Raw genomic sequence first — 72,089 nt, 5'->3', positions numbered from 1 at the left:
CGCGAGGACCGGATGCTGGCGGCAACCGACCGGACATAGGAATGCAGCGGCCGATCGAGTACAGAAAGGTTTCAGAGCAGCATATCTGTGACCGGACGCGTCCGGTGGCAGGCGACCGGACGCTAGCAAGCGTCCGATCAGTGTTTTGCCGGCTCAACGGTCGGGATGACCAGACGCGTCCGGTAAGGACGATTCAGCGTCCGATCAGTAGCAGTTTCGCGGGAATTTGACCCCAATGGCTACTTTCTCAGCGGGGCTTATAAATACAACCCCCAACCGGCCATTTGAGCAGAGTGGAGCTAAGGAAACATACAAAGGGTGTTGATACACCATTTTAGTGATCTCCACATGCATAGTGCTTAGTGTTTTATTAGGTGATTAGCATAAGTGCTTTGCGAAGTGCTTAGGTTGATTAGACCACCGCTTATGCGCTTGCTCTAGGTTTATGCCTAGTGTTGAGTGAGGTTTGCATATCTATTGCCACCCCGTGCTTGCGAGCACAAGTGTTGTACATCGGAGGGGCTTGAAGTCTTGCGAGATCACACCAACCGTGTTTGTGGTGTGGCCGCCACCATGTACCGGAGGGAACAAGGCCCACGGCGTTTCGGCTGGAAGCTTGATAGTGAAGATGGCGGGGAGCATCCGGGAGAGGCTTGCCGAGAGGCACATCGGAGACCCACTTGCGCGTGGGGAAGGCCCGAGGCTATCCATGGAGTTACCCGACCGGGAGCTTAGCCCTTGTGAGGGATTCCTTGTGAGGGGCTCCAACGAGGACTAGGGGAAAGCTTGCGTGCTTCTCGATACCTCGGTAAAAATACCGAAGTCGTCGATGGGAGTTTGCATATATCTACCTTGCTCTTTAGCTTCCGCATTTACTTTAATTGTATTACTCCTTTTTGCGGTAGAGATAGCAACACACTAACAAAACTATAGTTGCACATTTAGATAGTTTATCTTGTGCAGAGGTTTTGCTAAGGCTAGAAAAAGAGGCCATAGTTTAGAGTTAGATTTTTAAGTTGCCTAATTCACCCCCCCTCTTAGGTGTCACGGTCCTTTCAATGTTGATGCTCGAATGTTCCTAGAGACAGCCCTGTATTCGGTTTCTCCCTACACGTGCACGAGAGCCTGCCCTCTGCGTTAGGGGTGGTCGACAGCGGCTCCTTAGCAACGCCCTACTCTTCCTACGCGCACATGGGCTCCGCGCTCCATGTTATGGTTAATAGGCTAGCTAGGGCTAGAGACTCAGCTATACACTAACTGGTCGGACGATTTATATTAAATATAAATACATCTTCAGAATAACACTAAGTGTTCACACCTGGAAGCATCTAGGCCCCTAGTTGGGTTTCGATGATTAATAATGACACCAGATTACTATGACTAATGTGTGTTTTATAGAGGCAATTTGAGTTAGGTCATGGTAATGGCAATTGATTGGGCAATCATGGTTGTCATGCCGCTGTCGATGGAAATCATTTCGATTTTCAAAGGATGGACGACAAGGTTAAGGACAAACTAGTTCTAAGTGTCATTTGGTGATGGAGAGACACTTAGAGTAGTTTAGAACTTTATTTTTCCTTTGGCCATACTATTAATGGGGATATGGACTAGTAGCTTGACCTAGATAAGTCTAGTGGGTTAGGTGTGGTGCATACTTATCAAACCTAGCACTAGGTAGCTCAGGAATAGCCCAAAGATCAATTGGAGTAAACTTCATTCACATAGGATTTCGAGTTGGAAGTGAATGGAGGGTCAAATGATTGACCGAACATTGGTCTGGTTGTGACCGGACGCTAGAGGGTGATTATAGTTAGTTCATTTGATCAACTACAGTCATCTGGTACTGACCAGATGTTGAGTGAAAGTGCACCGAATGCTAGGTACCTGCGTCCGGTCAACTCCAGAGAGGTTCCAGAGAGTCTGTTTCCTGACCAGACGTGTCCGGTTGGTGCTGACCAGACGCTGGTCAGGATCCGGTAACCGATCGGACGCTGAATAGTAAAGTGATCGGACTCTAGGTGCCAGCATCCGATCAACATCAGTAAGGTTCCAGAGAGCGTTTTTCTTGACCGGACGCATCCGGTCAGTGCTGACCGAACGCTGGTCAGAGTTCGGTCAAAACTTAACGGCTCTTTCTGACACAGTGGCGGGGATAACTGACCGGAGCGTCCGGTCACCATGACCAGAGCGTTCGGTCACCCTGTAGAGTGCTGACTCAACCTCCAAACGTTATGTTTTAAATGAGGGGGTATAAATACTTACTCCACTCATCTATGAGAGGTCTCTTGCCCATTTATTCAGCTGAGAAACACCTTGAGAGTGTAAGGGAGAGCAAGAGCCTAGTGAGGTGATTAAGATTTGAGAATTTAAAGATTAAGGTCCTCATTAGTGCAAGGAGAGTAGCAAGTGTTCATCCACCCTTCTCATTAGGCTTGTCCTAGTCAAGTGAGAGTTTGTGCTTGTTACTCTTGGTGATCGCCATCACCTAGATGGGTCGGTGGTGATTGGGAGTTTGATGATCATCCGGCGGAGCTTGTGGATGACCCAACTCAAGTTGTGAGTGGTTGTGGGCGATTCACCATGACGGAGTGTCAAAGAATCAGCTCGTAGAGAGCACTTGATCCTTGTGCGGATCAAGGGGGAGCTACATCCTTGCGCAGGTGCTCCAACGAGGACTAGTGGGGAGTGGCAACTCTCCGATACCTCAGGAAAACATCACCGTGTTCCTTTCCCTCTCTTTATTTTGAGCATTTACATTTGAGCAATTTATTTCTTGTCTTTACATTCCTAGAATTGCCATGCTAGAGTAGGATTGGAACCTAGGGTGCAAAACTTTTGTGCGGTAGAATAATAGAAACACATTCTAGGCAGAAGGAGTGAAGTGGGCTAAGTGTAGAGCTTAATTATTGTAAAGAATTTAGAATTAGCCCAATTCACCCCCCTCTTGGGTATCTTGATCTTTTCAATTGGTATCAGAGCCTCATGCTCGCTAAATTAGGCTTAACCGCCTATAGAAAGATGTCCCATGGGGATGAACCCCCTTCTATCTTTGAGGGAGATAATTTTCCTTATTAGAAAATTCGTATGGAGGCTTATCTAGAAGATTTAGATGTTGGAGTTCTTAGAGCTGCCTCACAAGGCTTTTCAAAACCTAAGGATCCCACAAACCTTCAAGGCAATGAGGTTAACTATGAGAAGTGGAATGCAAAGGCTAGAAACACCCTTTTTAGAGGCATTTACAAAGATATTTTTAACCGTGTGTGTAACCACAAAGACGCCCATGCACTATGGTCGGACATTTGTGTGCTCTATGAGGGAACAAAGAGTGAGCGTGAGGAATGCTACCACCTTGTATTGAAAAAGCTTAATTCATTTGAGATGCTTCCTAGAGAAAGTGCTAATGAGATGTATTCACGCTTAAATATTCTTGTAGAGGAAGTCAATGGGCTTGGACTCACACAAATGCAACCCTCCAATGTTGTAAGAAAGATCTTGAGTGTCTCCCCATTGATAAATATGGGCATATTGTGATGGTGCTTCATCAAGGTGATCTTTCCGCCACTACACCAACTCAAATTTTGGGGAAGATCAATGCACATGAGATGTACATGCACATCACACCATAAGATGGCTCTTCTTCCACCAAGAAGAAAGACTTGGCATTCAAGGCTAGCCAAGAGAAGAAGGGCAAAGCAAGAGTTGATCATGATAGCTCAAGTGATGATGAAATTGATGATGCAAATCTTGCTCTCATGGTGAGAAGAACCGCCAAGATGTTCAAGAAGCTCAACAAGAATGGTGTCAAGTTTGATGGCAAGAAGAAAAAATTCTTCACTAGCAATAGAAGGAAGCCCATCTCCGAAATGGATTGCTATAATTGTGGAGAACTTGGTCATCTAGCTCATCAATGCCCCAAACCTAAGAAAGACAAGTACAAGAAGAAATATAAGGCAAGAAAGATGACTCAAGTGATGAAGATGATGATGAGAAGAAAAAGAACAAGCCATATAAGAAGGATGACAAGAAGAAGGAATTCTACAAGAAGAAGAAGAATGGCAAGGCATATATTGTTGGTGATTGGCTCACGGATATTGATTCATCAAGTGGCTCATCCGATGATGAAAGTGAGAATGAGAACGAGAAGGTGGCCGCTATTATAATTGATTCTTCACTATCTTCACCAACACCGCTGCCATCATCCTCTACACACCTATGCCTTATGCCAAGGGTGAACGAAAGGTACAAAATGATGATGATAGTAGTAGTGATGATAATGCTAGCAATGATGATAGTGATAGTGATGAAGAATTTGAATCACCTTCTTATGATGACCTTGTCAAGTTGCTAAATCAATACACTAAGATCATTAGAAAGTAAAGAGCTAAAAATAAAAAGCTAGTACTTGAGAATGACTCACTCTTAGCAAAATATGACATAGCCGAAAAAGCTAGTGTTGAGCTTAGAGAAGAAAATAAAACTATGTCATCCAAACTCAAGGAGCTCAAATCCTCTAAAAAGGAGCTTAAAGAAAAACATGATAAACTTGAAGGGATACATAATGAGCTCACCACTAGCTACAATTTGCTAAAAGAAGAGTACACCAATCTCAAGGTTAATCATGATAATCTTGTTGTTTCTCATGAGTTATTATCCAATGAGCCACATGATGCTACTAACAATGTTGTTAAGATTGAGATAGCTACATCATGTGATGACTTGATTGTTGAGAGCATTGAGCAAGGTTCTAGTAGCAAAGGCAAGAAGGTGGTTGAGGCCGACAACTATGATGAGTATGTCATGCTCAAGAATGAGAATCAAAAGCTCAAGAAAGATCGTGAAAAGATCTCAACCACCAACACAATTGTGATAGGGAATCTTGACCATGATTGTGATATAGCTCTTGAAAATGAGAAGCTTAAAGAAGAGAACAAGAGGCTCAAGAAGGAGAAAAATTATGATGAACTTAGAGAGGAGAACAAGAAGCTCAAGTTGGAGAAAAAACATCTCAAGACCGGTTTGAGCAAGTTCACAAGAGGCCAATATCTCCAAAGTGAGCTACTCATGAATACCGTGATGAAGATGGATAGAAGTGGTATTGGGTACTTGACAAATCAAGAGAAGAAGGCTCAAGCTTAACATCAACAACAACACAAGTCAAAGCCTAAGCGAAAGAGATATATTGAGTGTAGACAAGAAGGTCACTTTGCCTATGAGTGTCAAACTCCACCACCACAACCCTTGTCCAAGCATGCTAGACCCTTTGCCTTCAATGCTCATTACATGCTTAGAAAGGATTCTAGTGGAAAAATGAAAGTCATGCTCTTAGGTCCTCCCAACAAGAATAGGCCTAAGAAAATTTGGATTGCAAAGTCTCTAGTTGAGAAAGTCAAGGGCCCCCATCAAGTTTGGGTCCCTAAACAACAAGCTTGATCTCTTGTGTGTAGGTGAACTACAAGACTGGTGGAAGTCATTAGGTTATTAATAGTGGTTGCACTCAACATATGACCGGTGATCCTCATATGTTCACCTCACTAGATGAAGAAGTAGATGGTCAAGAAAGAATTACATTTGGTGATAATTCAAAGGGCAAAGTTCAAGGGTTGGGCAAAGTTGCAATATCAAATGATCACTCAATATCAAATGTGCTATATGTTGCTTCATTGAGATTCAACTTGCTATCCGTTGGTCAATTGTGTGATCTTGACTTTCAATGCTTGTTTACCGAGAAGAAAGTGGTTGTATCAAAGAAAGATGATGATCATGTTATATTCAAGGGCTTTAGATACAACAACCTATATCTAGTGGATTTCACCCCCGAAGATGCAAACTTGAAGACATGCCTATTCACCAAAACATCACTTAGGTGGCTATGGCATAGAAGACTAGCACATGTTGGGATGAGCTCACTCAAGAAGCTAACGAAGAATGAATTGGTGAGAGGTTTGAAGGATGTGAAATTTGAGAAAGACAAGCTTTGTAGTGCATGTCAAGCCGGCAAGCAAGTTATAAACACTCATCCAACCAAAGCTTACATTCAACAACAAGAGTACTAGAGCTTCTCCACATGGATCTATTTGGACCTACAACTTACAAGAGTTTGGGAGGCAATCTCTATTGTCTTGTGATTGTTGATGACTACTCTAGATATACTTGAGTGTTCTTCCTTCATGACAAGACCGAAGTGGCCTCATGTTTCAAGAAGTTTGCCAAGAGAGCACAAAATGAATTTAAAGTGAAGCTCAAGAAGATATGAAGTGGCAATGGAAAATAATCTGACAACACAAACATTGAAGCATATTGTGATGAAGTTGGGATCAAGCATGAGGTCTCCACAACATATACTCCTCAATAAAATGGTGTAGTAGAGATAAAGAACCGGACACTTATCACACTTGCAAGAACAATGCTTGATGAGTACAATACACCCAAAGCTCTATGGGCGTAAGCTATCAACACCGTATGCTATGCATCCAACTGCCTATTTGTTCAAAAGTTTCTTGGCAATACCCCTTATGAGTTGCTCGATGGAAAGAAGCTAGACGTCTTATTCTTTCAGGTGTTTGGTTGCAAATGCTACATCTATAAGAAGCGACAACACCTAGGGAAATTTCAAAGATGTTGTGATATTGGTTTTCTTGTTGGTTACTCATCAAAGTCCAAAGCATATCGAGTATTTAATCATGCCACTGGCTTGGTTGAAGAAACATATGATGTGGAATTTGATTAATCTAATGGCTCCTAAAGAGCACATGAGAATCTTGATGATGTAGGTGATGAACCATTGAGGGAGGTCATGAAGAACATTCTGGAGATGATGTACAAGTGATTGATCCACCCTCTTCATCAAATGTGCCACAAGATGATGATAAAGATGGGAGAGTAGAAAATGAAGATAGTCATGTCTCCCATGATCAAATGGTGGCATAAGCTCAAGATGTTGATGCTCCACAACCTCCCCGTCAAGTGGTTGATAGAAGAAATTCACCCCTACTACAAGCACATCCACAAGATCTCATCATAGGGAGTCATTCAAAGGGTGTAATGACTCACTCTTAAAAACTTGCTTCATTTATTGAACATCACTCGTTTGTTTCTTGCATTGAGCCTACAAATGTAGAAGAAGCTCTTCAAGATCCAGATTTGATAAATGCCATGCATGAAGAGTTGAACAACTTCACCCGCAATAAAGTTTGGACACTTAAAGAGCGACCACAAGGTGCAAGAGTCATTGGAACAAAGTGGGTGTTCTGCAACAAGCAAGATGATCAAGGCATTGTTGTGAGGAACAAGGCAAGACTAGTTGTAAAGGTGTTTGTAAGGAAAATGGACCCAAGGCCCATTTACTTTAGATTTTGGTGTTTGATGACCAACACAACCAAGTTGGACTAATGAATTTGCAAGTGATTGTTTTGTAATTCAATAGGGTGCAAGACGTGACTTGGATGAAGGCAACATGATGATCTGATGATCAACACCATAAGCAAGACCCTAGGAGCACAAGAGAAGACCCAAGATATCAAGCAAAGTCCAAGCACGAAGATAGGAACCAAGACGTACGCAAGATCATGAAGAAACGAGCTCACAGAGATGACAGGACACTGGACTGGACGCTGGCGAAAAGTGACCGGACGCTCCGATCAAGAGGCTCAGCAACAGCAGGCGTCAGCAGCAGCGACCGGACGCTGGACTGGATGCTGGCGGCAAATCGACCGGACGTAGAACTGTAGAGTCTAATCGAGTACAGAAAGGTTCCAGAGCGGCAAAATTGCGACCGGACGCGTCTGGTGGCATGTGACCGAACGCTGGCAGCGTCCAATTAGTAGCAGAAAAGCAGAATTTTGTCCCCAACGGCTACATATCAAGGGTGTTGATACACCATTTTAGTGATCTCTACTTGCATAGTGCTTAGTGATTCATTAGGTGATTAGCGTAGGTGCTTTGCGAAGTGCTTAGGTTGATTAGACCACCGCTTATGCGCTTGCTCTAGGTTTCGGCCTAGTGTTTAGTGAGGTTTGCATACCTCTTTCCACTTGGTGCTTGTGCGCACCATTATTGTACATCGGAGGGGCCTGTAGTCTTGCGAGATCACACCAACCGCGGTTGTGGTGTGGCTGCCACCGTGTACTGGAGGGAACAAGGCCCGCGGTGTTTCAGCCGAAAGCTTGATAGTGAAGACAGCGGGGAGCATCCGGGAGAGGCTTGCCGGAAGGCACGTCGGAGACCCACTTGCGCATGGAGAAGGCCTGAGGCTATCCACGGAGTTACCCGACCGGGAGCTTGGCCCTTGTGAGAGATTTCTTGCAAGGGGCTCCAACGAGGACTAGGGGGAAGCTTGCGTGCTTCTCGATACCTCAGTAAAAATACCGGTGTCATCGATGGGAGTTTGCATATCTCTACCCTGCTCTTCAGCTTTCGTATTTACATTGATTGTATTACTCTTTTTATGGTAGAAATAGCAACACACTAGCAAAACCATAGTTGCACATTTAGATAGTTTATCTTTTGCATAGGTTTTGCTAAGGTTAGAAAAAGAGGCCATAGTTTAGAGTTAGAATTTTAAGTTGCCTAATTCACCCCCCTCTTAGGCGTCACAGTCCCCTACAAGTGGTATCAGAGCCTCGTGCTCACGTATTTAGGCTTAACCGCCTAGAGAAAGATATCTCACGGGGATGGTCCTCCTCCTATCTTTGAGGGAGATGATTTTCCTTATTGGAAAATCCGCATGGAGGCGTATTTAGAAGCTCTAGATGTTGGAATATTTAGAGCCGCCTCACAAGGATTCCCAAAACCTCGGGATCCCATGCACCTTCAAGGCAATGAAGTGAACTACGAAAAATGGAATGCAAAGGCTAGAAACACCATCTTTAGAGGCCTTTGCAAAGATGTGTTTAACCGGGTGAGGAACCACAAGGACGCCCATGCACTATGGTCGAACATTTTGGCGCTCCATAAGGGAACTAAGAGCAAGCGTGAGGAATGCTATCATCTTGTAATGAAAAAGCTTAATTCTTTTGAGATGCTTCCTAAAGAGAGTGCTAATGAAATGTACTCACGCTTGAATGTTCTTGTAGAGGAAGTTAATGGGCTTGGACTCACTCAAATTCAACCATCCGATGTTGTAAGAAAAATCTTGAGTGTCCTCTCCATTGACAAATATGGGCATATTGTGACCGTGCTTCATCAAGGTGATCTTTCCACCGCTACACCAACTCAAATCTTGGGAAAGATCAATGCTCATAAGATGTACATGCGCATCACACCATAAGATGGCTCATCCTCTACCAAGAAGAAAGACAAAGACTTAGCATTCAAGGCTAGCCAAGAGAAGGGCAAAGCAAGAATTGAGTATGAGAGCTCAAGTGATGATGAAGTTGATGATGCAAGTCTTGCTCTCTTGGTGAGAAGAACCACCAAGATGCTAAAGAAGCTCAACAAGAATGGCATCAAGTTTGATGGCAAGAAAAAGAAGTTCTTCACTAGCACTAGAAGGAAGCCAATCTCCGAGATGGATTGCTACAATTGTGGAGAACTTGGTCATCTAGCACATCAATGCACCAAGCCTAAGAAAGACAAGTACAAGAAGAAGTACAAGGGCAAGAAAGATGACTCAAGTGATGAAGATGAAGATGAGAAGAAGAAAAACAAGCCATACAAGAAGGATGGCAAGAAAAAGGACTTCCACAAGAAGAAAAATGGCAAGGCATACATCGTCGGTGATTGGCTCATGGACATTGGTTCATCAAGTTGCTCATCCGATGATGATAGTGACAACAAGAAGGTGGCCGCCATTGTGATTGACTCTTCATCATCTTCACCGATACCACCGCCATCATCCTCTACACACCTATGCCTTATGGCCAAGGGTGAACGAAAGGTATCAAATGATGATGATAGTAGTGGTGATGATCATGCTAACAATGATGATAGTGATAGTGATAGTGATGATGATGAATTTGAATCACCTTCATATGATGATCTTGTTAAATTGCTAAATCAATACACTAAGATCATTAGAAAGTCAAGAGCTAAGAATGAAAAGCTTGAGATTAAGAATGACTCTCTTTTAGCTAAATGTGACATAGCGGAAAAGGCTAGTGTTGAGCTTAGAGGAGCAAATGATGCTATGTCATCCAAACTCAAGGAGCTCAAATCTTCTAAGAAAGAGCTTAAAGATAAACATGATAAACTTGAGGGGATGCATAAAGAGCTCATCACTAGCTACAACATGCTAAAAGAAGAATATACAAACCTCAAGCTTAATCATGATAATCTTGTTATCTCTCATGAGTTTTTATCCAATGAGCCACATGATGCTACTAACAATGTTGTTAAGATTGATATAGCTACATCATGTGATGATTTAATCATTGAGAGCATTGAGCAAGGTTCTAGTAGCAGAGGTAAGCAAGTGGTTGAGTCCGATGATTATGATGAGTATGTCAAGATCAAGAATGAGAATGAGAAGCTAAAGAAAGATCTTGAGAAGCTATCAACCACCAACACCATTGTGTTAGAGAACCTTGATCATGATTATGATGTAGAGCTCAAGGAAGAGAGCGAGAAACTCAAAGAAGAGAACAAGAAACTAAAGATGGAGAAAAATCATGATGAGCTAAAAGAAGAGAACAAGAAGCTCAAGTTGGAGAAAGAACATCTCAAGATTGATTTGAGCAAGTTCACAAGAGGCAAGCATCTTCAAAGTGAGTTACTCATGAACACCATCATGAAGATGGATAGAAGTGGAATTGGATATTTGGCGAATCAAGAGAAGAAGGCTCAATCTCTCCAACACCTACACCAACAAGGTGGACAAGAAGGCCTCCACAACATACTTATTAAAGAAGAAGAAAAATGACAAGGTGGTGGCCATCAAGGTGAACAAGCAAGCCAGCAATGGGGTCAAACGCTTTTGGGTGCCAAAGGAAATCATTTCCAACATGAAGAGCACCAAGAAGGTTTGGATCCTAAAAGGGAAGTGAGAAGTCTGATGGACTTCGGGGAATTTGGAGACTTGGCAAAGTATGGATGCATTTCATGGGGTGCATCATGATGGACAAAATCATTACCAAGTGGGTTAGTGAATACTATGGACCTAAATTCCCCTTCCCATGTTAGGTAACTAGATTCAATTTTCTTCAAGTGGTACTAGATTTAATTTCCTACAAGTGATATCTTTTAGCATCTAGTTATTTTTCATGCCTAGGTTTGCAATTTGCATGCTTATATCTTTTGTCATGCATACACTAGGTATATCTTATGGTAGGCTTGCTCGATTTCATTCTTAACCCTTAGAGCAAACCTACATGGTTTAAATTATTTGGGAGCATAGCACATAGCTTGTCTTACAATTATTCATCAAATATGTGCCAAAGTCCAAATTGTAGATAATTTCTCCCGAATATTGCCTTCGAAAATGACTCTCACATTCATGGGATGTCATCTTTCAAGTAGTATTTTTTATTCTAAAAATCAATGTGCAAGTTTCCTACAAGTATTTCATACTTGTGTGCACAAATTTAGGGGGAGGTTACTCTACAAGTTGGATGCCTTGAAACTAACACCTTTTCAAGCTTATCATGTGTGTAGTAGTCTCATTGCAAGGAAAATGGAGTCCCCGGAGTTAAGCATCATACTTCAAATATCCACCACCTATTGCAAGTGGTAGAAATCAAATTGGTTTCCACATGTGGTATTTCTAAACCAATATCATCATGTTGATTTCATTTTGATATTTATATGCTTTCTCCATGCTTTATATAGATTAAATTCCCTTGAGCAAAAATTTGCCAATTATGCATATGCTTTGCCTTCTACCATATGTATGCATATATTTAGGGGGAGCTTAGTCTATATGATGTGAGAGTCAAATTTTGTGACCTATTCCACTCTACATATAAAGGATCACAAAGTTTGACCCTCTCTTGTGCTACTAATGTCTTCCTTTTCAGTGTTTGATTCCAAAGGGGGAGAATTTAGAGGACTAAAAGCAAGCATTAATTGGTAGGACCAAAAGCTAGATCATAATAATTTACAAGTGGTAATGGTCTACAAGTGGTAATGGTCCGAGAAAGGGAGAATAGTGGATTATGGATTAGTCTATGTAATGGGGAAAATTTGTAGAAAGCAAGGCTTAAATCCATAATGCCACATGGGGCATTTGCAAGGGCAAGATAAGTTTTTATGTGGTATCTTTTAGCCTTACAAGTAGTATCTTTTAGCATCATATATCCTTGCCCCTTGCATTGTATCCTAGCAAGTAGGTAGTTTTTAAATTTCAAAATTCTATTATTTGCTTGTTTTGGTCGTGTTGTCATCAATCACCAAAAAGGGGGAGATTGTAAGAAAAATGGACCCAAGGCCCATTTACTTTAGATTTTAGTGTTTGATGACCAACACAACCAAGTTGGACTAATGAATTTACAAGTGATTGTTTTGTAGTTCAATAGGGTGCAAGACATGACTTGGACGAAGGTGACGTGATGATCCGATGATCAACACCATAAGCAAGACCCTAGGAGCACAAGAGAAGACCCAAGATATCAAGCAAAGTCCAAGCACAAAGATAGAAACCAAGCCGTACGTAAGATCGTGAAGAAACGAGCTCACAGAGGTGACCGGACGCTGACGGAAATTGACTGGACGCTCCGATCAAGAGGCTTGGCAACAGCAGGTGTCAGCAGCAGTGACCGAACACTAGACCAGACGCTGGTGGAAAGTGACCAGATGCTTCAATCAAGAGGCTCAGCGACAGCAGGCGTCAACAGCAGCGACCGGACGCTGGCTGCAAATCGATCGGACGCAGAACTATAGAGTCCGATCGAGTACAGAAAGGTTCTAGAGCAGCAAAATTGCGACCGGACGCATCCGGTGGCTTGTGACCGGACACTGGCAGCGTCCGATCAGTAGCAGAAAAGCAGGATTTCGTCCCCAATGGCTACTTTCTCAGTGGGGCTTATAAATAGACCCCCCAACTGGCCATTTGAGGTGTGTGGAGCTGAGGAAACATATCAAGGGTGTTGATACACCATTTTAGTGATCTCTACTTGCATAGTGCTTAGTGATTCATTAGGTGATTAGCGTAGGTGCTTTGCGAAGTGCTTAGGTTGATTAGACCACCGCTTATGCGTTTGCTCTAGGTTTAGGCCTAGTGTTTAGTGAGGTTTGCATACCTCTTACCACTTGGTGCTTGCGCGCACCATTGTTGTACATCGGAGGGGCTTGTAGTCATGCGAGATCACACCAACCATGGTTGTGGTGTGGCCGCAACCGTGTACCGGAGGGAACAAGGCCCGCAGCGTTTCGGCCAGAAGCTTGATAGTGAAGACGGCGGGGAGCATCCGAGAGAGGCTTGCCGGAAGGCATGTCGGAGACCCACTTGCGCATGGGGAAGGCCTGAGGCTATCCACGGAGTTACCTGACTAGGAGCTTGGCCCTTGAGAGGGATTATTTGCGAGGGGCTCCAACGAGGACTAGGGGGAAGCTTGCGTGCTTCTCGATACCTCGGTAAAAATACCGGTGTCATCGACAAGAGTTTGCATATTTCTACCTTACTCTTTAGCTTTCATATTTACATTGATTGTATTACTCCTTTTGCGGTAGAGATAGCAACACACTAGCAAAACCACAGTTACACATTTAGATAGTTTATCTTTTACATAGGTTTTGCTAAGGTTAGAAAAAGAGGCCATAGTTTAGAGTTAGAATTTTAATTTGCCTAATTCACCCCCCCTCTTAGGCGTCATGGTCCCCTACAGAGTTCTGTCAAGTTGAAGGGTTAGATTTTGGAGAGACCTTTGCACCGGTTGCAAGACTTGAGGCCATTCGTATCCTCCTTGCATATGCATCGCATCATGAAATGAAATTATATCAAATGGATGTTAAAAGTGTATTTTTAAATGGCTTCATAAATGAACTAGTCTATACTGATCAACCTCCCAGATTTGAAGACCCTAGATATCCTAATCATGTTTATAGGTTGTCCAAGGCGCTATATGGGCTTAAGCAAGCCCCAAGAGCTTGGTGTGAACGCCTTCGAAATTTCCTCATTGACAAGGGCTTCACCATTAGGAAGGTCGACACCACACTATTCACCAAGAAGCTTGATGGAGAAATCTTCATTTGTCAAGTATATGTTGATGATATCATATTTGGTTCATCAAATGAAGATTATTGCAAAGAGTTTGGTGAATTGATGTCGAAGGAGTTCGAGATGTCGATGATTGGAGAGCTTACATTCTTTCTTGGTTTTCAAGTCAAGCAAATAAGAGAAGGTATTTTCATCTCTCAAGAAAAGTATACCAAGGACCTTCTCAAGAGGTTCAAAATGGATGAATGTAAGCCAATCAAAACACCTATGCCATCAAATGGACATCTCGACCTATATAAGGGAGGTAAAATGGTTGATCAAACTCTCTACAGCTCTATGATTGGTAGCTTGTTATATTTGACCGCATCTAGGCCCGACATCATGTTTAGTGTGTGTATGTGTGATAGATTTCAAGCTAATCCTAAGGAAGCTCATTTAGTTGCCGTTAAAAGAATCCTTAGGTACCTTAAGCACACACCAAGCATTGGTCTTTGGTATCGCAAAGGAGCTAGATTCCAACTAGTTGGCTATTTCAATTCGGATTATGCCGGTTGCAAAATTGATAGAAAAAGCACATCCAGAGGGTGCAATTTGCTTGGTAGATCACTAGTGTCTTGGTCCTCTAAGAAGCAAAATAGTGTGGCATTGTCCACTGCCGAGGCAGAATACATTGCCGTGGGTGCTTGGTGTGCATAAATTCTTTACATGAAGCAAACTTTGCTAGACTATGGTGTAGTTCTAGAAAAGGTACCTCTTTTGTGTGACAATGAGAGCACAGAAAAGCTTGCTAATAATCCGGTTCAACACTCTCGCACCAAGCACATAGATATTCGCCATCACTTTCTTAGAGATCATATTGCTAAAAATGATATATCACTAGAAGGTGTAAGGACCAAGGATCAATTGGCAGATATCTTCACTAAACCGCTTGATGAGGCTATATTTTTTCGGTTGAGGAATGAGCTCAATGTGCTTGATTTTAGTAACTTCACTAAAAAATGAGCTTGTGTTATCACTTGCATTGCATTATGATATAAAACATGTTTAATTTTTGGTAATGCACCTAGGGCTTGTCTAACATGGTTAAGATAACCGCCGAAAAGCGTGTGAAGAAGCTTAACCTTGGATCAAACTTGACAAGCATCTAGACTTACTTTCAAGTATTGCATGGCATGTGCATGTGTGTTGCTTTGTCGTTTCTTTTTTATTATTTTTTGAGCACCCGCTGTGTTTATCCATAAATAGGGAGAGCATTTGAAGCTCCTATTGGTCATAAAACCCTATTGTGTGACCACATGTTACTCCTCGCCCTTTTTATTGCATATTTTCTTAAAAAGAATCATAGCCTAAGGCAAAATACATTGAAAATTTTAAGGGTTTGAGAGAGGTCTCTCACATCAGTCACAATTGGTGTTTATTTGAGTCTTATTGAAGTTGGGACTTGATTGGAAAAAGGCAGCGCGAAGGAACTTTGAAGATTTGCTGAAAAATGGTGACAAGACGTTGCATCGGACTCAACTTCCAGCGTCCGCTCAGTTCATAGGAGGTGAACAGATGCAGCACAGAAGTGACCGGACGCTGCACAGTGTTCTTCCAGCGTCTGGTGTGAAGATGTCCCTACGTCCAGTCAAACGAAGAAGAAAATGTCAGGACCCGATCATGTGGGACCAGACACATCCGATCATGACTTGATGGGTTTTGGACCTCTCTGTTGTCGACCGGACTCTGGGTGGCAGCGTCCGGTCGTCGCCACCGGTGCGTTCGGTCAGTTGAATCTGGGTGGATCTAATTTCTTTCCTTGTCTGTCACACAGGGGCCACCTTAAATCGTTTTCCCTTGTGCATACCTAAGTCATATGTGCCTCCATCGCTGCACCTACCTCACGCCGCTGTGCCTGACCAAGCAAGGCCCGCGCCCTCACCTACCTCGCATCGACCGTGCCTGCACCCGTGCCTCGCACCGCCGCACCACCGCGCCTGCCTCAGCCATCATGCAACTGCGCCCACGCCTACACTGCCTCACCACACCACCGCCGCACCTTGCCCTTGTCGTGCCGCACTTACTCCTACACCTTCACCGCCATGCACTAGCACTGCCACCTATCTTGCTGTGCTAGTGCCTATGCCGCCACGTGCCCTCACAGTGACTCCGCCATCGCGCTCCATGCCACGCACCAGCGCTGCCACCTATCTTGCCATGACATCACTACGCCAGCGCCTAAGCATCCACTACCTCACTGCGACTGTGCTAGTCATGCCCATGCCTAGCTCGTGCTTGTGCTGCCACTTGCCCTAGCCACACCTGCATTGCACTCCCACGCCCTCTTGGTCGCCACACCACTTTGCGTCGCCAAACCCTAACCCTAGGCATATCCTTGTCGATTCCAGTGGTGCCCCATGATCCTCTCCTTTGTTTGTCGGTCGTCGGTTCATCGGATTCATCAGGTAGCAAGCCATCGCTTTCAATTTCTTATCTACTGCTTGCTTCTTAGGGTTTCGCACCTCTAGATGAATATAGTGATTATTTATATTCCCTATCTATTCAATCTGCAGTGAGTTAGTGCTCTTGTGGTTGATTGGGCAGTTGTCAATAAACCCGAGGCCAAGCCTGCTAGTACGAATTGAGGCCAAGCCTCACAAGTGTCAGTCGGCAGTGATTCTCATCAGTGGTAGTGATTCTCATCAGATTCAGCGATGGCATGTTGCAAGAATGCGGAAGATGGTCCCAGTGATGAGGATCCAAGGCCTCCGCCTCGCCTGACTGCTTAGGAAAAAGGAAAGGCAAAAAAGATGATTACAAAGAAGAAGCGCAAGATAGATGATGTTGAGGCAGAGAGGGTAGCAGCAGTGGTAGTCACCGCAAAGCATGCAGAGAGAGGTGGAGCTAGCAGTGGCATTCGCATAGGTGACTAGTTGTCACCCACTCGGAGGGCCGCCATCGAGATGATTGAGGCTAGTCTTGGTAGTCCACCTAGGACTGTCATGCTTGGAGGACGACGTGTCTCTTTAGAGGAGAGTAAAACTCAGGGGGAGACTGAGCTACAGACACAGTTGGTAGAGCATATAGAGGGCACTCAGTAGGGAGAGCATGTAGAGGAGATATAGTAGGTAGCACAACCATAGCCTCGACGCTCCGGTCTCACTCGCACTCAGGTGTCACCGAGGCCTGAGACATAGAGGAGGGGCTCTCCTCCACCTCCCAGACCACTGGGTCTGCCTCTAGTGGTTCACCTTGATCTGAGGGTAGCTATAGCTAGACATGTGTAGTAGCTACAATTTGTGTAGTTTGAGGACTGGTTTCCACTGAGGAGGGATGAGCGTGCCTCATAACACTTCTACACTCTGTTGTAGGAGAATTTCTATAATGCATATCTTAACAGTGGTGTCACTTTCAGATCTCAGAGGGTCTGCTCCATAGAGTCTTTAGTTATAGCTACAGGTGAGCAGATCTGTCCTCATCTCTCTTATCTACCAGGGTTGACAGATCTTCTTGGATGGATAGGTCGATATGTTCCATCTTGGATCCGTGAGTTCTACTCCTCTCTATGGATTGACCCAAGGCATAGATTCATTCACTTTGTATTTAGAAGCCATGACTATAGGCTTTAGAGCTCAAGAGTTAGAGAGATACTAAGGATTCTAGAGTCACCCATTCACCTTCATGAGGTATGCTATGGTCAGATAGAGCCTCCAAGACACCCTCACGACGGACTTGTGCCACCTATAGATATTGTCAGACCTTACTTCACAGAGCCATTTGGCGAGGGGTCGAGCAGGACACCACATGATCTTACACCTATAGCTTGGCTTCTTGATGCTATTATGAGGAGGACTCTGCTCTCGAGGATGGGTTACCATGAGGGCCTGACACATTTTCAGCTATGGCTAGTGTATCACTTGGTGTCTCAGACTGTCTATGATATTTAGGATGTGATACTTTCAGAGATGGAGGATATAGTAGTAGAGGGTTTCAGAGGTCACCATTAGCTGCCTTATGCTCATTGGATTACTTTCCTAATCTGAAAGGTAGTTACATAGAAGTCTCCTGAGACAATGGCAGAGTACATAGGTGCTACTACTGAGTTTTCACCATATGACTTGACCTAGATGCTACATCACAGTTGTGCGAGGACACCTCGTCAGCCGAGCCATCGCCTAGAGGTACCAGAGGCAGTAGCCCAGTAGGATGAGATCATCAGGGGCATTGTAGTGATAGAGGAGGAGGAGCTTGAGCACAACAGGAGGATGTGGTTGAGAGTGACCTAAGTGACAGCTCTGATGATGACTATCAACCGATTCCGCAGATGGCTCCTCGACCACATGATAGAGAGGCTAGTGGCTCTAGCTCTGCTCCACCATAGCCACCACAGACAGACCCAACTCTTCTAGCTATACTTGAGCGAATGAGGCAGGACTAGGCACGCTAGGCATATGAGATAGCAGCTGCACTTGCTCAGGTTCAGGCTTGATAGGATGAGTTCCAGAGGTAGCAGCAGGCCATGCAGCAGCAGTAGCTTGTGATTTAGCAGTAGTTACTTGGCTTCATGCAGCATGTATTCACTACTATTGGGGTAGCTCCTCAGCATTCTACACCTTAGAGAGGCTAGCCTGCCACGACCACTTCAGTGACTCCAGCTATATAGCCTAGTGGGCTTCAGAGTCAGGGACCACTAGCTACTCAGTTTGCTTCACCTATAGAGCAGTGTCCCAGTGGTTTGCTTCACTAGTGACAGCTTAGGGTCCTCACTTTACTCCTATTGTTACGGGCTTCACTCCACCTCAGAGTTCTTTAGTGTTAGTGATGGACACCGCAGTCTCCAAGAGTCTCGGTGCTACCTTTAGTGAGCTTACAGGGCAGCCTACACCTCCAGAGTTATGAGTCCCTATCCCTACCATAGTTGCTCCTATTACCAGGACTACCGAGACTATTCCATTGTCTGTTACATCATCCAAGCCACCTTAGACTATCACTCCTACACTTGAGGTTTCAGCGACAACGACAACAGCAGATGTGGCTCCACTTCCTACAGTGATACTTCTAGAGTCATAGGCCATGCCAGTTATTGAGCAGACCCCGATCACTTCAACTTCACTTCTAGCTATAGAGGGTCCGACCACTCAGAGTTCAGGGTCAGAGGATGATGCCGCTCAATTCCAGATCTCTCACCGCACCTCAGCGCCTGACTCGTCTGCTCCTGTCCCGCCATTCGACCCTTAGGTTTTGGTGCTTGACGCCAAAGGGGGAAAGTGAGTGAGTATGTTAGATCTAGGGGAGCGTTAGATCTAGGGGGGAGCATGTGATTCGTTTCTTTTGTGTGAGACTTCATGCATTCACGTTTACTTTCATGCATTATCTTATTTACATGTGATGGTGAGACTTATGTGACATGTGTGCTCTCTACATTGATTTATATATATGTCATGTTTTCTTGGTTATGCTCATTTGCTTTGCTTCCATATTTTACTCTGATTCAAATGAGCTTTACTTCATGTACTCATGCTTAATTCATATCTATTGAGCACACCATGTCGGCTTGGGTCATATAAGCATGTCTAACCTCTTTGTTCTTATTGTCAAAAGCTTATATGAGCCAAGCATGTTGAAAACCTCACTCATCTCTTCTACATACTCGAGGTTGTGTTGTCATTAATCACCAAAAAGAGGGAGATTGAAAGCATCTAGGCCCCTAGTTGGGTTTTGGTGATTAATGACAATAAGAGATTACTATGACTAACATGTGTTTTGCAGAGGCAATTTGAGTTAGGTCATGGTAATGGCAATTGATTGGACAATCATGGTTGTCATGCCCCTATCGATGGAAATCATTTTGGTTTTCAAAGGATGGACGACAAGGTTAAGGACGGACTAGTTCTAAGTGTTATTTGGTGATGGAGAGACACTTAGAGTAGTTTAGGACTTTTTTTCCTTTGGCCATACTATTAATGGGGGTATGGACTAGTAGTTTGACCTAGGTAAGTCTAATGGGTTAGGTGTGGTGCACACTTGTCAAACCTAGCACTAGGTAGCTTAGGAATAGCCCTAAGATCAATTGGAGTAAACTTCATTCACATAGGATTTCGAGTTGGAAGTGAATGGAGGGTCAAATGATTGACCGGACGCTGGTCTGGTTGTGACCGGATGCTAGAGGGTGAGTCTAGTCAGTTCAGAGACCAGACACTTGAGCGGATGAGGCAGGACTAGGCATGCCAGGCATAGGAGACAGAAGCTGCACTTGCTCAGGTTTAGGCTCAACATGATGAGTTCTAGAGGCAACAGCAGGCCGTGCAGCAGCAGTAGTTTGTGATTTTGTAGCAGTTACTTGGCTTCATGCAGCATGTATTCACTGCTATTGGAGTTGCTCCTCAATAGTCTACACCTCAGATAGGCCAGCCTGCCACCACCACTTTAGTGACTCTAGCTATACAGCCTAGTGGGCTTCAGAGTCAGGGACCACCAGCTACTTAGTTTGCTTCACCTACAGAGCAGGTGTCCCAGTGGTTTGCTTCACCAGTGATAGCTCAGGGTCCTCACTTTACTCCTATTATTATAGGCTTCACTTCACCTCAGAGTTCTTCAGTGTTAGTGACGGACATCCTAGTCTCCAGGAGTCTTGGTGCTACCTTCAGTGAGCTTACAGGGTAGCCTACACCTCTAGAGTTATGAGTCCCTGTCCCTACAATAGTTGCTCGTGTTACTAGGACTACCGAGATGATTCCATCATCTGTTGCATCATCCGAGCCACCTCAGACTATCACTCTTACACTTGAGGTTTCAGCGACAACAACAGCAGCAGATGTGGCTCCACTTCCTATAGTGATACTTCTAGAGTCATAGGTTGCGCCAGTTACTGAGCAGACCTCGATCGCTTCACCTTCACTTCTAGCTACAGAGGGTTAGGCCACTCAGATTTTAGGGTTAGAGGATGATGCCGCTTAGTTCTAGATCTCTCACCGCACCTCAGCGTCTGACTCGTCTGCTCCTGTCCTGCCGTTTGACCCTTAGGTTTTGGTGCTTGATGCCATAGGGGGAGAGGGAGCCAGTATGTTAGATCTAGGGGGAGCGTTAGATCTAGGGGGAGTGTGTGATTCGTTTCTTTTGTGTGAGACTTCATGCTTTCACATTTACTTTCAGGCATTGTCTTATTTACATATGATGGTGAGACTTATGTGACATGTGTGCTCTCTACATTGATTTATATATATGTCATGTTTACTTGGTTATACTCTTTTGCTTTGCTTCCGTGTTTTACTCTGATTCAAATGAGCTTTACTTCATGTACTCATGCTTAATTTATATCTGTTGAGTACACCATGTTGGCTTGGGTCATATAAGCATGTCTAACCCCTTTATTCTTATTGTCAAAAGCTTATATGAGCCAAGCATGTTGAAAACCTCACTCATCTCTTCTACATACTTGAGGTTGTGTTGTCATCAATCATCAAAAAGGGGGAGATTGAAAGCATCTAGGCCCCTAGTTGGGTTTTGGTGATTAATGACGACACGAGATTACTATGGCTAACATGTGTTTTGTAGAGGCAATTTGAGTTAGGTCATGGTAATGGCAATTGATTGGGCAATCATGATTGTCATGTCCCTATCGATGAAAATCATTTTGATTTTCAAAGGATGGATGACAAGGTTAAGGACGGACTAGTTCTAAGTGTCGTTTGGTGTTGGAGAGACACTTAGAGTAGTTTAGGACTTTATTTTTCCTTTGGCCATACTATTAATGGGGGTATGGACTAGTAGCTTGACCTAGGTAAGTCTAGTGGGTTAGGTGTGGTTCACACTTGTCAAACCTAGCACTAGGTAGCTCAGGAGTAGCCCTAAGATCAATTGAAGTAAACTTCATTCACATAGGATTTTGAGTTGGAAGTGGATGGAGGGTCAAATGACTGACCGAACGCTGGTCTGGTTATGACCGGACACTGGAGGGTGAGTCCGGTCAGCTCATTTGATCAACTATAGTCGTCTGGTACTGACCGAACGCTGAGTGAAAGTGCATCGAACATTGGGTACCTGCGTTCGATCAACTTCAGAGAGGTTCCAGAGAGTCTGTTTCCTGACCGGACATGTTCGGTTGGTGCGGACCGGATGTTGGTTAGGATCCGGTAACTGACCAGACGCTGAACAGTGAAGTGACCGAACTCTGGGTGCCAGCATCCGATCAACATCAGTAAGGTTCCAGAGAGCGTTTTTCTTGACTGGATGGGTCTGGTCAGTGCTGATCGGATGCTGGTCAGAGTCCGATCAGAACTTAATGGCTCTTTCTGACACAGTGGCGGGGATAACTGACCGGAGCATTCGGTCACCATGACCGGAGCGTCCGATCACACTACAGAGTGCTAACTCAACCTCCAAATGTTATGTTTTGAATGAGGGGGTATAAATACTTTCTCCACTCATCCATGGGAGGTCTCTTGCCCATTTGTTTAGCTGAGAAACACCTTGAGAGTGCAAGGGAGAGCAAGTGTCTAGTGAGGTGATTGGGATTTGAGAATCCAAGATTAAGGTCCTCATTAGTGCAAGGAGAGTAGCAAGTGTGCATCCACCCTTCTCATTAGGCTTGTCCTAGTCAAGTGAGAGTTTTTGCTTGTTACTCTTGGCGACCGCCATCATCTAGACGGCTCAGTGGTGATTGGGAGTTTGGTGATCATCCGACGGAGCTTGTGGATGACCCAACTCAAGTTGTGAGCGGTTGTGGGTGATTCACCATGATGGAGTGTCGAAGAATCAGCCCATAGAGAGCACTTGATCCTTGCGCGGATCAAGGAGGAGCTACATCCTTGCATGGGTGCTCCAACGAGGACTAGTGGGGAGCGGTGACTCTTCGATACCTTAGGAAAACATCGTCGCGTTCCTTTCCCTCTCTTTGCATTGAGCATTTACATTTGAGCAATTCATTTCTTGTCTTTACATTCTTAGAATTGCCATGCTAGAGCAAAACTTTTGTGTGGTAGAATAATAAAAACACATTTTAGGCACAAGGAGTGAAGTGGGCTAAGTGTAGAGCTTAATTATTACAAATAATTTAGAATTAGTCGAATTCACCCCCCTCTTGGGCATCTTGATCCTTTCAACACCAATTGATCACCGAGCTACATACGCTACTTCATCACCATTGCTGATTCTTCTTTGGAGTTCATATTTTTTATTTTTACATCATGTAATACCCATTCTACACATTAGTTTCGTAGGGGCATGGCTCGGTCAATGAGCTTACGCTCAAGGACTAGACAAGATGATCATCATCTGGGTGGTCGAACCACCTTTTGGACGGACTTCACCGCCAACCAACTGGTCAGACTGCTCGGCACTCACTCCTGCTCAGTGTTCACTTCACCGCCGACTAGTTGGTTGGACTACTCATTGCATGTGCTTCATTGTCAGCTACACTGGGCTCACCAGCTATGTTGGGGACTCCTTGGTTTTCGGATTCTTCGTGTAAGCGTCGCCAGCTATGCTAGGGACTCCTCGGTGTTTGAATTCTTCGTGCAAGCATCACCAGCTAAGCCAGAGACTCCTCGACGTTCGGATTCTTCATGCAAGAGTCACTAGCTAAGCTGGGGACTCCCTTGGTGGTCAGATCTTGCTATGTCTCATCGGTGTGCTATCAAGCTGCTCTATGCTGTTCGAATTAGGGTGCTGATCTTGGGTAGCAAGTCTGGGGTCTTGATACACGCATGTTAGATGGCATTGGCAAGCTTTTAGACTTCTTTTCTTTGACCCTGCTACAAGATTCATTCTTCATCTTCTAGCAGGCTCAGGGACTAAGTGGCTACACTTCACCTGGCGGTGAATGTAGTGCTTATTTCCTGATTTACCCTCCTTATTGGCGGAGTCTAAGTAGCTACACTTCTCCTAAGTGGAAGAATTTTCAAATTTTATCTTAAGCCCCTTACATCCTTCTAGCAAGCCTTACTTGGCTAAGTCTGAGGTCTCCTAACCAGTTAAAGTGGTCGGCATTGACTTTCACCACCTAGGTCACCAGTTAAACTGGTCGGCTTTGATTTTCACTGCCTAGGTCACCAGTTAAACTGGTTGGCTTCGACTTCCACTGCTCAGATCACCAGTTAAACTGGTTGGCTTCATGTCAAACTGCTCAGACTTGTTCAAGACAACGTTGCTCAAAGGATACAAGGTGCTCAGGGACTAGCTGTGGGGGTATGGCCCTTGGTACCCACAAGATAAGACCTAGGCCGTACCACCAAAGGTGGCCCAGCCCATAAGATCAAGGCGTGCGGCGCACGGCACTGGTCGGCGTGCACCGCAAGACTACAAGAAGATATTATAATACCAAATAGGATATTTTCCTTGTAACCCTGGCCCACTAGATATATAAGGAGGGGCAGGGGTCCCCTAGACGATATATCGAATCTGATACACAATCAATACAAAATAATAGAGCACAAGATGTAGGGTGTTACATCAAGCTAATGGCCTAAACCTGTATAAATCTTGTGTCTTGTGTCTCTGTTCCCATCTGGTTCGTATCACGCACACCTCCACTGATTCATCTACTACCATGGGTATACTCCTCGGTAGACTACCGACCAGATTCTATCGACACACCGCCCACCAGCAGCGGTGACCAGGCGATGCACCGCCCCCACGATGGCGGTGTACACCGGACGCACCGGTGCCTGTGCTCACTCAACTGCTGCTTGGCCCTAGGGGTGGCAGTGCCCCACTAGAACACCTCCCTCTTGGCCTCCTCAGCCAATCACCGCCATAGGGGTGGTAGTGCACCGGACAGGGCATGGCGATGCCTTCGGGGCAGCACACCGTGCCCGACAATGCCTCCTTTTTCTTCACCTTTTTCACCACGTTTGCAAATGTGCTAACACTCCAAGTGTTTCACCATCACATGCAAGTGTGTTAGCATTTTCACAATCATTTTTCAAATGTTAATCACTTTCTCATGGATTGTGCACGAGGTCTAAAATGCATATGCATGTTTTCCAACACCTAGTGGCACTAGATGATCGAGTTGTCTGATAAGAGCTCCTCTCTTAATAGTACGGCCATCTATCCTAAATGTGATCACACTCTCTATAGTGTCTTGATCACCGAAAACAAAATGGCCCTATAGATATCACCTTTGCCTTGAGCCCATTTTATTTTTCTCTTTCTTCTTTTCCAAGTCCCGAAGCTTGATCATCATCACATGTCCACACCACCACCATGGACTTCATTTCATGTGGCCATCCCCATCCATGAGTGCCACCTAGCTCCTTCACTTGGGTTGGACCAACCTATCTCAATTCCACAATTAGAGAATAGGGTTAGTCCAAATAGGTTTTATCAATTAACCAAAACCAAACTAGGGCATTCACATGCCCGCCTAGCAAGAAAAAAATGAAGGAGGCATGGAATGGACAAGTACCTTGTTGGAGTCTGGAATAGCTGCATCTTATCCTTGGCTCTTGGCATGTGCTGTAGCCGTCTTCTTCGTCAGCATCCTGAAGTGGCTGGTGCTGGTCCGGTCAGGCATTCTATCAAACAGCTCCCAAGCATCCACCCATCATTGATGTCAGACACCCCCAAGCGTTACCTCGACCTACCACCCCATCTCCATAGCAGGCCTGTGTAGTCAAGACGAACCCACCACTTCTCCAAGCGTCGAGTCCAGCATAGCTGCGATCTTGACGGCGACCGCGGACCATGAGTGCATGGGATCGGCAGAGGAGAGGAGGTGACTTGGCGGGCTTGTAGGTGGGTCCTACCACATGGCTTGTAGACCAGTCATCGAACACTAGCACACCAAATAATAAGTAGTTGCAAGGCGCAAGGTGATAGTGTGACACGTTGGCATGTCGCACTCGCACCTCCATTAATTTTACTTTCTAGACTAAATGATTCTTTCTGGCAAGACTAGTTGTTTACACCAAAATTTGGAAGGAGAGTCATAGGGACCCAGAAGCTCCTAGGATCATATCATCAAGGGATCAGTTGCGGGTGGATCAGAAATAGCTGATATAGATGCAAAATCTAGGAATCAGCTTTCTTCGGACAGCGCCAGCAGATAACAATAGAGGCTATGCTCGACGCCAGGAAGAAAATGTGTTGGACTCTACAAAAAAGGGGAAGATTAGAGTCCAAGTTATCTTAAATTAGGAATGTTTTCATTTTATGCCAAAGTTTGTAACAAATCGTGCTCGAGTAGGATTCATGTTGAGGCTCTAGGTATAAATACCAAACCCCGACTATTGTATCAATCAATCAATCAAATACAAGTCAATTACTTTTTTCGGCTCCGGCCACCCCTTAGGAGTAGGAGTAGAGTAGATCTCGGCGAGTTCTTCGGCAAGTACGGCTGCATCGATCCGGTCGACCTCCACTGCTTGTTGTAAGTACCATCATGGTTTATACCTCTGTTCGTATGGCTGCATCGATCCGGTCGACCCCCATTGCAGCTCTGGTATAAGCTAGTTATCGACTCTTGCCTAATTCAAGTATGGCCTGTGTGATTCTGCCTCACACCCCACTACTTGAATTGGATCAAGGTCAAGTTATCGGCTCTATCTTAGAGTGGTAGTCTTTGGTAGATTCATTAAGTTACCGATATTGCTTATTGCTTTTATTATTTATCTAATTACAACAATATCACTCTGCTCGATTGAGATTGATCTGGATCGGCCTTATATCTTGTTTAACTCATCGTTTGCTAATCTAAAACTGATCTAATCTACATCTTAAGCGATGAGTTATGTTTTTATCGGTTGTTTTGCATCAATCTTAATCGTGCATAGCGTGTGGTTAAGGCATGTTCGATCTTGAGTAGATCTATCAGTTAGCGAGAACCGTTTCATGGCCCATCATCATGGCCTATGGGATTCTGCCACTCACCCCACTATTGGAACCATGGAGTGGGGATCGTTGGTTGATAGACCCGTTCCTGAGAAGACATGACCTTAACTGTGCGTTATGCCTGAATCAGCTATTTAGCCAATATCGAATGCTTTCACGAATAGTTCACATCACAAGATCGTTGAAGTAGAGATAAGTTGAAAGATGTGTTAGCCCCATGATCTTGTTATTGTATTACGGCCTGCATGATTCTGCCTCATGCCCCACTGATATTAGTAATGAGTTAGGGTCGTCGAGTCTATTGTTGTTTCTACGGCCTACATGATTCTGCCTCATGCCCCACTGGTCATGGCGATAGATGAGATCTAACATGTTCATTAGATTTATCTTTATTAAATGATTAAGTGATGTTGAATTGTTTCTTTATATAAAAAGGAGTTTGGTTACTCGTAATCATTGTCTCAGTATGGACCGATCATCATTGATATCTTATTGCCATTGATTAATATTCGTTTAAATGATGTTTATCCAGAATGATAACCAATTCTCCTCACACGACCCCATGAGCTCTAACTGACTTATTCTCATGAATATACTGGAATCGGCTATTTAGCCGATTTCCTTTCATATCGGCTCTCGCAGCCGTACATTCGAGACTGTCTAGCAACACCAGCAAGTTCCACCCTTAATTACTGATGAACTTTCTCTCCTTGTTAATTGTAGGGTCAAATTGATTGGCACGCCTTGGGAGGATTGCGCAGGATCGACCACCCCTACGTTGAAGCTAGGCGGATCTGCTCCATCGAGCGGACCCTTCCGGCTTGCTACGTGTGTCCTCAGCACGGGATGAAATTCTGTGTCGACACTAGTTATGGAGGAGTACAACTATAAACTGTTATATTTCTCCCCTAGAAAACCTATAGGGCTCCTCCAAAGAACCATTGTCCATGTCACTCCCATTTCCGTCCTTCGTCTGATCTTCCAATCGATGGCCAAGATCTCATGAAGCCGGTTCCACTGGGAGTGGCTTCTCAAACTTCTCGTGTGATTCTCCAGCTACTCCGCTACATCTCTAGCTTCTCATCTGAATCCAGAGAAAGAAATATATATGCCGGCTTCTGCTTCTCTTGCCAACCTTCTGCTTCTGGATCCTCATCCTCTTCTCTCTCCCTCTCCCTCTCTCCCACGATGCAAACGGCCACGATGGTGCCGCCACTCACGCCGCATAGCCCCTCCCCCCTGCACAGCGCACAGCATGGTGGCCACCCTCATTCTCCTCCACGCCCTTTCCTCCTCACGCCGCAAGGGTGGGGTGACGGTGGCCCTCCTTAGGTGTTGCGCCGGTGCAGCGGCTCACCGTCCCCGGTCGCGACGAGCCCCCACGGCGGCGGTCCCCGGGCACGACGCCGCCGAGCGGGCCCTGCCGGTGCTCCCCAGCGTGGCTCCCCCCTGATGCGGCATCGTCTCACCAGGCGCCGCGTCTTCTTCTGTGCTCCATGAAACCCTAGGTGCCTATCTCTTCCTCTCTCTCCCTCTCCCTCGCCCTGCAGTGATTTTGGCTAATAGTTTCACTGAGTTACTGTCCGAATCCATCAATTGCATGCTATTCTGATCATCTGCAATTTAGACCCTATTCTAAGTTATAGGCGACACTGAATTTCTATTAGTAAATACTAACCATGTACCAATTGGCACTGACTGTGTGTTTGCTTCATTGATTTGCGATATTGAGGTGCCTGGTGTAGGGCGATAGTTGAAGTGTTAATGGATCCAGAGATCAGGCTCTACACGTAATCACATTTACAAGGAATTGCAATATGTTAATCGGCTTGCTCCAACGAGTTACAAATTACACGTCATGTGCTGCTGCTTGCTTCCTTACTATGAAAAGTAAAATAGGAAGTGTTCGTAGCATTCTTAATTTCTTGCTCCACAAACCTGGTGTTACTACTTCACACTCTATTTATTGTGCCTTCAATTGAGCACTTATGGTACTGATTCTAAAATTTCCAACCAACTTTGAGCTTGTATGTCTCTGAAACATTGTTTTATTAATTGCCAACTGTTGCCATAGCTGCAAACACAGATATTTTTTACATCCATAGTAGTTCAAATGAATTCTCTAGAAGCCTAGAGAGAAAATAATCATTATTTTGTGGTTGTTTATCATCTCTTAACACTCCCTTTGCAATCACAGATTTCAGCAGTTCGGTTTAGCTGCCCCTCTTGGTTTTCAGCTGGAGCCAAAAACCTGATTAGAAGAATTCTTAATCCCAATCGTACAGTTGTAGGTCTTTTAATCTATTTCCCTAATACTTTCTTTGTCTAGTCACTTCACCTAACAACAAGTGTACATGAAAGATAAGCTGCAGATTTGTTGAGATAATCTATGGCGTAAGAGGAACCCACAATTCCTGATAGTATTTTAAAAAAATCAAACATAGATAATGGCTGTATGAATCTTACATCTTTTACTGTTACTTTTTCTGCTATTTCAGATCGTGTGCTGTTCTTAATTATTTTTCAACCTATAAATTAAACATGCGTTCTCTAAGGACGAAACCTATATTATGTTTAATTTATATATATTTGCCTATCGTTCTTTGTTTTAATTTTGCAAGGTGGGAGCTAATAACTAGATGGATTTTCTTCCTCTATTAAACTGAAGGTATGGATCTACAGGCTATAAAGATAAATTTACAAATTATTATTGAACTCAAGGTATTGGCACCATTCCTTTCTTGCATCTCTTGTTTCTTTGTCTTTGCCTAATTTTCAAATATATATCAATACCACAACTGCTTCTTAGTGTGTTAGTGCTTGCAGTTATAAGCTTCTGAAGAAAACTAGGAGTACCCTGCCATGGTGAGCTACTGCCTTCACAACTCTTCCATTGATAGTCAAAAAATATAGTCCTTTCACATGGGTGCAGGCTAGGAAGACACGAATACACAAAAAAAGGTAAATGCCATTTCCTTACTTCTTTCAGTTTCTAATTCGTATACGACTTTAGAGAAAAAACATTAATACTCAGGGTCGACGGTCTGGTTCGCATGAAGAAAAAAAAGAAACTTTACAGCATTGCTCATGTACTGTCCAAACCTGAAATAGTTTTTTACATTGGATATTTGCCTTCTTTGTTTTTTGCTAAGAAATCTGATATATCACATTAAGCAGTACGTTGGTGAAAGAGCTACAAGCCTTGGGGTTCGGCCAAAAGGTCGACACTTGCGTGAAAAAAATACTTACACCATCCGATCTAAGTTTATGATCAGTGTTCACCAACATTTCATCCAGTCATTACGACTATGATGTTTCTGGGTCTAACTACTCTGAAATGATCGGTGTTGACCAACATTTCATCTAGACATTATGACTCTACGATGTTTCTGGGTATGACTACTCTGATTTTTCAATGAACCGAGCTCTCTTTCTATTTCTTAATGGAGTTGGCCATGTTGTTCCTTCTATTTCTATCTGATCATATTTGGTCTTAACACTAATTTTGAATAGTTATGCCACTATTTTGAATAAGATGCCCATTGTTAGTTATTGGCTTCCTAATTAGTCTAATCAGCATCAGCATAGACCCGGAAGCATGGGTTCTGATTATTTTGATAGTTCCTCCTTTTTCTGTAAGATTTGTTGTTTCATAGTTCTCTCATATAATCCGTTTCATAGTCCTCATCATTACTAAGAATATGTTGCTCTTTGATATAAGTAGTAAGACCTAATGGTGAAAAATATCTTAAATGTACATATGCTGTAATCCAATGTTTCTTGACCTATGAAATTAATTCCCCAGCCATGTTGCTTTAGCACAGTTGTTGCATAGTATAATGCTTCGGATCTATGGCTACTTCCTACTGAAAGCACACTGATGATAGCTTTAGTGTTTGAATTCCACGAGGGCATCTAGGCTTGGTCTGTGACTTGATTGCCAGTAGCCCCGGCACCTGCGCCGCCCGGCCACGGTAGCTCTAGCGTAGCGGCACCTGCACGAGCGTACCCCGGCACGGCTGCCTAGGCAGGTCCCGGCGGTCACATCGGTTCCGCTGCTGCCCGCTGGCGGCTATCCCCTCCCCCTCCGTGAAATAATGGAGACAGACACGCGTGCACGCAGGGGATACATGCAACCAAGGACCAGCGACCCAAATGCAGACCGACAGCAAGGTATGGGAGCAACGCTCTGATCCAGGTCGACAGCGTGGTATGGGGTTTTCCCCTTTGGACTATTTGTCATAGGTATTGTTTGTCGACGAAGTAATCTAGCTACAAAATCTAATCTATCACATTAGTAGCAGTTCCTATCTTTCACAGTGCGCTAGGTGTGTTAAGACATGTGCTGCTACTTTGTTGGTTTTTGTAATACTAAATTCTGCAACATTGTCTTACAGTCCATCAAGTGATATCTTCTAGCACAAAAGTTTTACAACCATGAACATTCCTCGCATTTAAATATCTTTTTCCTTTTGCTTTATAGGTACGTAGATTTATTGCGGTCATCAAGGAATTGTTGAGGGACGACAACCAGCTACGCCCAAAAGGATAAATGGTGAGACCGTACTGAACTCTAGCACTTCCATTGTGTGATTCAATTGTGCCCCTAATGCTCAAACGCGGTGTGGCAGGTTCTAATATTTTTGTAATTCAGTGTGCCATGCCGGAACAAAATTGTGCGATAAGTTCTCGGATTTGTTCTAAAACTAGAGACAAATTGTAGTGCACAGTGTCATGCCAAGGCTAGGTTTAGTTCTTCTCTAAGGAATACTCAGCCTCCAGCAATCGACCTGTAGCTTTTTGTGATATCGTTGCCATCACACTCACTTTCCAAAGCGCTAATCATTTTTTTTTGCAAAATCACAGCTAACCTTTGTCTATTTGTCTCCTTATAATATAAATTGATAATCACATAGACAGGAACACGAACTATGCCACTTTCTACTATTTTGTTCACTAGCTATGCACTTATATTACTGTCACTTCTGTTTATTACAGGCCATTGTCGCTATGATTCAGAACACAATGGACTAACAACCTATTTATGAGGCACAGACATTTGGCTCTTATGTTAATACTTCATATTCTTACTAAAATATTGATTCATGGAAAGCTTACCATTATCGTCGTCACAGGTCTGCCTATTCCTACATCATCAAGGCCATGTCCGGGCACAAATTTTATCAATGAAGATCAATGCTACATTATTTGACGCACATCCATCAAAGGAAAAAAACCAAAGGAGGGTGACAATATTGTTCAGGATGCTACTGCAGATATCCCTCCCCTCCTACAACTAAAGTGCATCTACTATGAACTGATGATTCGGTATGTGATGTTTCTCAATCTCAAATAGATTAATGCACTGCTGGGTTGGGATGATGTCTCTTGCTGTTTTTTTTTCTAACTTTTGCTTTAGCGACCTCTTCTTTCCATTACTAACAACCAGGTTATATTCCTTTGAAATAGAGCTTGCATGAGCTGATACAGGTGACAGCCACTCAAGAGCAAGATGTACACATTATACACTCCATACTTATAGTCTTTACCTATAATGTATATTGCGTTAGCAGCCACATCTATATAAGACATGTAATCTACTCATAGTTCATCTTGTGCTTGTGAAATGTGTAAGTTTTTTTTGCTATGTACCTAGACTGTCTCTTAAATTAAACCATTGCGAGCTTAACAACGACACACTTGCGTATGCGTGCGAGGGCGCGCGCTTTCTAATAGTAGGATTAATAGGGCGTGTGTGTTTCGGCTTAAAATCAAAATCAAGGCGAAAATAAGCGAGAATCCTACCCAAACACCTTCAATTATCTTAGATTCTCTAACAATCGGGGAGGTGAAAACAGTCGCAAATGAATTATGCCCGGCGTTTTCTGGACCACGAGGAGAGGACCACATTTCCCCCCACCAAGAAATTTTGATATTTAACCCTGAATTCGCATTCCCCTCAACATTTAACCCCCACTTCGCAAACCTTTTGAAATATAACCCTGGACATGCAAATTGTTTTGATATTTAGGATTTTTTAGGTTTTATCTCTTTTAGTAATTCCAGGTGCGTTGTTTCACTGTTTGGGATAGGGAAAAGATGAAAATACCCCTCTTTAATTTCACAAGTAGCGACTCCCTTCCTCCTGAGCCTATCATGACTCGCACGAGTCGGGAGTCACTGTGACCGCCGGCCCGAGCAAAATCCGCGGCCTCCGTCGCCCGCCGCCGGCCGGCCTGCTGTCCTCCTCCACCCACCCCAGCTAGCCCATCCAACCCGGTAGGCAGAGGCGCTAGGGTTGGAAGCCCCTGTGTCGTCCAGCAACGAGCTCTGTGCACCGCCCAGGCCGTGAGCTCCCCACCGCCGGCCACGTGCGCCCCACCACCGGCCGCTCACCCGCGTGATGCTGCTGCTACTTGCCATCGACAACGGCGGATGCTGCTCAGAATGGAAGATGGCAACAAGAAGAAGAAGAAGATGACATTGGGGCACACGCGTTGGTGATAAGGGAGGGGGCCACCATATTAGAGGGAGGGGTATTCTGGTCATTTCCGGTGCCCCAAATAGTGAAAAGAGGCCCTAGAAACTAAAAGAGATAAGACCTCAAAAATCCTAAATATCAAAACAATTCGCGTGTCCAGGTTATATTTCAAAAGGCATGCGAATTGGGGGGTTAAAGGTTGAGGGTCGTGCGAATTCGAGGTTAAATATCAAAATTTCTCACCCCCACCGCGGCTTGATTTCCACATGCTGCCCCTCTGCTCACTCGTTCGCGCTCGCGGATCCACGCTAGGGTTGGCGCCACCACCGCCTCGAGTTGCGCCGCCCCTCCCTCCGCTCGGTGGCCTGCGCTGCTCCCACTCCCTGTACTCCCCTTCATCTTCCCCGGTGGTGCTCCCTCGCTCGACGCCCACCTCCTCTAGCACTCGACCTCATAGGTGGGCCTCCAGTGCTTCCTGGGGCTCCATCCCTATAGGTGGCATCGCTCGACCCCCATGGTAGGCAGCGCTCCCTGGTGCTTAGCCTCGCTCGAACCCCGCCGGGACCGGTGCCGCTCTGCGCTCCTATAGGCAATCGAGGGAGGGGCACATATGTCCTTTCACACCTCCCATGGTTAGACAATCAGGATTGCCAAACATGCTTGATTCTTTCTACCAGAGATCTTTTAAACCAAAGCTTATAGCAAAATCATGATAAGATTATAATCAATTCTTATATAAGTGTTCCCAAACACAGCCATAATTGATAATGCTCACGCTCAGGCGTGCGTCCGTCCAGACCCAAAAACATCAAATCTCCCCACTCTGCGCTCATCTCCCCACTCCACGCTCATCCGTCGTGCAGCCGTCCACCTGCCCCGCTCCGCCGTGCCACCGCCGCGATCTCCCGTGGCGCTTCCATCTCACATCATGGCCCACGCCTCTGTCCCCCACCATGCCCATGCCCGTCCTCCGTTGCGTCCAGGGTAGCAGCCAGGAGAGGGGCCATCACTGACCGGGCCCAAGCCAGGCGCAGGCATAGCTAGCCACTGCCAGGCCGCGCCACCATCCTCGGCTATCGGCTGGCTAGAACCAGCCGTTCTCCCGCTCGGCCATGCCTCGTGCAGAAGAAGGGTGAAAAACGTATGTTGCAAGCCTTATGTTTCAGATGTTTCATATGTATGTTGTAAATGTTTCATATGGATGTTGCAAAAGTAAATCAGTATGTTGCATATGTTGCAATGGTTGTACACGTATGTTGCAAGCTTGTGTTGCCAATGTTTCATCTGTTTTCCAGACGTATGTTGTAAGTGTGTTTATTTGGATGTTGCATGTATTTCACACGTATGTTGCAAGTGTTTTATCTAGATGTTGCGTATATTTTACAATGGCTTTTCATGTGTTTTTGGATTTTTTGCTAGTGTTTCAGATGCATATTTCAAATGTTTCATCTTCTTCAGACGTATGTTGCAAGTGTTGTATCTGGATGTTTCAAAAATAGATCGGGTGTTGCACATGTTACAATGGCGCCGGTACTTGGCGGACAGTTGCCTGCCGCAGGGCTTCGGCTCCTACCTCACGTGGTGCACCTCACCCTCTCCTCTCCCTCCCCTTCCTTCCCTTCCCTCCATCTCGCCTTGGTGTTGGTGTTGGAATGGGGGTCATCGAGTTTGTTGCATTCGGAGCAGGGGCTGGCGTGGGATGGGATGCGGAGCGCGGGGGGCGTGGGATGGGATGTGGGCACAGGTGTAGGAGCAGTGATGTAGACTAGGCCCGATCTTCCGATAGGTATGATAGCGTCGATTGGTGGAGACTCAACATTCATGATCTAGGCTTCGAACCAAGACTGATTCGGACCCCCGCAACCGTTACACCACTGCTTCGTTGGTTATCAACCACGCGAACGCGATTGACCTCGCCAATAAGGCTTTTCTGCAAGCGAATCAAGAACACAAGCAAGAACGGGATGAACACAATCTGAAATTGCAAATAAATATGAGGCTTATGATAACGAAAAGGAGTTCAAGTCTTTATTCGAAAGGACTAATCGCCACAGGCGAACAAGATTAAGAACTAGGGCCCTGGTTCACAGCAAGCAGCCTTTGCGGCACAGTTGCAGCAAAACGATGTCTGTTTCACAAGGAAATCAAGAACTAAACAAAACCCAAACCCTAAGGAGAGCGATGGCCGCTAATTAGAGAGTCTTAGGCATCACCCCCTGGACACGCCCCCTAATAGACCCAAACACGATACACGGTCCAATGGACCAAAAGACGGTGTCACAGTACCCTGACAGATTCTGGATGCTGACTTGTTTCGACGATTCCCATTGATTCTGAAGGTCTTTTGACATGAGATCAATTGGATTGGCTTCCTTATCAAATTAGCTTTCGAACCATATGTGGATCGTCGAAAACTGAGTCCGGATATGTCCTAGGTGACCAGTTTAATGTAGACTGCTCCTAGAGGCCGAGGCAGACTCGAACTTGAGTTGCTTTGGGCCTCCACCTCGAGGACTCGAACCGAATTAGCCTCGGGCATCCTTCTTGACTTGGACACCCTTGCTGGCCTCTTACCGCTCCATACCATGCGCCAAACATGGTCATATGCATGGGTGTCATGTCCTCATCATCCTCCCCTTCTTGACAAAAAGCCGTCCTCGGCGCCGATTGTGCTTGAAACTGATCCTGCACAACACAAAGGAGAACAGGGTTGCAAAGACAAAGGAAACTAAAATAATTATGAGAAGGAACATGACCATGTTTCCAAGTTTCTAGCATGTCATCTCGCATAAAAATTTTAGCAAGCATGTAGACTCCATGATCCAAATGCACACGATGTATGTCAACACTATCCTACAAAAGATTAGAACTAACCAAAGACAATGCAGGAATAGACGGTCTAGCAGACATAGGTAGCAACCAACAATGCTCCCCTTCTTGAAAGTGAACTTGTTTCTTTGAGGAACATGAGAAAATATTTGTATTATTATTGCTGCCCTCTAAACGTTCATAATCTTGTACAACAAAAGAAAAATTCATATTACTATGAATATATACTCGATGTATCATATATTGTCCCTTGTTGTTATATTTGCCAATAACATGATATGTGTGTTTAGAAAACCAAGGCAAATCAGCATATTTAAAAAGGCTCTCCTCCAAACAATCTAGGTTACACAAAACATCAAATTTAATGTAGCCCAAAGTATGTAAAGAAGACAACAGTTTGAACTCATCAGTTTTAGTAGCAATATGAATAACATGTTTATTTTCAACACAAGTGATTGGTTCCAAAACATGTAAAACTGAAGCATCATCAACCAATTCATCTTTATCACAGGGAACATCAAGCAAATTATCATGGGACAAAGATAAATCAAGAGAGGGTTCCACTAACAATTGCTCTATGATAGCATGATTTGTGGAAAAATTTAGTACATTAAAACAATTCTCACCTTCCGTGATTGTAGCACCATGGGCATTACCTGTGTTCTCAGTAGGAGTAATAGGTGCATTGTGAAGTGATGGTTCTGAATTTGCATATGAGGTTATGAGCTCCTCATTTTTTTCCATGTCATCCTCTCGCTTATGTACATTATCCTGCAGAAGATTAGTCATAGCAAGAGGAATAACAACAGACTCTTTCTCTAAATGGTGCACCTCAGCATATGAGGTCAAAGCAGGAGGTGGATTAACAAAGGTTTCTCGCATAAGGAGTTTCATATCATTCCAAATTTGAGGTTTATCAGAAGGATCTAAAGATTCCCACCAAGATAAAGCAGAACATCGCAAAACACTAGCTGCATTTTTTACCTTCCTCCTTGGACACATAAAGCGAGTAGCAAATATGTTATCTATGGCAATTTCCCACTCCATGTACTCATCAGCACATATACCATCATAAGTCAGTGGATACGAACAACCTGTCATTGTTAGAAGACAGCAAAAGACAACACAAAAGTATTATCCCTATCAACTACTTAGGTTGTGGACATGGAAAAACAAAACACTCAACTCTCAGATGTCTTACCACGATCTTACAAGTGTTCTTACCAAAGCAACAGGCGGTGCAATCGGTCGGTGACTATGATACCGTTGTAGCTTGAGTGTAACAGTTGCAAGGCGAACCTGTACTTGATTAGAAGAAGGTGGAGCTTGGACAGGCATAATATAGTAGCAAGGAATAGCAATATTCGCAATTGAATAGTAAAGCTAAATAAATATCCCGAGTACTTATCTTAGTTGCTGGCCTACTCACGTTCCAAGTACCAGATGTATCAAGTGATTTGAACAGCAGAAATATGATTAGGAACAAGGCAGAAATCAGCACACGCAAACACAGCTCAAATGGTGCTCTCTATGTGCTCCTCTAGATACTGTTTCAAGTACCCTCTCTTTTTTCTCTATTTTTGGGTTGTCGTTGTTTTTTTTGGAATTCTTTGACTTTTTCTTTTTATTTTTTTGATATTTTTTCTTCACTTAGGAGCACAAAATAAGTAACCACAAAAAATATGAGCTTAAACAAGTGAAAGATGTGGCCTGTGGAAATTTCAGAAGATGTGCTCAAAATCGACAAAAAGCCTATGACCACGAAAAGATAGTCTTGTGACCAGTTTTTGGCAAAATAAAAATTTCCGAACCCGACAACGCAAGGGATGAACGGATCCGAAATTTTTTTTCTGATCGGTTTTGATATATGGAACGTCGAAATCTGAGTTCGTATGCGAAAACTAGACCAATTTTACGAACTGACTCTGAATTAGAGGACAAAACGGGAACAATACGCGTAAAATTGGTCACGGCAGCAAGGATTTAATGGAAACAGTAAAGACAAGTGTAACAAATTAGATGACGTGGACTAGGGTTTGATGGATATAAAGAAAACACAGTAAGACTTGAAGGTATTCACGGATTATGATGAAAAACAAAGAGAAAAACACAAACTAGACTAAAAACGATATAAAACCAGCAACCAGAACTTGCCTTAGGACACGAACTCAACAACGCGAAACAGAGATGACATTGCATGGCACAACGAGGCTATAGGACAGAAAATATGTGGCGGTGTATATTTTTTTGGCTTTTTGTGGACTATAGGTAATACAAAAACAGTAACAATCTAAAGGGGAAAACAAAGTTATAACTAACGGACAACAAGGTCTCTGATACCACTTGATATAGACTAGGCCCGATCTTCCGATAGGTATGATAGCGTCGATTGGTGGAGACTCGACGTTCACGATCTAGGCTTCGAACCAAGACTGATTCGGACCTCCGCAACCGTTACACCACTGCTCCGTTGGTTATCAACCACGTGAACGCGATTGATCTCGCAGAGAAGACTTTCCTGCAAGCGAATCGAGAACACAAGTAAGAACGGGATGAACGCAATCTGAAATTACAAATAAATATGAGGCTTATGATAACGAAAAGGAGTTCAAGTCTTTATTCGAAAGGACTAATCGCCATAGACGAACAAGATCAAGAACTGGGGCCGTGGTTCACAGCGAGCAATCTTGGCGGCACAGTTGCAGCAAAACGATGTCTGTTTCACAAGAAAATCAAGAACTAAACAAAACACAAACCCTAAGGAGAGCGACGGCTGCTAATTATAGAGTCTTGGGCGTCACCCCCCTGGACACGCCCCCTAATGGGCCCAAACACGATACACGGTCCAATGGACCAAAAGACGGTGTCGCAGCACCCTGACAGATTCTGGATGTTGACTTGTTTCGACGATTCCCGTTGATTCTGAAGGTCTTTTGACGTGAGACCAATTGGATTGGCTTCCTTATCAAATTAACTTTCCAACCATACGTGGATTGTCGAAAACTGAATCCGAATACGTCCTGGGTGACCAGTTTAATGCAAACTAGTCCTGGAGGCCGAGGCAGACTCGAACTTGAGTTGCTTTGGGCCTCCACCTCGGGGAGTCGAACCAAATTAGCCTCGGGCCTCCTTCTTGACTTGGACACCCTTACTGGCCTCCTACCCCTCCATACCATGCGCCAAACATGGTCATATGCATGGGTGTTATGTCCTCATCAAGTAGCGTCTGAACGAGTCCTGCGGCCTGACGTCTGAGCGCTAGCCCTTCCGATTAAAAATATAATAAAAATAAGTACCGTACTATATTCCAAAAAAAGTAAGTACTGTACTATCTCTGGCCATTAATATACGGTGTTTTAGACGAAAATTAGAGAGGTAAAATAAGTTGTTTCCAATTTTCATGGCCTAAAGCGACAACTCTGCTCTTGAGCTCGTTTTGTCCCTAGCTTTCGTCCATTATGAATTGATTGGAGGTAAGTACCACCATTATGAATTGATACCGTGTATTGCTAGTATCCTCAGTAGTTACAAATACTTCAACTTTGGCCAACAATATCTCTTTTATTTTCTTTTAAATTTATAGGTTTGACTACTGTTTTCATTAAAATATATATATTTACAAGAAACAGTAAATTCAAGATAACTTGAAAGTGCATGATGTCAAGTCCAAACCACTTATATTGAGTTTATTAGTTTCATTATGTACATCAAGTCAAAGTTTTAAAATTTGGAACAAGTGTTTCCCTAGAAAGTAATGCATATATGGCTCCCAGGCCAGAGGAACAAAATTTAGATCTTAAAGGCTATGGAAAATGAATAGCGATGTATTATTTTAGTGCAGACGTGAAGGGAACGAGAACTTTGCAATTAAAGAGCATGTTTGTTTCATCCTTGGCTTCTGCCAACCAGAAGTCAGAAGCTGAAATAAACAGCCTAGCTGTTGTGCTGGCTTTTTAAAAGCTAGAAAACTGATTTCTAAAAAGATAAACTAAAAGCTGGAAAATATGTTCCGAAGAGCTTTTCAAGTTTTGGTGTGTTGAGAAGCTAAAATTTTTTTTGAATAAGAAGCTAAAAATTTATTATAAAAACCTACAGCAAAAAACCAACAGCTAGATGCCAAAAGGCAAAAACCAACTTTTAAGCCAAAAGAACAAAAGCTAAACTCAAACAAACAAATCCTAATGCCATTTCACCCATGGGTGTGCAATTTTATGATTTGGCAACATACACCTATCACCTAGGTGCGTCAACTGCTACACATTGGTACATGCACAAGATATGCTGATGTGAGGTTTTGGCATTGTTTTAGCTTACTGAACCTGAAAATCTGAAATGTTGGGTCAAGGCACTGACAGGAAAGTAATTACTGAGAATAAAGACAAATTCTAGAAACAGTCGAGATCGTTAACCTGCAGATCATTTTCCTAAAGACTAAAGAGACCTCAAAGTTGTTGGAGAAAGCCAGTGTCACGCTACCACCTCATCATTCTGTGGTGCTGATCGAAACATGCATGAACGGCCAGTATCAGGCACTCTGCTTTCATGCTGGATGCCCAGATCACGTAGATCTTCTGAACTGAACGTACTCACCTGCTTGCACAGTTGTGATGACGGTCTGGTAAGCTTTTATACATCGTGGCAGTCTGAAAAGTTCAGGTAAATGTTGAGGTTATTTGTGACCATATTCGAGATGGCACTAAATTATGGTGATGAATATGGAGAGATTTTCATATTTGACACCCAATTTGTGAGCCTTTCAAGATTTGAGGCAGAGACCAACTCAACTTGCCAACACATTGGTGCCTCGGCCCTCCTCTGGTCTTGGAATCCAATCATCGCACCATTTGATGCCTTGAAGGGGCACGTATCAATAACAGGAAGTAGGGAAAACAATCTAAACATCCAACAAGAAATAGATCATCCTTTTTGAACGCAAAGAAATAGATCATCCTAGTATTGCATTATCATTGCAAAGCTTATCTAAACTAGTGGGAGTATAAGATTGTTGCAAATAAAGTAGCTGGCTCAAAGCGGCGCCTTCTCTTATTCCAAGCTCACCACCAACGGACATAAACAATGTGCAGAGCAAGATTTACCTGAAGTCAGCAGCAGAAGATAGGGACTAGGAATATGTCGCCGGCAAGGCAACCCAACTGCAACTCCGAGGCTCAAAACTTATGAGCACACCAGCCGGCAATGGCAACATCTGAAACGACAACTCTGCTCTTGAGCTCGTTTTGTCCCTAGCTTTCGTCCAGGCCCTAGCTATCAACATTGGAGCCTCGTCAGACTCGCCAGTGAGCGGCTCATACTGCCAGCGTCAGCCATATGACATTGGCTTGTTCTCGCTTGCCTTGGAATAGCTGTTTGCACGCACCATATATATAACAGAGATTGGCTCCTACTAGTTGCCCTGCTGTGACGGCTCAGTTTGCCATTTAATCTTTGCCAGTCTTGGGGCCTTTGCAGATCCCGTGATATGGTACCAGCCTGCAGGAAAAAAAGGTAACATAACAGTCACCCTCTTCTCTTCTGCTGTGCTGTTCATTGTAAAGCAAATATAACATATAGCATCTTCCAGAGACTAATATGCATGTGCGCTCAAAATTGAACAATCTAACAGAGCCATAACATGAAAGGTGATTCAAGCTTAAGCTCAACAGCTGAGTTCTAATGCCAAATATCAGAAACTATTCTCTGTGGTAGTTTCTGCTACTTTATTTGGTCTTCTCATGTTACTTACTGAGAAGATAATTCTTTTACCATGTAGACTATGCCTAATTAACTGTACCACCACAAGGTAAGGAGGTTTTCACCTAAAAATATCACCTCGGAAAAGTTTAAAAGGTTCTCATTTTCATGACAAATTTTGTTTTAACTTCTAAAAGATTATTTTACAAGTTGCTCCATGCTACAAATTTATTCAATTGACTCCTTAAACTCCTGATTTGATGATCAAGACATTTTGTCCCATGAAAAAGTTTTCCCATGCTGTTCACGACATTAACAAAAAGGAACTGCGACACAGTGCGCATTCTCTTCAGCCTATTTGTCGTTGTTAGATTGGACCTTTCATCTTACATGGACAATATGAATAAATAGATAGTATGATTGCTTAGACTAATAACTATACATGAAACATCGATAACTTCTGCTATCAATTTCATGTTTCAGAACTTCACGTACAAGAAATATATTATGGAAAGATGAATTGGCTATTATATTTAGGTTGGAAAAAGGAACTCCAGATTCATATAACATTCTGTTTTGGTTTTACATAGTACGAAGTAATTTCATTGTTGACAATGCAGTTCAGGATAATCTTGCACGTCTGACTTTCTTCAATGATCAAACAGACAAACACCCAATCCATGGAGTCCAAAGACAAATCTAATTCAAGTTTTGAGGACTCCCCAAGCACCATGGTGAATAATCCTGGGTGCTATGCCACTTCCCAGATATTCATCGATGATCCAACTAACAGGCATAATGATTTGGAGCTATGTTTCCACACACCAAACTCCAACTATCCTCCAGTATCAAGTAGTTCTAACAGTAATGTCCATGTTGCATCGGGCACTTCCTCTTCAACTAAAATATATGGTCCCCATCCATGTGAGGTCAGTAGCAATGTAGAATCAGATTGGTATGGAACCAATGCGACAGACTATTCTGCGAACAGTTGGATCACCTCAGATATAACACTCGACTACATAAACAAGCTATTGATGCAGGAGGACAGCGATGACAGGGTCAAATTACATCATAGAGAATATGCACTTAGAGCCATGGAAGAGCCATTCTACAAACTCTTCGGACAGAATAATCCAGTTTATCCTCAGCAACTACCACTTTGTAACTGTGATCATCTGAAAAATATCGATGACAGCATCAGCAAATCATGCAGCATTTGCTCTGTTGCTATTGACTCAAGTACTAGTCATTCTAATCACAACTTGCAAGTTTTTGAAGCTCCATGGAGTCTATCTGACATTGTCAAAGAGAAAAAACAGTCCACTCGGTTTGAACGCTGATAGCCTTTCCATTGCTGAGAAGCGTAGCCGAGATAATCAATCACTTCAAGTGCATGTTGCAGACAAAAGAAAGCATACATTATCTGAGGTTCATAGTGGAAATTATTCACGTACAGAAGATTTTCAATTGTTAGAAGGAAGGAGTAGCAAGCAGTTTGCCGTTTCATTCAACGGGGCAACCCGAGATGAGATGTTTGACATGGTCCTACTCTTCTCTGAGCATAAGCTTACAGATGAAGGCATTGTTTTGCGAGAAATGATGACAAAAAAAAAGGTCGTACCCAGTATAGAGAGCTCTCGCTCTGTGCGGGGTCTGGGGAGTGGCAAGCCTTACCCTCGCCTATGCAATACGAGGAGACTGCGACTCGAACCCGGGACCTTCCGGTCATAGGCGGTAAGACTCTACCGCTTGCACCAGGCCCGCCCTTCAAATGATGACAAATAAATCAACCAGAAATTCAAAGAATGTTCATGGAAGAACATCAGCTTGTCAAAAGACATGAGTTGAGAAGCAACATAAGAAAGAGGTGGTGGATCTAAGAACCCTTCTTATCCATTGTGCAGAAGCAGTATCTGTGAATAACTATACCTTAGCAAGTGATAAACTGAACATCATAAGACAGCATTCCTCAGTAAGTGGAGATGATACCCAGAGGCTAGCATCTTGCTTAGTTGACTGCCTTCAAGTACGATTAGCTGGAACTGGGGGCAGCTGTATCACAAGTTGATGACTGAAAGCTGCAATGCTGTGGACATTTTAAAGGTATATCAATTGGGTTTAGCAGTAATTCCTTTCATGCGGGCACCATACTATTTTTCAAATAAGACAATCCTTGATGTCTCAAAGGGAAAACCAAAGGTGCACATTATCGACTTTGGCATTTGCCTTGGCTTTCAATGGCCAACACTGTTTGAGCAACTCACAAGGCGGGAAGATGGGCCTCCTAAGGTTCGGATCACAGGTATTGAGCTACCCCAGCCAGGATTTCGACCAAATCAGATGAATAATAACGCAGGGCAGCTATTAGCTGATTATGCTAGCATGTTCAATGTGCCTTTTGAATGCAAAGGAATATCATCGAAATGGGAAATCATCCATATAGAGGATCTCAACATCGAGGAAGATGACGTGTTGATAGTCAACTGCCTATTCTGAATGAAGAACCTTGTTGATGAGACAGTATACCTTAACAGTGCCAGGAACAGGGTGCTCAAGACCATCAGAATGATGAAGCCAAAAGTTTTTGTGCATGGTGTAGTGAATGAATCATTTTTTTTTTGAAACAAAGGCAGGAGCTCTGCCGCTCAATTAAGACAGAGAGAATTTATGTACAAGAGGGCTAGCCAACGGGATGCCAAAAAGCGCACCCGATAGGCTAACCAACCCACACGACGCAGCTGAGCACTAACACGGCACACTACCATGGGTCATCGTTGCCGAGCATGGCCGAAGACGCCAGCAGCTCCGACTTCTCATGGCAGCCCACACACAAGCCACCCACCAACGAGCCTGAAGCAAGCGGCCGCCACCGTCATCGTTGCCAAGCTCAAGCACCCTGCAAAGAGAGCAGCTCCGACTTCCAATCACGGCCACACGCCATGCCTCTAGCGCTTGCCGAGCCCTAGCAGACCCCAGCCTACGATGAAGGTGGGGGCTCGCCGCGTGTCATCGTTGCCGAGCCACGTCCCTGACGCAGCAGCTTCGACTTCTCGCAGCAAGACCCACCTCCACGCGTCATCGAGGCGCCAAGAAGCGAAGAACAATCACCGAGGAGACATCGAGGCCACGACGAAATCCAAACGCGACGCCTTCAGGAAGGTAGCAACGCCGATGGCGCCACCGTCGCACGTCCAAAGTGGACCGGGCTTTCACCCTTGGATGATAGTGCTAGAGGGGGTACACGACGCCCCCAACAGGGAAAGCGGCACCCACAGGTGAATGAATCATATAGTAACCCCTTCTTTTTACCACGTTTTAGAGAAGTCATGCACCACTACTCTGCATTATTTGATATCCTTGATACAACTGTTCCACGAGACAATGAGGCAAGAATCAACTTAGAGAGGCATTTCTATTTGTGTGCAATTCTCAATGCCGTTGCATGTGAAGGGCCTTGAGCAGCTCCCACTGAATCCGGACATTGTGAAAGTAATAAGAGATATGGTGGGGCAATATCACAAAGATTATATAATCAACGAAGATGATCAGTGGCTACTGCTGGGATGGAAGGGAAGGATACTGAAAGCAATATCCACATGGAAACCTTCTGAGTCATATGACGGCAACTAAGACCTAAGAAGTTTGCTAGTATAAGCAGAGGTTTGAAAATTTTATGTATCAATGCTCTGAACTAATTATGTACTTATTATTTTTACCTTAAGCTGGTAATAAATTGCAATTGGCTAATACTTTGACAGAAACGGTCTTCCAAAGTCCAAGGGATTGCATAGTGGGAATGCTGCCCTGTTAAACATTTGGATATGCATTGCGAATATGTCCTTTCTTACCTACGGAACCATTTGTTCGTTTGCCTTTCTGTCATATAATCATTTATGGTATTTGTACACCTCAGAGCGTTTACTGCTGACATGGATTCTTCATGAGTTGAAACCTTTGTTCATACCATGCATGGGCAATACTCGAGCACCTTTACATCCAAAGCACGTTGGCTTTAGAGCGTAGAGCCAAAAAAACAAGGGAGTGGAGAATAGTATGACAAGTTAGTACTGAATTGTTGATCCTTGGAACTAGGAGTAGATACGATCATGACCGGTAAAACGTCATTAGCAGTATAACAGCGATGAAGGAGGCACGGGGTGGAATGGACAGGCACAATGGTACATACCTGGCGGAGTCCTGAAGGGCTGCATCTTCTCCTTGGTTCTTGCCTTCTTGGCATGCGCATGCGCTTTGGTCTTCTCCTCCGACAGCAGCCTGAAGTGGGGGCCGGTCCGTCAGTGAGTCGTAGTATTTGGTGCCGGTCGGGCATTCCATCGAACAGCTCCCGAGCATCCACCCTCGTCGTTGAAGTTTGACGCCCCGAGCGCGCCCTCATCTTGACGGCAAGTCGATAGCCGTTTGGATAGCCAGTTCGCCACAGGTGACTTCATTTTCTCTTTCACCTCTCCGACAGACGTCAGACGTGGCTATATTATGACCAGCAGTAAGCCAAGACCAGCACAACCGCACAAGTAGCTACAAAGTGAAACACTTCCGCCGCCGTTCAACTTCAGTTTGCTCTCTCTAGAAATGGCAATCTCTACAACAGCTAAACGTTTTCTTTTCTGATGAAAGGGAAGCGAAACGTTTTGTTGTGCGTCGCGCAAACCTTCGGGCTTAAGGTTAAAAAAAAAAACTTCGGGCTTCGGTGACGTTACCTGATCGACACGTGGATTACGGGTTGTAATCTTAGCAGATGTATCTGTTCATGTATAAATGGCCACAACTAATACAAATTTCCATATGTTGACACAAAGATCAGTCACAGGTGATAAAAAGTTAGAACGCTCGGATCATAAATGAATTGAGATGGCACGATTCTGCCAAAACCAGCCTAACTGGTTTGAGAATCGGCCCAGTGGTAAATATCACTAGAATATGAAGCGCGCTTCGCGCGCCCTATCGAGCATATTTGTACACCTTTTTATGTTGAGCTGAGATTTCCTATGCTTATATTGAAAGCAATTAAGGTTTAACCTGTAGTGTTACCAGATTATAAAACAAATTCCTCTGGGGATACCAGAACACCACACAAGTCGTGGGAGTAGCTAACGAACATAACAAGATTAAGCACGACTACCAAACTCATCAGATTGGGGGTTTTTTTTTTTGGAAAAAAAACAGGAGGTGGATCCCCTACTGGATTTTTTTATTGCAAACAAAAGAGTCTTACAACAGGCTTATGAAACAAAGAAAGTTACAAAGATCAGGAGGATTATACATAAACTTCTAGCCATAGACTAATTTGTGGTTCATATAAATATTCTTTGCTCTAAGAATAACTTGAGCAAAATCCACCCCTATGCCACTTGCCATGCTGTAGGGATGGTTGGATTTGCCTGAAAATTGCATCATTTCGTACAGGCCAAATGGAGTTGGTGTCGTTGCATTGAAATCATGCAACCAACTCAGCACTTTCTCCGTGAACACCTCCAGCTTCACTTGGTGTTTTGTGTGCAGTAAGGGGCACTATTTCTACAAGAGATGCACACCAGCATAGATTACATCAGTTAGATTGGGGAAGGTATGCTCTATCGCCATCTTATTATGATTAATCCATTGAGCCCAAGCAAGACCTGCAAGAACAAAAGGGCATTTGAGTACCTCATCACAAAGGCAATGCCACTGCCGTCCTTCATAAAGTTTCGCCGACATAGGACACTCACTTCTTTGAGGAACCAAAACCAATTTCTAGTTCAGAAGAAAAAGCAGATAACGGTAGGAGGTAATAAATGTAAAAACCTGGTAACATGCACTCATGCAATTCTAGAATAAGACATAGTAGTATGATGCAGAAGTTATACTCATAAGAAAAAATAAGTTGTGCTCATATGTAAGGTTCAATTGCTGTCATTCAATCTTAAATAAACGGTGACAGAAAGATAACAACAATATTTCAATCGAAGTAACAACTAAAATAATGAATCTTTACTGTGTTCCAGCAACAAAAAACCTATTCACCAATTATCGTGTTACCCAGCTGGGCTCATCTCCACGTATATATTCAGGTATCTAGGATAATCCTTGCACGCAACGCAACAGGCACAATTCAGTTTTCTACGCATCATTGTATCCCTTAGATATAAATATGTGTGTGACATATAGTTGCATGAGCAGTGAAACTTAAAAATTTCAAAATGGATGTATTTTTTAAATAATGAAGAAATGTCTTACCTGAACATCCCCATAGGATCACCAAATGCCTGGATGCATTTAACAGAATCAGATCTCCCAAACTCCATAGCAAGTTAAAGTTGTTTTTGGAACAGTTTAGACCTATGATAAGATTGTTTTGTTTATCTTATGGACTTATGGATAAAAAATTTAGAAGGGTACATTTGTGTACGAATAATTAAAAGCAAGGCAGTAATGGTATTAGCTGAAATAGCAATATTCACCGTGCAACTGAAATTTCCGACAAAACTATACATAAGCTTGTAACATAATCTGCAGGGTCATGCTATTGCCAAATACAGACCTGTTTTCCAAAGTCAATGTTTTTTCCATGTGAACCTTTATCTAGACCAACCTGCATTAGTAGTCAACAGAGAAGCAAGCCTAGAGGTGCCAGAAGTATCCAATTCCTGAACCTGACAAATCACCTGGGCATAATAAACATAACCAAATTCTCAATCATTTTCTCGCATTTGGGTCAAAATAGCAGTAAAAACAAATAGTTTAGCATCTAGCAACTTTGAGTCAGACAATGAACAGATTCTACAGCTGTACCCAGAGTAGAGGCTCAAAAAAAAAAAAAAAACTTTGAGTCAGACAGATTTGAAAACGTGAAAAAACACAGAAGTATTAGAGACAAAACAATAGACACCAAAAAGACAATGGCAGCATAGCATGGTAGATCCAATAGTCAGTATCATCATACTGCCCCTTTTGCTTTGATAAAAAATTCCCAGATAACCCAAATACATTTAATATAGTACAATTTGCTTGATCAACAATTCTCAATCTCAAATAACCCCAATCACACAGCAAAAGAAATTCCCTTATACCTCAGTTCAGTAATAAAGTCAGGATGCTTGATCTTGAGCTCCATACCCTTGGTGCTTGCCAGCCAAATCTTCATGGTGGTGATGTGGAGCACCTTGGTAGGCATCTCTCATCTCTCACCAGGTCAATCCAATCCAATGCAAGACATGATGGAATGCCACAGGAACAAAATGACATGATGGAATGCATCATCACATAACAGATCACAAATGGTAAGTGATGCAGATCGTACCTTTTTCTAGGCTCTTGACGCTACTGGAAGAGATCAGATGCAGATCCTGTGCCGTAGGAACAAAAACCCGCCTCGCGCGTACGCCATATCCACCGCTGCCATCGCTTCCAGGAGGAGAGGAGATCGGGCGCTAGGGTACCTTGGTCAGCAGAACCACTCCAACGGCCGTCAACGCGCTCGAGGCCGTTGCCACATGGCTGAGATCCGCCGCCACGTGGACGCCGCCTCCGCCCTCACTCATAGTGGAGCCTTCGAGTACCCGTGTGTCATTATAAAAGATCGTAATCATCTATGTGTCTCTGGAAAATTCAGCGGTCTTCAGCGTCACTACTTCAACTTTTTCGTGTCCTCCATACCACTTCCGTCAGTTTGGACTCTAACGCCGTCAAACTTCAGGTGTGAAAAGACGAAAATACCCTTAAGTCTAAATATGTTATTAATTTTTTTTGAGCATCTTAACGACTTCAAATGAAAAAACTCAAAACTAGAAAGTTGTAGATCTCGTCGAGATCTATAATTTTCATATAAATTTTATTTTTATTTAATTCCGCAAAAAAATATGATTAAATATGATTAATATATCTTAGAAAAATCATCAATTTTTTTGCGGAATTAAATAAAAATAAATTTTATATGAAAATTATAAATCTCGACGAGATCTACAACTTTCTAGTTTTGAGTTTTTTCATTTGAAGTCGTTAAGATACTTAAAAAAATTAATAACATATTTAGACTTAAGGGTATTTTCGTCTTTTCACACCTGTAGTTTGACGGCGTTAGAGCCCAAACTGACGGAAGTGGCATGGAGGACACGAAAAAGTTGGAGTAGTGACGCTGAAGACCGCTGAATTTTTCAGGAGCACACAGAGGATTATGATCTTTTATAATGGCACACATGGAAAAATCTCTTCGAGTAAAGGACGTCACAACGGGCCGCACACGGAGGAGGCCAGCACACGGATCTGAGAACGGGAGGGGAGAGAAAGAAGAGGCTTTTACGTGTCTCCCATTACAAAAGTTGGTAATTAACTACGAGCCATTAAAAAATTTGAGCGGTCACATATACCACTAATCTAAACTTATTTGTCGTCCACGTCATTCCGTCCACATTCCGTTAGATCTTTGTCGTTCGCTAGCCCAGACACGTGGGTCCAACCGGTCAACATGTCCAAAATAACCCCCTCCCTCTCTCCCAATCCCTCTTCCGCTCGCTGTGGTCCTTGCGTCGCGGCTCCGCGCCGCCGCCCTCGTTGCCGCCCTTCCTCGTGTTGAGCTCGCCCGCGTCGCCCGCGGTGGACGGGCGTGACGCGATGAATCTCACGCCGCTTGGATGGAGGTCGAGCGTCGTCTCTTGGCCCTCGCCCCGTCGGTGTCCTGGCGCCTGTCCACCTCTGCGAGATGCGGTCGCCGATTTCATGCTCGAGGCTCTCAATCTCTTCGCTGTAGGTCGCCGGATCGTTGATGCCCACCTCCTCCAGGATCTCCGGCACAATCTCCCGCTCAAATTCCTGATTGCGCAGGCACAGCGACGCGGACCGCAGCGTGTCCCCGGTCGCGGCGAACAGGATCAGGTCGTCGAACACGACGACCAGGAGCTTGGACCACCTGGTGATGGACACGAGTGCGTCGCATAGGAATAGGGTTGGCGTCTCGCCGACCGCAGACATGTCCCGCGCGAGGCGGTGTAGCGAGCGCAACAGCTCCCCGTTCGTGGATTGGGCATGGCCATTTGAACACCTACAGAACCCGCTACGGTCGTGATGCACCTCCTTAGGCCTCGCCACCACCTATTGCGCCTACGTGTGGGTGACGTTTGTGTCCAGCCACATGCTGGCCGCGGTGCTCCCAAAGCAAGCTGCTCCCGGAGCCCCGGTGTACTCAGTGTGCACCAGCTAGGCCGCGAGCATAGGTCAGCCTAAAGACGGGTGACGATTGCGTCTCCATCGGCTAGGGCAACGACGACGTGGATGTTGCCCGCGTGCGGTGCGGCCCCAAGCCCCGGCCATGGCATGAGCGTCGGCGGCCCCGGTCGGTACGCCAGCGAGGGAGGTCACCTTCACCGGCACCATGTACGACATCCACATCAAGGGCACGACGACGACGCGTCGACGCGGTGGCAGTGATGCTCAGGTGTGGCATGTCGTGCCAGGGCATGTCACCCAAGTGCGATTGTGCGAGAACACCACGGTCATGTATGTTGGCTACCAGCTCCCCAAGTCCTGCACCTAGGTGGCCGTGCTTCGTGTTCACGTCCCAAAGCCCTTTCTTACATGATGCCCTTTCTACTATACTTCTCCGTTATCGCACAATCACCGATATGGATGGCGTCACTTGGAGCTACAGGAACATGCCGAGGATGCCAGCTGAGCACGTCATGCCAAAAGCGATCACCATGTTGGAGGTTAGTGACACCAGAGGAAAGAAGCTCTTTTACATGTCTTTCAGACTTGGTAGGCATTTTGGACTTTTCTCATCACAATTTGACACCGTTAGAGGCATAAACGGATGGAATGGCATGGACGACAAAAAAAATCCAGCCAGTGGCACCTAGGTGCGCTCAAACTTTTAGTGGCTTATGTGTAATTACCAACTTTTATAATGGCACACGGGTAAAACCCTCAAGAAAGAAATGCTAGGGTTCAGGCTAGGGATGGGGGTTCTCTACAAAACTGCATGGGGGGTTTTTGTAAAACGACAACGATCCCAAATTTTCTCTCCTTCGCACTAAAATAAACTATATAATTTTGTCTCCTTCGCACTAGACCTGTTTGCAAACTGCACAGACATCCTCCGACTGAATTGAGAACCAAAGAACCTCTTCAACCTGCAGATCCTCAGCCAGGGTAGAATCATCAGCTGCCATGGCGACCAGATCCAGCATTGTTGTTGTTATAGTGTTGCACAGTTGCTCTCTCGGTTGAAGTGACAATTCAATTAGGTATCTGTAAATGGACGACCCTGACCCCCCTGACCCGTCCCTCTCCTCTGTCTTCCCCAAGTCGCCAGAACCCAATCCGGCCAGATCCGCTCCTTCCCCAGCCGCTCCTCCCCATCAGCGCTCAGATTCGTCACCACCATCGCTCGATCTATCCTTTGGTAGGTCACTCTCCAGCCCTCTCCCAGGTTTCGGCGAGTTCAAAGCCTCCGATGCTCCTATCCTTTCTCCGTTCGGTTCACCAACGCCTTCGTCCGAGCATGGCTCGCATGTGGCAGCAGCTGCGCCGACGCTTGCTCCGGGTCTGGCGACCACCGCCCTGCGCCAGTGCCCGCTCTAGGACTGGCACCCACCCTCTCCCAATGTAGCAGAACCTCCTAAATTATAGGGCCCACATGCATCTGTCACTGTCCAAAGACCTCTGATGACTATGCATATGTTCCCAGTAACTTAAGAAGACTGTCGGGTGTCTGCGGGGAACCCCAAATCATCCACGATTTCTGAGCAGGATCCCATTACAGAGTCATTGCAGTATTACAACATTTATTCAAATATCTACATCAGAGTAAAATAGCGGAAGTCTTACAATAACTTAGTTTACAAACCAGTTGTTTCAAACCTTACAAACTAAGTTCGATAAATATTACAAACCATAGTAGTGGAGTGGCATTAGTAACATAATACAAACACACAATATAAGTACCCTGCCCAAGGGTCACACATTTACTCGGCATCATCGATCTGAACAACAGCCATACAACACGGTCCAAGACAGACCTGTGCATGAGGCTCACCTGCAACAAGGGTCAACGAACCCTGAGTACAAAAGTACTCAACAAGACTTAACCAAAATAAAATTGATCAGACTCAGGAATGTAGGCTCAGGGATTCAAGGTATGGCTTTAGTAATAAACAAAGTTCTTTTGCGTAAAAAGCTTTCTAACAAGATTCTTTTATTCAACATGTAAATCTGTCTCAAAATCATATATGAATCTGCCATGATCCGTAATGAGATCATGAACTTCATATCAAACCCTTAAAACTTCCTCAAGTTTCAGATATTAACTACGATGATGAATAGTGAGTTGAGTCTCCATAACCGAGGAGCAACGATGATTCAAACCGATTATAACCCAGCTGGAGATTCCCAACCACACGACATATGCATGTCCCCGACCTACATATACCAACCTACCCTTAGATCCTCTAAAACAAGAACGGGTCTGTGCCACCTGAGAATACAGTACTACACCAATCTAGCCCATTGCCACGTGGGTACACGCTACTCTCGCCATCTCTCCACTCCCAGTGCACGAGTAGCCATTCTCGTAATAGAATAGCCAAGTTAAGGCTTACCAGAGTATGTGATCAGTACTACAAAGTCTCACCTCATGCAATTCAACAACGGACGTGTCTTAATCGACACAGGCGGAAAGAACCCGCTCACAAGACCTCCATGTCTTGTGGCTCTCATACACCGAGTCCGCCCGATCTAGATTTATTACTCCACATGCTCATATCTTATGATAACATAAATAACTAGTCGTAACCAAGAAACCATTTATATCTCGTAGGTGACCGATGATCACCCGACTTATATCGTTCTAAGCATGGCTAAGCATAAATAAGCATTCTCGAATCGAAACGGGTAACAAGGTTGATATGGGAAAGCAAGGTTGGTAATGCACCAATTAGGTTTCCACTCAACTTCTAATCACTTAATGCAGTATATAAAAGCAAAAGCAATATAATTTGTAAAACACAAGGTAGGTTTAAATGCATCTGGGGCTTGCCTTGGTTAACGGAAAAGTCTGGTTCCGAAGACGTTCCACAATTTTCAAATCCGACCTCAACAGACGGATTAACCTCCTCCTCAACTTGATTAACTACCACGTGCTCACTTTCGTTCACTACACGTAGTAACAATGCCATGTTTAATATGATGCGAGATATAAGACATGATGCTTGATGATGGATACAAAAATTAATAACTGGAATACAACTTTCCTTCGCGGTACAGTTACAAGCCAACAACTACTTAAACCATTACGTAAATTCACACACATACTTTAAGTACCAAGGATCATCTTATACTAATGACCCAAGGTCATCACTCAATCCAAAAATTCAAACAAAAACCTAAATTATTAAGGTTTACTATTTGCTATACTATACAGAAGTTTGATACCCAACGAAGCATGTAATTGTTTCCAAAAGTTGGAGACAAACTGTGTTCCCCTATCTAACACTATGGTCTTTGGTACTCCACATAGGCTCACGATTCTTGCTAAATACATCTTGGCATATTGGATAGTAGGATATATACTCTTGACTGGAAGAAAATGCGTTGACTTAGTTGATTTACAATAACGCATATTGAGTCAAAACCTTTAGATGTCTTGGGTAGACCAACTATAAAATCCATACTAATATCCTCCCACTTCCAAGCTGGAATATGCAATGGCTGTAACTCTCCAGCAGACCTCAAATGTATAGCTTTTACCTTTTGACAAGTATCACACTTTGCTATATATCGAGCAATCTCTATCTTCATCTTGGTCCACCAAAATCTCTGTTTCAAGTCATGGTACATTTTATTACTTCCTGGATGAATAGATAACTTGGTTGTATGTGCCTCTTCTAGAATTGGCTGCCGTAACTTAGGAACCTTTGGTACCACAAGGTGATCCTTGAACCATAGCACATCTGCATCATCTATCCTAAAGCATACTGCTTTTCCCTTCCTGACTCTTTCTTTGATATAGGCTATACCCTTGTTTTCTTTTTGAGCGGCAATAATCTGGTCTCAAATAGTTGATTCAATAGTTATATTTGTCAAACTATCTTGTTGAATTATCTCTACATCCATCTCTTGACTTAAAGTCGGATCCATTGTTTTTATGCCAGACAATTGCAATGACTCTTACGACTGAGGGCATCTGCAACCATATTTGCCTTACCAGGATGGTAATGCACCTCCAAGTCATAATCTTTAATCAATTCTAACCATCTTCTTTGTCGCATGTTCAACTCTGATCGAGTAAAGATATATTTTAAACTTTTGTGATCTGTATAAATATGGCATGTATTACCAAGCAGGTAATGCCGCCAAATTTTCAAAGCATGGACAACTGCTACTAACTCCAGATCATGAGTTGGATAATGTTCTTCATGTTGCTTCAGTTGTCTAGAAGCATAGGCAATGACTCAGCCTTCTTGCATCAATACACACCCAATACTAATACCAGAAGCATCACAATAAACGTCAAAAGACTTCTCGATATCTGGCTGTGCTAATACTGGTGTAGTGGTTAACAATCTCTTCAAAGTCTAGAAAGCTTCTTCACAATCAGATGACCAGACAAACTTGACTTGGTTCTTCAACAACCCCATGATGGACTTGGATATTCTAGAGAAATCTGGAATAAACCGACGGTAATAACCCACCATTCCTAGAAAACTCTGAACCTGATGAACAGTAGTTGGTGGTTTCCAATCTGGTACATCCTTAACTTTGCTTGGATCCACAGCAACTCCTTCAGCTGACAACACATGTCCTAAAAACTATACTTCCTTTAGCCAAAAGTCACACTTACTGAATTTGGCATACAACTGATATTCTCTTAGGCATGTCAGAACAATTCTGAGATGTCCTGCATGTTCTTTCTTGTTCTTAGAATATACTAAGATGTCATCAATAAACACCACCACAAACTTATCTAGCTCAGGCATGAATACTAAATTCATCAGATACATGAAATGAGCTAGGGCATTCGTCAAACCAAAAGACATTACCAGGTATTCATATAATCCATATCTGGTGGTAAATGCCGTTTTGGGAATATGTTTAGGCTTAATTTTGATTTGGTGGTAACCTGACCTCAAATCAATCTTGGAGAAAACTTTGGCTCCAGCCAACTGATCAAAAAGTAAATCTATCCGAGGTAAGGGATATTTATTCTTAATGGTTACTTCATTCAATGGGCAATAGTCGGCACATAACCTTAGAGTCTCATCTTTCTTATTCACAAAAATTGCAGGACATCCCCAAGATGATGAACTAGGTTGGATAAATCCTTTATCAATCAACTCTTGCAACTGAGTCTTCAATTCAGCTAATTCCTTGGGAGGCATCCTATAAGCTCTTCGAGAGATCGGAGCTGTTCCAGGCTTTAGATCTATGTTGAACTGAACATCCCTATCAGGTGGTAGACCGGGTAAATCTTTAGGAAAAACATCAGGGAATTTACAAACTACCAGGATATCTCTAATCTCCTTGATAGAAGTTACACAAACTTTTTCCACTGATCTCCTTAAGGTTGGAAGTTGGATAAGAAGCTAAGAATTACTATCTGGCAAACTCAACCTTATAGTCCTATTCAAAACATCTATAACAGCCTTATGCCGATACATCCAATTCATTCCCAAGATCACATCTATATCCTAATCCTTGAGAATAATCATGGTAGTGGGAAAAATATGCCTACCCAGGTTTATGGGTACCTGGTATACCATTTCCTTAGTACACAGACGTCCCTCGGGGGACTGTATAAAGAAATTTTCCTTTGTTGCCCCAATTGGAATTTTATGCTTTATGACAAAGGTTCTATTGATGAATGTATGAGATGCACCAGAATCAAAAAGCATAATTGCAGGATGATCAGCGACAGGAAACATACCCAGCATCACAGGCTCCCCTTCTGGAATCTCCCCGACCTGAATATAGAAAACCCACCCCGTCTTCTTTTCATCTTTGCCCTTCTGAGCATTTTGGTTGTTGTTCTTGTTCTGGGCTGGACCTTGTTGTTGATTTCCAGGAGCCTTTTGAAAATTTGGATTATATTGCTTAGGATACGGACATTCCCTAGAAAAATGACCTGACTTCCCATAATTGAAACATGGATAATGATGGCCTTGGGGTGTTGGAGCACGAACACCAGGAACATTTGACTATTGAGAGTTCTGGTTAGTTGTAGCAGGACTGACATTTTACCATTGACCGGCTTGGAACTGCGGTGGGCAATAAGGAGGACGATAGTGATTCACTGGATAAAAGATTATTTTCTGTCTCTTTTGATTACCACTGAAAGATCCAGATGGCACACTCTTTTTCTTTTTAATCTCCTTATGCTACCGATATTTCTCCTCAGATGCAATAGCAATGTTGACTGCCTCATGATATGTGACATTGGTGCAGGTAGTCATCATTGTCTGAAGTTTGGTATTTAGACCCCGCATGAACCACTTCTTTTTCTTGGCATCTGTGTTAACATGTTCAGGTGTGTACTGTGAAAGGTGATTGAACTTGCCCACATACTGCACGACTGTTTGATCACCTTGCTTCAAAGCAAGAAACTCATCAAGCTTCATGGGCATAACTCCCTTCGGAATATAATGGGCATGGAAAGCAGTACGGAACTCTACCCAAGTTAACTGAACACTGGCTAGTTGCATAGCCACAAGATTTGCCCACCAAGCACCTGCTGCACCTCTAAGCTGTTGAGCAGCAAAAACAGGCTTCTAGAACTCTGTGCATGGAATGAGGTCAAACTTCTGCTCCATGGTACGAAGCCAATCATCAGCTTCTAGTGGTTCGTTAGCCTTGGTGAACACTGGTGGTCTTGTATCGGTGAAATCAACATATGTAACTTCTTGCCTGTGATGATTGCGACCACGGTTCCCTTGCATCATGTTCTGATTACTTTGAGCTAACTCCCGAAGCAATCGAGCATTCTCCACAGTCACATTGACTAGTGCTGTGATAGCATATGCCAAATTTGGTGGAACTGGTGGCGGATCAGGAATACCATCCTCATCTTGTGAAGAACCAGGATTAGTCGAACCCCGAGTACGACGTATCTGTTCATGACAAACCAAACTTTACTCACAAGTCTTTATTGAACTTATTAAAAGAGCTGACTACAAACACATTACACTGGTAACACTTACTTAAACACAAGTTCGAACTTAAGCTAGACTACCCAACTAAACTAGAACTCAATATATTACAACTCTACTCTTCTCCTCGATCACCTCAAATCTCATGATCGGTATCCATTCCAGAAACATCTCCGCCTTCATTATCACTTTCATCGACCATCACTAATTCTTCTGGATCCTCTTCTTCCTCCTCTTCAAGTTCATCATCATCTGCAATGATGACACCTGGGCCATTGCATCTGCTTGAGGCTCATGATTTGGATCCAAAAGATTGTTCAACCTGTGGACTTCTTCATGCAGATTGGTAGAATATTCTTCTAAGTCTTCTACGTAGAACTCTAACTCATGAGCTCGGGCTCTAGCTACATCTTCTCTATGCCAAGCCTCATTTCTTCCTTCCACCATACGAACTAACATACGCTCACAGTTCTTATGAGCGGTGGTGTGGCACTTCAGTTGATCCTTTAACTTGCCTACCTGTATGGCATCTAAGGCCCTATCTCTAGTAGCCTATGCTAACTCTGCTAAAAGCCTTTGTATCTCTGCCTGGGGATCAGGCCTAAAGCTGCTACTGCTAGCACCATCACTCCTAGGGGCAAGCTGGTGACGAGGGACTCCTTTGGGTCCAATGGACTTACGGGGTGTTACCTTGGTACGAGACATACTGTAGAAAGCAAGATTTCCAAAACAGTAAGATGATCTCATAATAGTCTCAAGAGCAGCAAGAATGGATTACACAACTCACCCAGACTCACTACCCAACCCAGACTCAGAGGTAAATGAAGTAACAAGTGGATTAATCATGATGCATGAATCGTTCTTACAAACAAAAACATCAAAGCTCATAAACAATAGTTGTTATTATATAGGGCATAATAAGATTACTACTCCACCACACAAAGCCTTTTTAATCAAATAAGGAATGGTGAGAATGAAATAAGATAAGCCAGAAGCAATTTGGACCAAATTATCAGTTTAAATTTATTTGTCCCAAATCGTTTTGAAGTTTTTGTAAAACAATACTACAAAAACCTTGTAATGATCGCTCTGATACCACTCTATAGCAGAACCTCCTAAATTATAGGGCCCACATGCACCTGTCACTGTCCAAAGACCTCTGACGACTATGCATATGTTCCTAGTAACTTAAGAAGACTGTCGGGTGTCTGCGGGGAACCTCAAATCATTCATGATTTCCGAGCAGGATCCCATTACAGAGTCATTGCAGTATTACAACATTTATTCAAATATCTATATCAGAGTAAAATAGCGGAAGTCTTACAATAACTTAGTTTACAAACCAGTTGTTTCAAACCTTACAAACTAAGTTCAATAAATATTACAAACCATAGTAGTGGAGTGGCATTAGTAATATAATACAAACACACAATATAAGTACCCTGCCCAAGGGTCACACATTTACTCGGCATCATCGATATGAACAATAGTCATGCAACACGGTCCAAGACAGACATGTGCATGAGGCTCACCTGCAACAAGGGTCAACGAACCCTGAGTACAAAAGTACTCAATAAGACTTAACCGAAATAAAACTGATCAGACTCAGGAATGTAGGCTCAGGGATTCAAGGTATGGCTTTAGTAATAAACAAAGTTTTTTGCGTAAAAAGCTTTCTAACAAGATTCTTTTATTCAACATGTAAATCTGTCTCAAAATCATATATGAATCTGCCATGATCCGTAATGAGATCATGAACTTCATATCAAACCCTTTCTCAAAACTTCCTCAAGTTTCAGTTATTAACTACGATGATGAACAGTGAGTTGAGTTTCTATAACCGAGGAGCAACGACGATTCAAACCGATTATAACCCAGCTGGGGATTCCCAACCACACGACATATGTAGGTCTTCGACCTACATATACCAACCTACCCTTAGATCCTCTAAAACAAGAACGGGTCCACGCCACCTGAGAATACAGTACTCCACCAATCCAGCCCATTGTCACGTGGGTACACGCTACTCTCGCCATCTCTCCACTCCCAGTGCGCGAGTAGCCATTCTCGTAATATAATAGCCAAGTTAAGGCTTACCAGAGTATGTGATCAGTACTACAAAGTCTCACCTCATGTAATTCAACAATGGACGTGTCTTAATCGACACAGGCGGAAAGAACCCGCTCACAAGACCTCCATGTCTTGTGGCTCTCATACACCGAGTCCGCCCGGTCTAGATTTATTACTCCACATGCTCATATCTCATGATAACATAAATAACCAGTCATAACCAAGAAACCATTTATATCTCGTAGGTGACCGGTGATCACCCGACTTGTATCGTTCTAAGCATGGCTAAGCATAAATAAGCATTCTCGAATCGAAACGGGTAACAAGGTTGATATGGGAAAGCAAGGTTGGTAATGCACCAATTAGGTTTCCACTCAACTCCTAATCACTTAATGCAGTATATAAAAGCAAAAGCGATATAATTTGTAAAACACAAGGTAGGTTTAAATGCATCCGGGGCTTGCCTTGGTTAACGGAAAAGTCCGGTTCCGAAGACGTTCCACAATTTTCAAATCCGACCTCAACAGACGGATTAACCTCCTCCTCAACTTGATTAACTACCACGTGCTCACTTTCGTTCACTACACATAGTAACAATGCCATGTTTAATATGATGCGAGATATAAGACATGATGCTTGATGATGGATACAAAAATTAATAACTGGAATACAACTTTCCTTCGCGGTACAGTTACAAGCCAACAACTACTTAAACCATTACGTAAATTCACACACATACTTTAAGTACCAAGGATCATCTTATACTAATGACCCAAGGTCATCACTCAATCCAAAAATTCAAACAAAAACCTAAATTATTAAGGTTTACTATTTACTTTTATGAATTAATTATTTAATTAAAAGATATGAAATAAATCAACTTTCTCCAAATTAGCTCAAAATTTTTATGAAGGCTTATCACACGATAACTAAGTGGCAAAACAATTTTCATAATTTTTTGATAAATAATAAAGCCTAGAAAAATCATGGAAGCTCATTTATTAATTAATTATAGCAATTTTTATCACTTTCAAAATGTACTGAAAATCAATATTTAATATTTTTCCTAAATAGTTCACATCACAGAGAGGTCACATAAAAATTGTCATAATTTTTGGAGCTCTAATTAATTTTATACAAAAATAACAAATCACAACACTATTCATTCAATTCAGCAAAATAGAAAAATCCATTTTCAAACACAGAGTCACTGACACGGTGACCCCACCTGTCAGCGTCTTCCTCCCACGCTCATCAGCAATGACCATGCTTTGACCGGCGATTTCTCACCGTCGGTGAGGTCTCCGACCACGGCCAATGCACTACTACGTTCCCCACATCACAGCGCGTCGATTGGTGGCACTAACGAGACTAATCACGGCGAGGTTCGAGCTTGACGCCGGCCATGGCGGCCATGACGGTGCGGCTACACTACGCCAGCAAAACAAGGCTGGTAGAGGTTATTTGAAAGGTCCAAGAAGCACCAGGAGCTCACCCCAAACGCGTTGGAGTCGATGGCTGAGCCGGAGGAGCAACAGAAATGCGAGTCGGCGAGCAGAGCAGACACGGCGGAGCAGGCTGTCGTTGACGGCGATGTTCCAGTGGCTGCGGTGGACGAAATGATCAAGCAATGAGGTACAAAGCACCACGGCAACATGGAGAAAATGGAACAACACTACACAAGGACAGAGGCTCACCACGGAGCTCCGGCCACGGTGGAGCGGGATCACCAGTGACGCTGCCGGCCGCGAGGAAGAAAGGCATTGAGCGATGTTTCTCGGCGAAGTCAAGCTACAAGGGTGGGTCAGCTGGGTGCGCGAGGAGCAAGTGGAGCTATGATGGCTTTGCTACGACTAGAACGGCGCTACGGCGATGGTGCGAGCTCGATGGAGCTATGGCGGCGGCGTCGGGAAAAACAGAGGAGAGGAAAAGAGAAGAACGGCGACGGCACAAGCTTTGTAGAGCGGCCAGGAAGCAAGGAGATGACACGCAACAACTTGCTTGTGCCATCGCAAAGCCGGAGAAGGCCACGGGCGCGCTTGGAACGCCGAAGAAGGTCGCCGACGGTGACAGCTGCCCGCTGGTATTGTTCCAACTAATTACCTAATTGCCACTCGTCTAATTTCTTCAAATTACTCCCAAATTTGTAAAGCAACCCAAAAATCTCCAAAAATAAAAGTTGTTCGAAATTCAAAGTTCTACAACTTTGCTTTAATAACCACACTCTAATTCGGTCTACATTTTGAAATGCAAGTTTAAAATCAAAAGGGGACACTTAAAGTACATTTCGCCTTTTCAAATTACTTCAAATTTTATATAACAACTTTGAAAACTCCAAAACCGAACTTTGTACAACATAACAAGCTCTACATTTTTGCTTTTAGGCTCAACCCCAAAATGTGCTTAGATTTTGAATTAGGTTTTCAGGGTAGAATTTAAATACTGAAAATCAGGGTTTTTCGAAAATTCCAAAGCAATACAAAGATTTTTAACTTGATTCAAACCATACAAGTCAACACATATACATAAAGGTAAACTTGTTTTAGTGTATGCATATCAAAATTTTACTAACACCAAAATGATGTGCAATGCATATGATGACATGGTAGGTTTTAGTATTTAAACACCCGAGGTGTTACACCCAACCTTCCCCCGATCAGAAGGACATCTAGCTCAGCCGGCCGGTGCCCTCCTCATCGTCTCCACGCATGGCTAGCGGCCTTTCTCCCTTTGCCCTTCCTTTCCATTCAGGAGGCGGCTCGATGGGGAGGTCAAAGCTCCGCCGATGGGCTGACGAGGATGAGGATCTCCTCTCCGACGACTCAGACGGTGATTGCTCTCCTTTGTCGTACCTCGAGGCCGCTCGCCGGGCACTAGCTGCTACCCCAACTGCTCTGGTCAGTCCATGGGATGTCGCGGTGCCGGGCGTGGTCGTCGCTGCAGCTATTGCTATGGCCCCAATGGACGACGATGGAGGAGCGCCGAGGGTACCCTACTCGTGGCGTCATCGAACGTGGCGCAATGCCCTTATTCAATCAGGTGGCCGAGGAGCCCATGCGACATTGGATCAGACGGACCCAGTGCGCCTACGTGTGCCTACCCACTAATGGCTGGGGCCGCGCCACCGTGTCTTAGCCCTAGATGTTGAGGGATGGTAGCTACAGCGCCGAGGTGTCGTAGGTGGGGAGACTTCACCGGTGGACGTCGCCCCTTACCTGTCATGCTCTAGGGGAAGTGCCTCAACTGCCTGTCCTGGTCGCACTATGTCGCCACCTATAGGCTGCCATGCCACTATCTTTGGTGCTATGGTTTCTGGAACTTGGCACAGGACTGTAATCGGCATTGGCCAGCTTACGACAGTGGAACCTGGACGGTGGGCAGGGATGGACGCGGCGTAGCTACTGCCATTGATGGCCGGCGACGACCACTTGCTCGAGACCGTGCCTTGAGCACCCAACCTCCCACCCACATCTGTCCCTCGGAGTTGGGTAGGGATGTGCATGTGCCGACTGCCGGTGTCAGCCATGGTCGTCAGCGCTGACACACGAGGTGCCAAAGATAGCCCGAGGAAGGCACCAATGACCCTTCCACCAACACTGTAGCCAACCTCGACCTCGATGTGTCGAGTAGCGGACATGCCTTCATGGTGTCGACCCGTTGACGCTGTCTGTGTGGCCTCACGACATGCTCCCTAGTCGTGATGCGACGGATGACCCGATGTTGAAGGAGTTTGCAGCTTCTCTCGCCGCCAATCGGATCGACACGCACCCTCCACTTGACCACCTGGCTTCATCTCCAGTGGCCACCTAGCTTGAGGTTGCGGCCAAGGCGGCTGTAACAACCCAAAAATCCACATGCTAAAAATCCCAACTACAAAATTTCTCTTCAAAACCCCATGTGATGATGAGTGACATTTGTAGGAGCTAACCCTAAGTGTTGCATTAGTCATAATCTAACTAAACCTACATGACTTGCACAAGTATCTCACCTCATCACCTTGAATTTATTTTACCACATAGCATACATCAAGTTGCATTATATTCAACATGGTGATTTGGATTTTAATTGGGGTTTATGTGTTGATTAAGAAAAGCTAACAAATATTTGTTTATAAATAAATGTACTAACAGGGGATTAATATCCCAAAATATACTATGACCAATGTTTATCACCATGGGACATTATACCAAAGGAGAAATATGCCACTTTGATTTATATGCATGAAAGAAGTGTAACATAATACAAAAAGAAATAGAAAAAGAAAAGGAAATAGGAAAGAAGAGGGAACAGTAGCAGCCTAGGCCTGCTCGGCCTTGCGAGCCAGCCCGCATGCCCTCCCACTCGTGCACGCGGCCCATAAAGCTAGCCCAGCTTCGCCTCGCCACCCGCGCACGTGCAGACGTCGACCGCCGGGTCCCATCGGCCAGCCCATACCGCTTCACCGCATCGCGACGCGCCTATGCTGCACCCGCTGCCAACCGGACCCCACGCGTCAGCCACCCCAGCAATAGGGTCTTCTTCATCCCCACGCCAGCCTATCCTCTTGACCGAACCCCGACCACAGAGCAGGCATGGGCCCGGGGTCATGCACATCACATGACCCTGTTTCCCCCTTGCGCTGCGCTTACGCTACCGTACGCGGGCCATCGGATGCGCCGCACGCATCACCACCACCCGATCATTGTCCGCCATTGGAGCCCTTGGAGCTCGGCTATAAAAGCCAACATCCGTGAGCCCTAACCCTCAGCCCGTTCGCCGTCGTCGCTGGTGGCACAGCACCACACAGCGTCAAGCCGAGAGAGAGGGAGGAGGGAGAAGCAAGGTGGAGAAGGAAGCCTCTGCGGGGAGGACCTCGCCGAAGCCAGGAGTGCCGCCCCAATCAGCTACAGTGACGTAGCTGCTCGGCATAGCACTGCATCACCTCATCACGACCTCGCCTCGCCACTGCACCGCCATCCTACCACCACGAACCCTACGATGAGCCACGTCGTTCGTCGCTCGCCACGCTAGTCGTACTCGCCATGAATGCCACCGCGTTCCCGCACCTAGGGGACGCAGAGACGGAGCATTCCCGCTCCTGGACACGCACCGCACGTGCACAAGCCCAAGGCCTGGCCTCACCGACCCCTAGCAGCTCAGGAACACCGACACGACCACCCTACACGCCATGGCCGAAAGCACAACCATGGCGAGACCACCGCATCTTCTATGTCATGGTAAAGATGACGTTGACACCCCGACTGGCTCCACCATGACGAGAGACACACCGCGCCCATCTTAGACAAGGAAGAAGCCCACCGGAGCCCTACGTTGCCACACCGCACCTCATCGGAGCGCCACCGCCTCTGTTTTGCCCCCACCACCGTGGCCGGAGCCACTGGGAGCACCAGGAGCTCCTTCAACACACCCACCATGGCTGTAGAAGCACCGTGGAGCTCACACGCTCCTCCAACTGGACTCTCGCTACCACTGCAGCCCTGTCCATGCACGCCGACGAACCCACGCCGCTGTTCACCATGGTCGGGACCCTAAGAAACCCCAGCCGCCACCTTGACCCCACCGCTGCACTCGCCGAGGCTTGGCGACGCTTTTGCCTACCTTAATTGAACACCAGCGCCGCTGGTAAGGCTCGCCGGTGACCTCACCGCTGGCGGGGGCCCCGTCGGGGAAGAGAAGGGGATTTTCCTGTCGTCGACCACGTCCCGAGCAGCTCCGCCGAGCACCAACCATGACCACATCGACCATGTTCTGAGCAGCTCCATTGAGCATCGACCACGACCACGCCGACCATGTCCCGAGCAGCTCCGCCGAGCACCGACCACGACCACGTCGACCACGTCCCAAGCAGCTCCGCCGAGCTCCGACCATGACCACGTTGTGCACGTGAACCAAACCCTGGGAAGGAGTAAGTGGACCAAGTCTTCATAGACCGGCTCTACGATCTATGGACCAACGCAGGCGGGTTCACCATGAGCCACGCCTTACCTGTGCCCATGGACCACGGCCCGTTAGTGGCCCAGTAAGATGACGTGGCCGCACCAGCGCGCGCCACGTGGCGGGCCAAGCCTAGCCCAAATCTAGGCCCAACCAGCCTAGTCGAGGCCCGGCCTGTATTGACCATTGACCGGTCAACGTTGATCGTTGATAGGGCCACATGTTAGTGATCCAAGAGCCCTGGTCTCACCTGTCAGTAGCTGATGATGTAGATGACGTCATGCTGGCGACATGATGACATCAGCAGGACCCCACCTGTCAGTACAGAACCGAGATGATGACGTCATGCTGACATCAGCATACCACGTGGACCAACAGGAGCGTGACACATGTCAGCACGATATTAATTCAGCCTTTTCCCATTTTCAGAAATGATTGAAACTTTGAAAAATTCATAACTAATTCATACAAACTCAGAAAAATACAAGACTAGGACCAAAATTCATCTAAAATCGAGTTCTACGCAATGAACCCATGATTGAGTGCATTTGGCTCTTTTGAATCTTCATTGCTTTTTGTGCTATTCTATAGACGTCGCTAACGCGACTATAATGCGATCGTTTGTAGACTCGAAGGAGAACCAGACGAACGAGGACCGAGAGTACCATGAGCAGTATGGAGATGACCTCACTGAAGGTGCCACATCCCACCCAATCTCGTAGCACCTATTACGCATGGCTGATACAGAGCTGCTATTGCTTTACTTTATTGTTATAATCACACTATGATAGGACTTGCATGGTAGAATGCTTTCTTGATGGCCTTCATCTTGATGCAACCTTACCCCTGCTTACCCTACTATTAGGCTAGGCACACGCTTGCTGCTATATTTCACTGCTTATTACTTCTACTACGCTTATATATACCATAATGATGCGTGGTGGAAACTGGTGTTATCTGGACTATGGGGAGAGTGCTGCGTGTGTGACTTGGGTGTGTGGAGGGTAAGGGTTGTGTCGACCAAGTTGGAGTATACGATGAGCCTAGGGCAAGTCTTGCCATGTGGTGCTACCTGGGCACCCCTGGAAATGGATACCTATGGTGGGTAAATGGTATATGAGGTGGTCCTGGGTGTGAACCTGTGATGGGAGGAGCCCGGGGTGGAGGTGCTGTGGTGGCACGGTAAATGAAAACCCTGATGAAGACATTCTAGCTTGGTCATCCCTAAGGACTTGCTAGTACTCAGATTCGTCGGGAAGCCTTACGTACCACTTGCCCTATATGGTGCGGGACGACCGGACTACTTGGTAGGATATTGCCACTACTGCTAGGTTGATAGCGGATAGTGTAAGGAGGTATGGGGCACGGAGGATTTCCCCCACACCCTTTCGAGACTTCATGGAGACCTTGTGGACTCGACTCATGACTCACAGTTTCAGCCACCCTAGACTAGACTTGGGGTGTACCAGGGCTAAATGGTAGAGTGGCATTATCCTAGGCTAGCAAGCGGCTAGAATTAGCCCAGTTGACGACGGTCAGCGAAGAAGGTAGATCTTGTGGTTATGTAAAACCTCTACAGAGTGTATGGTTGATCGATTGATACATATGCCGACTAGTCGGCTATGGACCTTTCCTGGGTTTCGCTTAAACTAGATAGCGAGATGAGTCCTTCTCTTCTTCCCCAGTGAGAGAGTGTCGGTCATAGCCAGTGGCTACATGCCATGAGACAGTGCCGAGAGGGAGTTGGCCTGTCGACTGAGCGATGGTATGGTGGTGGTACAGTGATGATATGGAGATGGTGGTATATCGATCCTAGGATCGAAACCTTGCTTTGGACAGAAATGGGGTGGAATGGGTATGGAAATGGTGTTAAAACTTGACCAACTATTATTATATACTTGATATGCTAATACATAGGAAACCCCAGCCTTATAGGTTCCTTTTGATTATATCCAACTTGCATCTAATTTCCACAAAGCAATGCTCATAGGGTGAGAGTGGCCAGCACAAATCGTACTGATAAATTTTGGCACATAGGTTCTGCTGAGGAGTATAGCTCTAAGGAGTTTGACGGTTGAGGGGTTTGTTCCTATGCTCAAGTTTGGTGATCTTATCTTCAAGCTATTCTTAATGAATGCTACTTTTGATTCCGCCAATGCGGCGATGTAATAATTTATGTAATTCCGCACTATTTTTACTCTGATATTATCGTTGTATGGATGTGGTATTCAACTACAATTTGGGTAATATAATCTACAACGGTCATAATACACTTCGACTCTGTAGATTTCCCTTCGTGGAAATCAGGTCATTTCAGTTGGTATCAGAGCCATACTTGACCCTAGGACGAAACCCTCATAAATGGATGATAGAATAGGACATGAACATCCCTTCTTTCGGTTATATACCGACCCTACATTCACTTTTATGAAAGGCTTATCTATTTATTGACTGCTAACACCTATTTCCTTAAAACATGTAGATGGCAATGAACGTCGAATGGCTGCCTCTAGGACCGTTACCTCTGGACCACGCCAAGCTTACCTTCGACCTACGTGAGCTCAGGGGTTTTGCACAGACCCTCTACCGAGTTCTCGTCACGTTAGGAGTCCCTGACGAGCTTGTCAAGGTCACCTGCACCGGAAAGTCAGCTCAGGAAGGAGGAATCGAAGGACCGGTTGTCACCTTAGTTGAGTTCCCAGCTAGCACTACCTTACCTTCTGTCCTAGCTTTCAACGAGTTGACTATAGGGGACACAATTGAGGAGGGACTGTGAGCTGTCTCACACAAGGCACTTCGCAGAGTGATGAGGGACCACTATGAGCACCTGAAGATGATAGAGTTCTGTCTACTTCCCCAGGCCCTCAACCTCAGCCTTACCCCTAGTGAGCAGAGTTTCACAGCTGACAGAGTGATCTTTGCTGAGGAGGACAGATGCCTTCGCATCTCGGCTATCCACCTACTAGAACAGGATAGGTACGTGACCCAGCTTGAGCAGAGGAGACGATAGGACCAGGCCCTTCTGTGGGAGTACCAGGAGTGAGACTCGCAGGGAGCATAGGAGCGACCTAGTCTACTTGAGACAGTTGCCAAGCTACAGGACGAGCTCAACCATAGTGAAGAAGTCCACAGAACCGAGGTCGCTGACTTATAGGACAAAGTCGCCGACCTAGGCAATAGGAATTGCTACCTCGATAGCAAGGTCTTGGAGTTGCAGAGAGAGTTGAACGATAAGAAGGTCAAGTTCAACCGCAGAGGAGACAGAGAGAGGTCTAAGGGGATTGATATGCTAAAAATCCAATCTCAGAACAAGACCATGACTCAGGAGCTAGAGGAGTTTAGGAAGAAGGCCGTTCGCAACTAGGGTCACCTAATCAAGGCACTTAGGCAGAACGAGTACCTACAGGACAAGTGTGAGAGGACTTGGTAGGCTTGGCAGAAGTCTGACAAGAAGCACCTCAGGGAGATGAAGGGTATATGGGATCAGCTACCCAAGGAGATTCGCAGCAAGACGAAGCCTAGGATAGAGGAGTTTGAGTTAGCCCCGACTCGCCTCAACCTAGACACCTGCCCTACCATACCTAGAGCCAAGCCTACTGAGGAACTCACCAAGGCCTTGAAGTACGTGTCCTGACTTCACAAGTCTGATGAGGAGATCGAGATCGAGAACGGTCGTATCCCAGCTGCGGTGTACGAGTTAGAGTAGATGACCCTGCATGGTCATGAGTCATGTTAGTGGCTTCCATAAGTTGTACCCCATGATGTACCCCTTATGAGATGTAATATGAGACACTATGCATAGTACGATTCTCACGAGTCTCCAAGTGTAGCTACTGGAGATGATGCTATGTAATAAAACCCATGTAATGAATGTTTTGGATCTTATTGCATCTTATGGATCTTATTGCTTCTTTGTAATGAGTGTTGGATAGTATAAATGTTTTTCTCTAAATCATCAAATCATGTAATCATACTGAATTATAAGCACTTATGGCACAACACTAAAATTCCTATGATCCGTGTTGCAGATGCCGAACAGCCGATCTGCTCGCCTAATGAACCATGGACGTGCGCCCACCCCTAAACCAGTCAAACCAAATGGGGGGCGTGATGGCAACAACCGTGGCCGTGGCCATGGCCGTGGATGTGGAGGGATACCCTTCTACCTGGAGAATACCCGCCGCTTGATGAGGAGAACATTCCACCACCACCACCACCGAACCTAGCAGAGGTGATGGCGCAACAGACCTAGCTTCTTGCAGCTCTTGTTGATAGAGCGAACCGTCACCAGGGAGGTTAGCATAATGACTTCCAAAGGAAGCTAGAGGGATTTTTGAAGCTGAGGCCACCTACCTATGATGGCACCGACCCTAACCCGCTTGTAGCCGATGACTGGCTCAAGGAGATGGAGAAGAAGCTCGACCTCACCACCTTCACCGACGATGAGTGTGTTGGAGCTACCACACACCAGCTCACAGGTGCAGCACGCGCTTGGTGAGATAGTTTCAGTGATTCCCATGAGGACCCTGCCAACATCTCGTGGGATGAGTTCGCCGAAGCATTCACTGAGTATCACATTCCCAAGGGTATCATGGAGGCCAAAGCCAAGGAGTTCCACAACATCAAGATGGGAAAGGACAGGGTGACTGAGTACACTACTCATTTCACCAACCTTCTATGCTATGCACCTTCCTATGTTGTGAACTCTGAGAAGGAGAAGTTGTACTATTACCGCAAGGGACTTAACCCGCACATCAAGCTGAAGTTTGGCGGTATTGAGAGTAGCACGCTGCGTGCTCTGGTGGATCGCTGCATCCAGATCAAGAAGGACCATGCTGAAGCTGGAGAGGAGTACAGGGAGAGGAAGCGTAAGCCTGAGGAGTCCTTCCGTGGCCATGATCGCAAGAGGTTCCGTAGAGATGCACCAACCAGGGAATGCTCTCGCCACAATAGGGATGACAACCCTGGATCGAGTAGGGGTGGTGAGGCTACACCACCAAATACTCCCGCCTACTCAGGATCGTTACACCCGGGACCGTTATGCTCAGGACCGCAACACTGAGGACCGTTTCAACCGTTCCCGCTCAGCGAATGAACGCCCAGCATAGAACCGCTCTGCACCAAGCACTGGAAACTAGAAGGCACCTGCGCCAACCCCTACAGGCGATGTGCCTTTCACCTGCTTCGCTTGTGGCCAACCGGGTCACAAAGTTGCTGAGTGCCCTCAGAACTCAGCCGCTCAGAAGTCTCAGTTCAAGGGATCTGCTACTCATGGATGTCTCAACCATCCGGACGCCGATGAAGCATAGGCTGCCCCTGACGTTGTGTATAGTATGTTTTTAGTTAATGGCAATACTGCATCAGTTCTATTTGACTCTAGAGCAACTTGTTCTTACATATCATCCAAGTTTACACGAGAGCATGACCTGCCTATAACCCCACGTGGAAAGCCTATCATCACCAGCTCACCTTTAGGAGACCTAAAGTGCACCCACATCTATAAGGGAGTGAGTCTTACCATTGAGGGTCTTATCTTTGAAGCCGACCTAACCCTGTTACCTTCCATGAGCCTAGATGTCATCTTAGGTATGGATTGGCTAACCATTCACTGAGATATCATATCATGTTCACCTAGATACGTCTAAGTGACCCACCCATCAGGCCAAGTTATTAGGTGTGAACCTTAGTCTAGAAAGTCCACTTCTATCCTATGTGCCCTTAAAGCCAGTTCAGAATCACAAAAGGAGGAGAAGACAGTTCATGATGTGCCTGTGGTCAGAGACTATCCCGATGTATTCCCTGAAGAATTACCAGGTATGCCACCAGACCATGATGTAGAGTTTATCATTGATCTTTTGCCAGGAACAGGACCCATTGCCAAGAGACCCTATCGCATGTCAGTTGATGAACTGGCCGAGCTCAAGAAATAGCTTGATGAGCTCATCTCGAAGGGGTATATCAGACCCAGTGCTTCACCCTGGGGATCCCCTATTCTGTTTGTTAAGAAGAAGGATGGCTCGATGAGAATGTGCATTGATTACCAGAACTTGAACGC

General features: G+C 44.7%; 2 long non-coding RNA genes and 1 pseudogene across 2 annotated transcripts; 1 reads left to right on the top strand and 2 right to left on the bottom strand.

Annotated features, from left to right (window-relative positions):
• Positions 1-40,620: 40,620 nt before the first annotated feature.
• LOC136471792 (uncharacterized) lies at positions 40,621-46,314 on the bottom strand. The gene is made up of 3 exons (XR_010762119.1): positions 46,087-46,314; positions 41,303-41,696; positions 40,621-41,057 (listed from the first exon to the last, which is right to left on the bottom strand). It is a non-coding gene; the product is annotated as an uncharacterized lncRNA (long non-coding RNA).
• Positions 42,578-45,530, top strand: LOC136510083 (scarecrow-like protein 34; annotated as a pseudogene).
• Positions 46,315-47,113: 799 nt separating the features above from the next.
• On the bottom strand, positions 47,114-49,424 carry LOC136471785 (uncharacterized). The gene is made up of 3 exons (XR_010762118.1): positions 48,968-49,424; positions 48,135-48,562; positions 47,114-47,536 (listed from the first exon to the last, which is right to left on the bottom strand). It is a non-coding gene; the product is annotated as an uncharacterized lncRNA (long non-coding RNA).
• Positions 49,425-72,089: the final 22,665 nt, after the last annotated feature.

This window comes from Miscanthus floridulus, chromosome 1, assembly GCF_019320115.1.
Source record: "Miscanthus floridulus cultivar M001 chromosome 1, ASM1932011v1, whole genome shotgun sequence".
Taxonomy (NCBI): Eukaryota; Viridiplantae; Streptophyta; class Magnoliopsida; order Poales; family Poaceae; genus Miscanthus; species Miscanthus floridulus.
The sequence above is the reverse complement of the archived record's forward strand: the minus strand, read 5'-3'. Positions and strand labels throughout refer to the sequence as shown.